Consider the following 72089-nt stretch of genomic DNA (forward strand, 5'->3'; position numbering starts at 1 on the left):
TTATTTACGACAAATTGCACCCGTACATTCTGGTACGTCCAAGTGCGCCAGGGGCTTCACTGTACCCCATAACACGGCAAGAAAAGTCTGAACACTTTTGACAGTGCGACACCTCGAACTTATAGCATTATATGCATCAGCTCCGAATCATGTCTTGGGTCAATAGTTGGGTTTGCCCAGCTCCCATGTTTTGGTACCTTACGTTCCGCTATATCGGCTAAGGTAGCACTAGGAGAACTACTGCGATTGTGTCCCAGTTCTTCTGGACGAGCACCTCAGTAGAGAAAGCTGAAAACTGACTGTCATGATGTGGCGAGAGCTGGTCGCTGTTCGAGAGGTCTCAAATCCTTAAAGATTTTTTCCGCTTCGGGCGAGGAGTCGGCCTTGTCCGACTTAGGCGTACATAGCACCCCAAGTTCGGCCTTCCGAATACTAGGGGCTTCGCTGAAATTTAAAATTGTAGACTTCTATGGCTAAGTGAGAGTGATAAAGCTTTATAGTTCGATTGCCTGGTTCATTGTGCTGACCACCTCCTTCAAAGGACCCAACACTGGGATAAAGAATGATCAGGTTTATCCCGAACACCCCAGTACTAGTTACATGGGGGCAGAAGCCGATGACTCGCCAACTCTCAAATTTTATAAACAGCCGCATAGAATGTAATATTTTAAATTAACAAGCGCTACATAGCGCACATGAACACATTTCACATTACAGGATCACATGAGTACATTCATTCAAATATTACATCCTTAGCACACTCCTCCGCCACAAGGCAAGCACCCTTCAGGACACTATCGTAATACTTTTCGGGGTGGCGATGCTCCTTGCCCTCTGGAGGCCCCTCCATCACTAGCTTTTCGTCGTCCATCTTTGCCCAGTGCACTTTCGCCCGGGCAAAATCCCTGCGCGCACCCTCAATGCAGACCGACCGATTTATGACTTCAAATCGGGGGCAGGCGTTCACAAGCTGCCTTACCAGGCCGAAATAGCTGCCAGGCAGGGGCTCGCCAGGCCACATCCGGACTATGAGGCCCTTCATGGGCAGTTCGGCCGCCTTGTGAAGATCGACCGGCTGCTTCAACTGGTCGCTCAAGGGCACCGGATGTTCGGTCCCAGTATACTGAGACCAGAACAACTTCTCCGTCGAGCTCCCTTCCTTGTCCCGGTAGAACTCTGCGACATCCGATACACTGCGGGGTAGATCTGCGAACGCTCCTGGAGAACTCCGAATTCAGGTAAGTAAAAGGAAAGTTTCCTTCACATGCTTGCTTTGCATAATGAATGCCTTACTCGCTGCTATCTTCTTGACCGCCTCAATTTCCTGGAGGGCCTTTTGGGCTTCGGCCTTGGCACTTTGTGCGTGCTCGAGGGCCTTTGCAAGCTCGGACCCTTGCGTCTTAGAGTCACGCTCCAAGGATTCGTACTTCTTGACGAACTCCTGGAGCTCTTGCTGAACCTCGCAGACTCAGGCCTCTTGCTTCTCGCGCTCGGCGTGCTCCTTGGCCGCTTTGCCTTTGGCCTCGGACAGCGCCTTCTTCAGGGTCGCCACTTCGGTTGTGGCCCCTAGCAAAATTCATGACGATCCTGTGATCTAACAACCTGTTTCATTTTTCTTTATCAATAAATAGACAAGGTATTACTTACCTTTGTTCTCTTCGAGCTGCCTCTTGGTAAGGCCGAGCTCCTCCTCGGACCGCTCAAGGTCCCGCTTCAGTGCGGAGACCTCCGCCGTGTGAGCGGTAGCGGCCAGCAGTGAAGTCTGCTTATTCACATAGACATATTCTGATTAGACTCCTGTGATTATTATTTGATCCTCTGTTCGGTCTTTCTTTGCGAACACCAAACAGAGCATCAGGGGATACTGTCTATGCTGTAACATTTTCTCATAATTTGATTACTTACCTCAAAGCCTGTTAGGAGGCTGGCACAGGCTTCAGTCAGTCCGCTTTTGGCGGACCGAACCTTCTTGACCACCGCACTCATGATAGTGTGGTGCTCTTCATCAATGGAAGCGCCGCGAAGTGTTTCCAGCAAATTGTCCGATGCCTCTGGATGGACAGAGGCCATCGGCACAGACGGCTTGCCCCCTTGGCGAGGGGTCGCCTAGCAGAATCCGAAACCACTGGAGGTTCCGGCGTAGTATTCAGCTGGGGGCTAGACTTGCTGCCCCCGGCATTAGAGCCCAGGGGAGTCTTGCCCCTCTTGCCCCCAACGTCCGGAATGTTGCCTTGGGGCGCCTCCGGAACTGTCTCCCCTTGGTTTAGTACCCTTTGAGACAACACCTCGACGTCGTCCGTAGGGTGGGGGAGGAGGCGGTCGGGAGTGAATCGCTATTCATCTCCGACAGGCCCAAGGACTCATCCGAAGAGGATACGTCGATACAGGCTTTGGATGGGCTGCATTATCATGTTCGGCATGATAAGAAGAAATAAAATAAAACATACCAAGAACTATTATGGTATCCGGATACTTACGACTTCGCCAGGGGCTTGTCCCTGGTAACCACTCCTCGTCGCTAAAAGCAGCCGCCGTGGAGCAGTCCGGAAGGAGAGTCCTTCCCTTCTTGGACCCTTCGGCCTCCCTTGACGGGGCGGCCTTCCTTTTCTTATCTCCCTCGGCTGGGGGGAGAACTTTCCTCTTCCTCCTTCTTGTTTTCGTGGGAGGAGGGCGCCTCGGTGTTATCGGACGATGAGTCCGATATGACCTTGCGTCGGAGACCTTTCCTGGTCCCCGTGGCCCTCTTCTCCGGTGACTCATAGGGCGCTGGAACCAGCACCTCTGTTAAGAGAGCACTTGCTGGATCCTCGGGCAGTGGGGCCGGACAATCGATCCGCTTCGCTGTCGCGACCCATTCCTGTTAAATGGCGTGGAGGCTTAGATCCCCCACATGATTATACTGGGGAAAGGAACATCTTATGGGATATAAAGAGCTTACCGGATTGGTAGGGCGCTTTGCGCTGAGTCCGCAATCCTCGGTAAGGGGAGGAGGTACCTCGGCGTCCTTGAATAGCACCCTCCAGACGTCTTGGTGCGTCGTATCGAAAAGCTCTCACAGCGTCTGGTGCTTGGCCGGGTAGAACTCCCACATATTGAATGCCCGTCTTTGACACGGAAGGATCCGGCGAAAGAGCATGACCTGGACCACGTTGACGAGCTTGATTCTCTTGCTTATCATATTCTTTACACAGTTCTGGAGTCCGGCCAGCTCTACCGATGAACCCCAGGAAAGGCCTTTCTTTCCAGGAGGTGAGCCGCATGGGGATGTGATACGTCTCCAACGTATCTATAATTTTTGATTGCTCCATGCTATATTATCTATTGTTTTGGACTATATTGGGCATTATTTTCCACTTTTATATTATTTTTGGGACTAACCTATTAACCGGAGGCCCAGCCCAGAATTGTTGTTTTTTTGCCTATTTCAGTGTTTCGAAGAAACGGAATCTCAAACGGAGTCCAAATGGAATAAAATCTTTGGGAACGTGATTTTCTCACCGAACGTGATCCAGGAGACTTGGACCCTGCTCCAAGGAACAAAAGAGGCGGTCACGAGGGTGGGGGGTGCCCCCCTAGGGCACGCCCCCCTGCCTCGTGGGCCCCTCGTTGCTCCTCCGGCGTACTTCTTCCTCCTATATATACACACGTACCCCCAAACGATCAGAACAGGAGCCAAAAACCTAATTCCACCGCCGCAACTTTCTGTATCCACGAGATCCCATCTTGGGGCCTGTTCCGGAGCTTCGCCGGAAGAGGGCCGTCATCACGGAGGGCTTCTACATCATCCTAGCCCCTCCGATGAAGTGTGAGTAGTTTACCTCAGACCTTCGGGTCCATAGTTAGTAGCTAGATGGCTTCTTCTCTCTCTTTGAATCTCAATACAAAGTTCTCCCCCTCTCTTGTGGAGATCTATTCGATGTAATCTTCTTTTTGTGGTGTGTTTGTTGAGACCGATGAATTGTGGGTTTATGATCAAGTCTATCTATGAATAATATTTGAATCTTCTCTAAATTCTTTTATGTATGATTGGTTATCTTTGCAAGTCTCTTCGAATTATCCGTTTGGTTTGGCCAACTAGATTGGTAGTTCTTGCCATGGGAGAAGTGCTTAGCTTTGGGTTCGATCTTGCGGTGTCCTTACCCAGTGACAGAAGGGGCAGCAAGGCACATATTGTATCGTTGCCATCGAGGATAACAAGATGGGGTTTATTTCATATTGCATGAATTTATCTCTCTACATCATGTCATCTTGCTTAAGGCGTTACTCTGTTTTTAACTTAATACTCTAGATGCATGCTGGATAGCGGTCGATGAGTGGAGTAATAGTAGTAGATGCAGAATCATTTCGATCTACTTGTCACGGACGTGATGCCTATATACATGATCATGCCTAGATATTCTCATAACTATGCTCAATACTGTCAATTTCTCAACAGTAATTTGTTCACCCGCCGTAGAATACTTATGCTCTTGAGAGAAGCCACTAGTGAAACCTATGGCCCCCGGGTCTATTTTCATCATATCAATCTCCATCACTTTAATCTTGTTTTGCTTTTTTACTTTGCTTTTACTTTTTACTTTGCATCTTTATACCAAAAATAGCAAAAATATTATATCTATCAGATCTCACTCTCGTAAGTGACCGTGAAGGGATTGATAACCCCTAATCGCGTTGGTTGCGAGTAGCTATCGCTTTGTGCAGGTACGAGGGACTTGAGCGTGGGCTCCTACTGGATTGATACCTTGGTTCTCAAAAACTGAGGGAAATACTTACGCTACTCTGCTGCATCATCCCTTCCTCTTCGGGGAAAACCAACGCAAGCTCAAGACGTATCAAGAAGGATTTCTGGCGCCGTTGCCGGGGAGTCTACGCAAAAAGTTAATATACCAAGTACCCATCACAATCCCTATCTCTCGCATTACATTATTTGCCATTTGCCTCTCGTTTTCCTCTCCCCCCCAATTCACCCTTGCCGTTTTATTCCCCTCTCTCTCCCTATCCTCCCTCTCTATTTGCCTCTTTTTGCCCGTTTGCTTTTGTTTGCTCGTGTGTTAGATTGCTTGCTTGTCGCGATGGCTCAAGATACTACCAAATTGTGTGAATTCACCAATACCAATAATAATGATTTCCTTAGCACTCCGATTGCTCCTCTTACCGATGCTAAATCTTGTGAAATTAATACTGCTTTGATCAATCTTGTTATGAAAGATCAATTCACCGGCCTTCCTAGTGAAGATGCTGCTACTCATCTGAATAGCTTCGTTGATTTATGTGATATGCAAAAGAAAAAAAGATGTCAATAATGATGTCGTTAAATTGAAGCTATTTCCTTTTTCGCTTAGAGATCGTGCTAAAGCTTGGTTTTCGTCTTTGCCTAAGAATAGTATTGATTCATGGAACAAGTGCAAAGATGCTTTTATCTCTAAGTATTTTCCCCCCGCTAAGATCATCTCTCTTAGAAACGATATTATCAACTTTAAACAACTTGATCATGAACATGTTGCACAAGCTTCGGAGAGAATGAAATTAATGATACGTAATTGCCCTACTCATGGTTTGAATTTGTGGATGATTATACAATTTTTTTATGCCGGATTGAATTTTGCTTCTAGAAATCTTTTAGATTCGGCCGCGGGAGGCACTCTTATGGAAATCACTTTAGGAGATGCTACTAAACTCCTAGATAACATTATGGTTAATTATTCTCAATGGCATACTGAAAGATCTTCTAATAAAAAAGTGCATGTGATAGAAGAAATCAATGTGTTGAGTAGAAAGATGGATGAACTTATGAAATTATTTGCTACTAAAAGTGTTTCTTCTGATCCTAATGATATGCCTTTGTCTACTTTGATTGAGAATAACAATGAATCTATGGATGTGAATTTTGTTGGTAGGAATAATTTTGGTAACAACGCTTATAGAGGGAATTTTAATCCTAGGCCATATCCTAGTAATCCTTCTAATAATTATGGTAATTCCCACAACAACTCTTATGGAAATTATAATAAGATGCCCTCTGAATTTGAGAATAGTGTTAAAGAGTTTATGAATTCACAAAAGAATTTTAATGCTTTGCTTGAGGAGAAATTGCTTAAAGTTGGTGATTTGGCTAGAAACGTTGATAGAATTTCTCTTGAGGTTGATTCTTTAAAGCTTAGATCTATTCCTCCTAAGCATGATATCAATGAGTCTCTCAAAGCCATGAGAATTTCCATTGATGAGTGCAAAGAAAGAACCGCTAGGATGCGTGCTTCCAAAGATGCCTTTATTAAAGAGTGTTCCTCCAATTCCTATGAAAATCAAGATGAAGATATAAAAGTTATTGATGTGTCCCCTATTAAATCTTTATTTTGCAATATTAATCTTGATGAAACTGAATATGATCTTCCTTTACCTAGAAGGCGTTCTAAAAAATCGGAGTATTTAGATCTTAATGATGAAATTGACGAAAGTGGGATTGAAAGAAATAAAAATCTTGCTAAACCCACTATATTGGATTTCAAGGAATTTAATTATGAAAGTTGCTCTTTAATTGATTTTATTTCCTTGTTGCAATCCGTGCTAAATTCTCCACATGCTTATAGTCAAAATAAAGCCTTCACCGAACATATTGTTGATGCCTTGATGCAATCTTATGAAGAAAAACTTGAGTTGAAAGTTTCTATCCCTAGAAAACTCTATGATGAGTGGGAACCAACTATTAAAATTAAAATTAAAGATCATGAGTTTTATGCTTTGTGTGATTTGGGTGCTAGTGTCTCTACTATTCCCAAGACTTTGTGTGATTTGCTAGATTTCCGTAATTTTGATGATTGCTCTCTAAACTTGCATCTTGCGGATTCCACTATTAAGAAACCTATGGGAAGGATTAATGATGTTCTTATTGTTGCAAATAGGAATTATGTGCCCATAGATTTCATTGTTCTTGATATAGATTGCAATCCTTCTTGCCCTATTATTCTTGGTAGACCTTTCCTTAGAACGGTTGGTGCGATTATTGATATGAAGGAAGGGAATATTAGATTTCAATTTCCATTAAAAAAGGGCATGGAACACTTTCCAAGAAAGAAAATAAAGTTACCATATGAAACTATCATGAGAGCCACCTATGGATTGCCTACCAAAGATGGCAATACCTAGATCTATCCTCGCTTTTATGCCTAGCTAGGGGCGTTAAACGATAGCGCTTGTTGGGAGGCAACCCAATTTTATTTTTATTCCTTGCCTTTTGCTCCTGTTTAGTAATAAATAAATTATTTATCCTCTGTTTTGATTGTGTTTTTTGTGTTTAATTAGTGTTTGTGCCAAGTAGAACCGTTGGGAAGACTTGGGGAAAGTCTTGTTGAACTTGCTGTAAAAAACAGAAACTTTAGCGCTCACGAGAACTGCTGTAATTTTTATTTGAAGAGTGCTATTTAGTTACTTCTTTTTGCATATGATTAATAGATAAATTCCTCATGTCCAGAAATTTATTTTAGAATTTTTGGGGTTCCAGATCTTGCGCTAGATACAGATTACTACAGACTGTTCTGTTTTTGACAGATTCTGTTTTTCGTGTGTTGATTGCTTATTTTGATGAATCTATGGCTAGTAAAATAGTTTATAATCCATAGAGAAGTTGGAATACAGTAGGTTTAACACCAATATAAATAAATAATGAGTTCATTACAGTACCTTGAAGTGGTATTTTGTTTTCTTTCGCTAACGGAGCTCACGAGTTTTCTATTTTGAGTTTTGTGTTGTGAAGTTTTCAAGTTTTGGGTGAATTCTTTTGATGGATCATGGAACAAGGAGTGGTAAGAGCCTAATATTGGGGATGCCCATGGCACCCCCAAGATAATCCAAGGACACCAAAAGTTCAAAGCTTGGGGATGCCCCGGAAGGAATCCCCTCTTTCGTCCACTTCCATCGGTAATTTACTTGGAGCTATATTTTTATTCACCAACATGATATGTGTTCTGCTTGGAGTGTCTTGTATTATTTGTGTCTTTGTGTCTTAGTATACCACAATCATCCTTGGTGTACACACCTTTTGAGAGATCCATACATGGACTAAAATTTGATAGAATACTCTATGTGCTTCACTTATATCTTTTGAGCTAAGTAATTTTGCTCTATGTGCTTCACTTATATCTTTTGAGCGTTATAATTTTGCTCTATGTGCTTCACTTAGATCTTTTAGAGCACGGTGGTGGATTTGTTTTAAAGAAACTATTGATATCTCATGCTTCACTTAAATTATTTTGAGAGTCTCTTAATAGCATGGTAATTTGCTTAATAATAATATGCTTGGTATTCAAGATTTGTGAAACTTTCTTTTGAGTGTGTTGAATACTAAGAAAAGATTGAAGCATGATAATTGTTTTGAGATATGGAGGTGATAATATTAAAGTCATGCTAGTTGAGTAGTTGTGAATTTAAAGAACACTTGTGTTAAGGTTTGTGATTCCCGTAGCATGCACGTATGGTGAATCGTTATGTGATGAAGTTGGAGCATGATTTATTTATTGATTGTCTTCCTTATGAGTGGCAGTCGGGGACGAGCGATGGTCTTTTCCTACCAATCTATCCCCCTAGGAGCATGCGCGTAATACTTTTCTTTGATAACTTCTAGATTTTTGCAATGGGTATATGAGTTCTTTATGACTAATGTTGAGTCCATGGATTATACGCACTCTCACCCTTCCACCTTTGCTAGCCTCTCTAATACCGCGCACCTTTCGCCGGTATCGTACACCTACCATATACCTTCCTCAAAACAGCCACCATACCTACCTATTATGGCATTTCCATAGCCATTCCGAGATATATTGCCATGCAACTTTACACCATCTAGTTCATCATGACACACTCCATCATTGTCATATTGCATATCCCGGTACACCGCCGGATGCATTCATATAGAGTCATATTTTGTTCTAAGTATTGAGTTGTAAGAAAAATAAAAGTGTGATGATCATCATTATTAGAGCATTGTCCCAGTGAGGAAATAATGATGGAGACTATGATTCCCCCATAAGTCGAGATGAGACTCTGGGCGAAAAAAAAGAGGCCAAAGAAGCCCAAATAAAAAGAGGCCACAAAAAAAGAGAAAAGGCCCAAACAAAAAAATATAAAAAAATGATGAGAGAAAAAGAGAGAAGGGACAATGTTACTATCCTTTTACCACACTTGTGCTTCAAAGTAGCACCATGATCTTCATAGTAGAGAGTTTCTCATGTTATCACTTTCATATACTAGTGGGAATTTTTAATTATAGAACTTGGCTTGTATATTCCAATGATGGGCTTCTTCAAATTTCCCTAGGTCTTCATGAGCAAGCAAGTTGGATTCACACCCACTTAGTTTCTTTTTGAGCTTTCATATACTTATAGCTCTAGTGCATCCGTTGCATGGCAATCCCTACTCACTCACATTGATATCTATTGATGGGCATATCCATAGCCCGTTGATACGCCTAGTTGATGTGAGACTATCTTCCCCTCCTTTTTGTCTTCTCCACAACCACCATTCTATTCCACCTATAGTGCTATATCCATGGCTCACGCTCATGTATTGCGTGAAGATTGAAAAAGTTTTGAAAAAGTTAGAGTATGAAACAATTGCTTGGCTTGTCATCGGGGTTGTGCATGATTTAAATACTTTGTGTGGTGAAGATGGAGCATAGCCAGACTATATGAATTTGTAGGGATAACTTTCTTTGGCCATGTTATTTTGAGAAGACATAATTGCCTTGTTAGTATACTTGAAGTATTATTATTTTTACGTCAAGATAAACTTTTGTCTTGAATCTTTCTAATCTGAATATTCATACCACAATTAAGAAGATTTGCATTGAAATTATGCCAAGTAGCATTCCGCATCAAAAATTCTCTTTTTATCATTTACCTACTCGAGGACGAGCAGGAATTAAGCTTGGGGATGCCTGATACGTCTCCAACGTATCTATAATTTTTTATTGCTCCATGCTATATTATCTATTGTTTTGGACTATATTGGGCTTTATTTTCCACTTTTATATTATTTTTGGGACTAACCTATTAACCGGAGGCCCAGCCCAGAATTGTTGTTTTTTGCCTATTTCAGTGTTTCGAAGAAACGGAATATCAAACGGAGTCCAAACGGAATAAAATCTTCGGGAACGTGATTTTCTCACCGAACGTGATCCAGGAGACTTGGACCCTGCTCCAAGGAACAAAAGAGGCGGTCACGAGGGTGGGGGCGCCCCCCCCCCTAGGGGGCGCCCCCTGCCTCATGGGCCCCTCGTTGCTCCTCCGGCGTACTTCTTCCTCCTATATATACACACGTACCCCCAAACGATCAGAACAGGAGCCAAAAACCTAATTCCACCGCCGCAACTTTCTGTATCCACGAGATCCCATCTTGGGGCCTGTTCTGGAGCTCCGAGGGCCGTCATCACGGAGGGCTTCTACATCATCCTAGCCCCTCCAATGAAGTGTGAGTAGTTTACCTCAGACCTTCGGGTCCATAGTTAGTAGCTAGATGGCTTCTTCTCTCTCTTTGAATCTCAATACAAAGTTCTCCCCCTCTCTTGTGGAGATCTATTCGATGTAATCTTCTTTTTGCGGTGTGTTTGTTGAGACCGATGAATTGTGGGTTTATGATCAAGTCTATCTATGAATAATATTTGAATCTTCTCTGAATTCTTTTATGTATGATTGGTTATCTTTGCAAGTCTCTTCGAATTATCCATTTGGTTTGGCCAACTAGATTGGTAGGTCTTGCCATGGGAGAAGTGCTTAGCTTTGGGTTCGATCTTGCGGTGTCCTTACCCAGTGACAGAAGGGGCAGCAAGGCACGTATTGTATTGTTGCCATCGAGGATAACAAGATGGGGTTTATTTCATATTGCATGAATTTATCTCTCTACATCATGTCATCTTGCTTAAGGCGTTACTCTATTTTTAACTTAATACTCTAGATGCATGTTGGATAGCGGTCGATGAGTGGAGTAATAGTAGTAGAAGCAAAATCGTTTCGATCTACTTGTCACGGACGTGATGCCTATATACATGATCATGCCTAGATATTCTCATAACTATGCTCAATACTGTCAATTGCTCAACAGTAATTTGTTCACCCACCGTAGAATACTTATGCTCTTGAGAGAAGCCACTAGTGAAACCTATGGCCCCCGGGTCTATTCTCATCATATCAATCTCCATCACTTTAATCTTGCTTTGCTTTTTACTTTGCTTTTACTTTTTACTTTACATCTTTATACCAAAAATACCAAAAATATTATATCTATCAGATCTCACTCTCGTAAGTGACCGTTAAGGGACTGACAATCCCTAATTGCGTTGGTTGTGAGTAGCTATCACTTTGTGCAGGTACGAGGGACTTGAGCGTGGGCTCCTACTGGATTGATACCTTGGTTCTCGAAAACTGAGGGAAATACTTACGCTACTCTGCTGCATCATCCCTTCCTCTTCGGGGAAAACCAACGCAAGCTCAAGACGTAGCAGGATGCCGGATCGAAATTCGGGGGCCGCCGCCCAGTTGATGTCGCGTGGCTCGGTGATGTAGAACCACCCCGATTGCCACCCCTTCACGGTCTCCACATAGGAGCCTTCAAGCCAGGTGACGCTAGGCATTTTGCCCACCATGGCACCTCCGCACTCCGCTTGCTGGCTGACCACCACCTTCGGTTTCACGTTGAAGGTCTTTAGCCACAAGCCGAAGTGGGGCTTGATGCGGAGGAAGGCCTCGCACATGACGATAAATGCCGAGATGTTGAGGATGAAATTGGGGGCCAGATCATGGAAGTCCAGCCCGTAGTAGAACATGAGCCCGCGGACGAATGGGTGGAGGGGAAATCCCAGGCCGTGGACGAAGTGAGGGAGGAATACAACCCTCTCATGGGGTCCTGGAGTAGGGACGATCTGCCCCGTGTCTGGGAGCCGGTGCGCGATATCTGCGGCCAGGTATCCGGCTTCCCGGAGCTTCGTAATGTTCTCCTCCGTAACAGAGGAGACCATCCACTTGCCTCCCGCTCCGGACATGTTTGGAGTAGTTTTGTGGAGAAAATGCGAACTTGGGTGCTGGAGCTCGAGTGCGCAAGAATGGATGGGCAAGGAAGAAGAAGGCGTGGGTGAAAGGGAGGAGTCGTTATCCTTTTATAAGGGCGGAAGAAACCCATTGATTCCCCAAGCGCCGTGATTGATGGCGCGGTTGGGTTACCCACACCCGTATTGATGAGAATCCCGTGATATGTGGACACAATCTCTACTTCGACAAGACGTGCCAAGGAAACCGCCTCGCAATATGTGCAGTAGCTGGTTGAGAAAAATGGTTCGAATAATGACCGGGCCATAGCGTGATGTCACATTATAAAAAGTTGTCAGCAGATTAGATTCGTGAAAATATTATACTCTCTACGGTGGTATGTGGAATTTGTTTTGCAGAGCCGGACACGATCCTTGTGTTCAAAATCTTCTATGGAGTATTTGGAGGAAGAGCCCGCCTTGCAATGCCAAAGACAATCTACGCGCCGGACTCGTCGTCATTGAAGCCTGGTTCAGGGGCTACTGAGGGAGTCCTGGATTAGGGGGTCCTCGGACTGCTGGACTATATACTTTGGCCTGACTGTTGGACTATGAAGATACAAGATTGAAGACTTCGTCCCGTGTCCAGGTGGGACTCTCCTTTGCGTGGAAGGCAAGCTTGGCAATTCGGATATGTAGATCTCCTCCCTTGTAACCGACTCTGTGTAACCCTAGCCCCTCCGGTGTCTATATTAACTGGAGGGTTTAGTCCGTAGGACAAGAACAATCACAATCATAGACTAGCTTCTAGGGTTTAGCCTCTACGATCTCGTGGTAGATCAACTCTTGTAATACTCATATCATCAAGATCAATCAAGCGGGAAGTAGGGTATTACCTCCATCGAGAGGGCCCGAACCTGGGTAAACATCGTGTCCCCTGCCTCCTGTTACCATCCGCCTTAGACGCATAGTTCGGGACCCCCTACCCGAGATCCACTGGTTTTGACACCAACGGGGCCTCCCCAAATTTGGAGGCGAAGGCGCCCAAGAGGGGGAAGGGCTCCCTTGCGGATAACTCCGCGTGGGATGTCGATAGCAGTCCGGAGCGAATGCTCTAGACCAAGCCTCGGGTCGCCTCGTAAGTACCAAAAACCTTATGGACGTTCAAATGCCTGACCTTTCAATTTTTGTAATATTAATATGTTTAAATTATGCCATCGCAGTCCGGCCCACGACAGCTCCCCGCGATCCTCGACAGAGGGTTCGCTAGATTCAAGGGAGATGGCTAGCATGTCACCGGCGCCCGCTCACTCTGTCTCGGCCAAGGGTGATGACGAGGTGGTGTCCCAAAGGACCTTCCCAGACCGGGGGGACGTTCCGGAGATCATCGGGGTGGCGCCCAAGGATGACTCGTCGGCCGCCGGACACATGGGGGAAAAAGCCCCTGTGGGGACTGGTGATGGGGGCCGAATCCCATTCGGCCCCCGGCCGGATACGATTCCGGAGACCTACACAGCTCCACAATCCAGCGAATGGCCTTCCCCGAAAGGAGGAGGTGTGCCTGTTCTGCTGGTGACCTCTGTCCAACCAGAGGCACCAGATAATCTGCTGGAAGCGCTGCGAGGCGCTTCCATTGTGGATGAACACCGTGTCCTTATGGGTACGGTGATCGAGAAGGTTCAGTCCGCCAAAAGCGGACCGATCGAAGCCTGCGCTAGCCTTTTAACAGGCTTTGAGGTAAGTAATGTAACTGTAGAAAGGATATCACAGTGTAGACAGTAGCCCCTGATGCTCTGTTCGGTGTTCGGAAAAAAGTCGAATAGAGGATCAAAATAATTTTCGCAGGCGTCTAACATAATATGTCTATGTGAATAAGCAGGCGTCGCTGCTGGCTGCTGCCGCTCATATTGCGGAGGTCTCCGGCCTGAAGCAGAGCCTGGGTCAGGCAGCAGAAGAGCTCGGCCTCATGAAGAAGCAGTTGGAGGACAGCCAAGGTATGCAGTGACCTGCGCGTATATTTAGGAAGGATGAATGTTTCGTGCTGACTAAAGTGTCATGAATTTTATTAGGGGCCACGACCGAGGTGGTGGCCCTCAAGAAGGTGTTAGCCGAGGCCGAGGACAAAGCGGCCAAGGAGCGCGCCGCGCGCGAGAAGCACGAGGCCCGGGTCAGCGAGGTCCAGCAAGAGCTCCAGGACGCCGTCAAGAAGTATGAGTCCTTGGAGCGTGATTCTAAGATGCAAGCATCCGAACTTGCGAAGGCCTGCCAGAGCGCACAAGAGGCTCGAGTTGAGGCCCAGAGCGCCCTTCAGGAAATCCAGGCGGCCAAGAAGATCGCGGCGGGTAAGGCTTTCATTATGCAAAGCAAGTCTGTGAAGGAAATGTTCCTTTTACTTACCCGAATTTGGAGCTCTCCAGGGGTGTTTACAGATTTTCCGCGCAGTGTATCAGATGCTGTAGAGTTCTATCGAGCCGAAGAAGGGAGTTCTACGGAGAAGCTATTTTGGTCTCAATATCTTTGACCAGAACATCCGGTGCCCTTCAATGACCAGCTGAAACAGCTAGTCGAGCTGCACAAGGCGGCCGAGCTAGCCTTGAAGGACCTGATAGTCCGACTATGGCCTGTCGCGCCGATACCAAGCAGCTACTTCAGACTTGTGAAGCGGCTTGTTAGTGCCTGCCCACGGCTTGAGGTCATAAAGCGGTCGGTCTGTATTGAAGGTGCCTGGATGGCCTTTGCCCGTGTCAAGATGCACTGGGCGAAGATGGATGCCAAGAAGCTGATGACCGAGGGGCCGCCTGAGGGCAAGGAGCACCGTCGACCCAAGTTATATTTTGATGGTGTCCTGGAGGGATCCCACCTTGTGGTGGAGCAATGTGCGAAGGATGTTATATTCCCATGAAAATATTCGTATTATCCGGTCATGTAACATGAAACAATGATGTTATGTAATATAATGCTTGTTATGTTTTAATTTTTTCCTCCTGTGCGGCCGTGTTGTATGAAATCTGAGGGTTGGCTAGTCGTCGGCTTCTGCCCCCATGTAGGTAGTACGGGGGTGTTTGGGATGGAATCTAAACAATCTTGATCCAATTATATGGTCCTTGAAGGAGTTGTTTACCGCAATGAACCAGGCAACCAGACTATGCGGCTTGAACGCCCTCACTTATCCATAGGAGTTTTGTAATAAAAACATGGGCGCAACCCCTAGTATCTGAACTAGAGTGCTATAAGTGTGTGATCAGGAAGTACCAATCCTTCGCGTAATGCGAAAGAAATCTCCAATGATTTGTAACCTCTGAACAGCTGACCGGCTCTCGCCGCGTCATGACAGTCAGTTTTCGGCTTTCTCTACGGAGGTGCTCCTTTGGATAAACCAAGGCACAATCGCAGTAGCTCTCCCTTTACTACCTTAGCCGATATAGCAGAACATAAGGTAGCAAGAACAGGAGCCGGGCAACCCAACTATTGACCAAAGACATGATTCGGAGCCAATGCATATAATGCTAAATTCGGGGTGCTGAACTATACTTATAAAAAGTGTTCGGACTTTTGTTGCCGTAATGTGGGGTGCTATGAAGCCCCTGGTAAACATCAAACGTACCAAAGTGTACGGGTGCTACCTGATAGGGTTATCCACAGGGGAGCTGAGAGAAAAAAGAGAAAGAAAACAGAAAAGGTGCAAAGGTAAAAAGCTGGGGTCCTAAAGTTCCAGCCGCAAATTGTTCTCATTGTAATTTAATTAGTACATCAAGGCGCATTGATACAGGTAGTGCAATAAGCAACAGGCTATTTGACATGCCAAAACCAAGGGAGAGCTGCATGTGGGTCCTTAAAAACAGGTAGATTTATCGTTAATGGGATCACGTAAAAAGTCCCCCATATGTCTGCATTTCTCGCCGTCTTGGTGTGTTTATCCTTCAAGAGGACCAATGACCAGACCACCAGATGGGGCCTATGGGATTGAGACCTGAAAAGGAAACAAGTAAAAGTGAAGTATGTGTGTGTCCGATGTCAGTTGATCCGTACTACGGACCACAAGCTAGCTATGCCTCCGTCGATGCCCATGGGATTTTGAGTGCGTAGTTATGTACGCGCGGCACGAATACCACCACTTGATCGAGACTGAGACGGAGGCCGGATTGCTAGTCGAGCTCCTGACGAGCCGAGCTCTCCTGCTGTAGAGTAGTTTGGACCGTCTTAACGGTGTCTGTCGTGGTTTTGTCATGGCAGATGTCCTCGTGAAAGGACTTAGTCATGGAGCCATCGCAACGGGTTAGCTTGAAGGGGTTAAAGCGGACACAGGGACGCAAGAGAGTTTATACTAGTTCGGCCCCTTCGATGAAGGTAAAAGCCTACGTCTAGTTGTGATGGAATTGATGGGGTTTTGATGACTAGGGAGCAAACAAGCTTCTCCTAAGTCTCGAGTTGTTGTCTGTTGTCCTTGAACCGCCGCCGGGTCATCCCCTTATATACATGGGTGACGCACATCGGTTTACAGAGTCCCAACACCGGCTCATATACGTGTTCGGTTTGGTCTCTACTTATTCCTAACTTACAATACAAGTTTTCATACCGACACCGGTTTATGGCTACAGGCCTTAAACCGATCATGGGCTTTAAGCCCTCATATACCTTCATGGGCTTTAACATACTGAACTACTGATGAAGTTAACCCGGCCCAGATAGGCCGGTTTACGCCCAGTAGTAATATCCCCAACATTAGGCCCCAGATTGATTTGAACAGGTTCATGTCAATCCTTTAGCAAAAAACTTCATCTTCAACATCTTCTTGTAGTTTGTTGAACCGCCGTGACGTCATCTTCTCTGGTCGTTGTAAACCGGCGTGAAGTCACCTGTTATAAAGAAACTTATCCATGATACCTTTTTTGTTTAATAGGTCTGCGACAATTGAGGCGACAGCTTCGTTTCCAAACCCACGGTCCCTTGATTTTCGCGCCTGACACATGTCCCTTGCCTTATAAATAGGACCCGAAGGGTCATTTCTTTTTCCCCTTCGTGCCCTTCTGCTTCGTCTTCCCCGCGTCGTCCAGCTTCGGAGCTCCGCTGCCGTCGACGACCTCTGCTCCAACCTTGGCCGCTGCATCACTCTGATTGTACCAGAGCATCGCGGCGACCTTCTGTTTCTTCCTCGGCTCCGGTGAGTTCTTCGCCTTTTCCTCCGTAGATCCGTTCTAGGGTTTCCAATTTCTTCAGTGTTCATCATCTGCTTCGTACTCATATGATAGATCTTAGATGAACCTGTGAACCTTTGCTCTGTGTAGCGGTAGTTTTTAGCATCCGTCTTCACTTACATGCCTCAAGACCATAGATCTACCTGTATCTCTGCCCATTGATTCGGTACTGTTCTTTTTTCAACCTTGAATATTTTCCTTCTTTTCTGAACTTGCTTCAGATCCATCGCTGTATAGAAATCTTGTGAAATCTGTTTCTGTACACTTATCCATCCGCAATCTCAACTGTTTCAATGCTTAGATCCGGCGGTTCAACTTGGTGTAGAAAAAATTAACAAACCGGTATATACCATTAGTCCCCTTGTTGAACCGCCAGATGCTGTTGCTTTATAAAACTCTGGTTTAGATAGAGCTGTCTCCGGTTTACCATTGTACATACCAGTGTACTTTAATCAATGCATTCTTGAACCGGAATCACCTATCTTGTAGATTTCATCATGGCCAAGCAAGTATATGAGTGCAACTGGGTTCCTTCTCGCGTCACAGAGACTCAACTGAACAATTTAGTCCTGATCGGCGCTTTAGGCAGCAAAAACACCATCCATTGGAGGGTCCCTGGCAAAGAATGCCATCCCACACCTCAAGAAGGAGAGGTTGTCGTTTTCGTAGATCACTTAGCTCGGGGCTTTAAGCCGCCCGGTTCTAAATTTTACCGGGATGTTTTGGCCGATTTTCAACTCCGCCCACAAGACACTGGCCCCAACTCTGTTACAAACATGTGTCACTTCCAAGTGCTCTGTGAGGTGTTCTTTCAAGAGGAGCCCACAGTTGAGTTGTTCAGAGACTGCTTCCATCTAAACCGCCGCACTGAGTTTACTGACGGTTCCAATACGGAATTGGGTGGTGTGGCGATTCAGAAAAGGAAAGAGGTCACATACCCTCACGCCAAACTGCACAGCCATCCCAAAGAGTGGAATCAAACATGGTTCTATTGCAAAGACACCTCCCCTGCTGGTGAAAATCCTTTGCCTGGCCTTCGTCCGGAGCGGCTTAGCAATACACACCCCTTTCCGCAAAGGTTGACTGCTAAGGAGAGAAGCAAATACGCTCCTCAACTGTCCAAGCTCAGAGCCTTCATGGCCAACGGTTTAACAGGGGTTGATCTCGCTCGCTGTTGGATATCGTGGAGCATACTGCCCCTTAGTCAGCGCTCCGGTTTGATGTGCGAGTATACTGGCAGTGTTGATGACCCATTGCGACATGCTAACATCTAGCTCACTGATGAAGAAATCACAGAGGCTGTGAATAAAATGCTGAATGAACCGAAACACATCCGTGCTCGAACTAGCCTGCTTCCCTTCTGTGCCACCAACAAACCGCCAGCTGTAAGAGTTTGATTTTTCTTTTTACTGAACCTATTATTGATATATCTGGTCATTGTTTAATTTCAATGTCTGTTTAAACAGGGTAATGATCCGTTTTGGAGTAAGAAACTTCCACAGGAGAAGCCAGAAAAAACAGACAAACCGGAACGACCAACCCGCCCAAAGACTAAAGTCGTGAAACGGCCTGCTCATAAGAAGAAAACCACTGCATCTTCTGATCCGGCCCCTGATGATGATGTGGGTAATCCAGACCTTGAGGTAGAGCTTGACTCACTTGGCTTATTTTTCATGCGCCTTATTGATGATGATATTTGTCAGGATGATGCCGAAGCCAGCCATGCTGATGCTGCAGAGGTAATTACTCTCTCTTCCGATTCAGACCCTTTGCCTTCACTAAAAATCCGTCAGGCAAACCGGAAGGTTAAATTTTCTCATCCTCTTGCTTACTTGGATCCCAAATTTCTTATGAAGACCCAACAGCACGAAGCTCGCCGCACAACCCGGCACAGCGGCCAGGTAGTTACCTCCGCCGGTTTACCGAACAGTCTGGTTCGGAAATGCCGTTCAGAGGTCTCTAATTTGCTTGTCAGTGCTTGTCCTAAAGCGGGCTGTTTTCGTCAACCTCTTAATCCATCTGACTCCGATTATCAGGTTACTTCCCACTCATCCTCTGGCGAGTCATCGGCTACTCAGCTGCCACCGCTCAAAACGGTGCTTGGGTACGCTATACTTATCATAATATTTCTGGTACATCACCTTGTAACATATGTTGTATTTGACTTTGTTATTCCTTTTAGGGCCAAGACTAGGCTGAGCAAGAAGGCTCGCCTGGATAAAGCGGCCGAGGAGGACACCGTCCCTAAACCGGGCAAAACACCAGATCTTGAAGCGGCTATTCATGAAGATATACCCAATGATCCACCACAGCAGGATGACGATTTTATTGCTGAAGAAAGGCCTATTGATGCCTCAGGCCCTATCAACCTGCCCACAAGCCCCATCCGGTTTGGAAGATCCACCAGTCCATCCCAGCCTGCTGACAAACCGACTGCGCCAGTGCAAACCGGTGATGCTAAGGATGATGAAGTTGTAATTACTGGTATTGGCCGCACAGAGCCCAGCAATCCTGTTGCTTTATCTAAGCATACCGCCAAAGAAGAATTTGCTTCCATGGGCAAAGGCAAGTGGAATGTTGACTTGGCAACCTATGCTGCTCTGAATGCCCAAGATCTTCATTCTGGCTATCTGAACTGGCTGTATACCAGCCGTGATTATGAAGCTGGTCTGGTGAATATGATGAAAGAGAAATTTGAGGTAACTTCCATGTGCTTTTCCCTGTTTGGACATTTCAATCTTGTTAATTCTCCTAGCCCCCAAGGGCCGGTTTAGAATCTTCATTCAAAGCGGGACTTGCTAATATAAATCTCCATACGTCGGAATTCACTGATGTAGCCCCCAAGGGCCGGTTCAACTTAGCGTAGTTAAACCGGGACTTTAAGTAATTGTCATCTTTATTTGAGCAAATAGCCATTAGCCCCCAAGTGCCAAGTTGAATACTTGTATTGATCTTGGGACTTTAGAATCTATTGAAAGATTAAGATCAAATATACATTAGCCCCCAAGGGCCAAGTGCATAACTTGTTATGTGGTTGGTACTTCAATTGTTGTACTGCTTGCGGAATCATATATCTGTCTGTATGCAGTCTGAGCTGAAGACAAAGGAAAACCAAGTCGTCGATCTCCAAGAAAATCTGAAATCCCAACAAGCTGAAACCTCCAAAGCAAAAGAAGGATTAACCAGCGCTTTAAGCGCCATGGAACAGCTTAAGGAGGGCTTCAAGAAAGAGCGGGTGGATTGGGACACTGAAAAATCCGCTTTAACCAAACGAGCAGAAGATGCCGAGGCTGCACTGAAACCGGTGGTGGACGAATTGACCAGCATAAAGCGGCATGTGCATTCCATGACCGCTGCTATCTTTGGTAAGCTGGCTTGATTTCTGGATTGATTCGGCCGTCTTATAGAGCTGCCGGTTTGTTAACCCTTTGTAATATTTCAGGGACACGCATTGGTCACTTGGGGTCAGACGTGCGGAAGAAATTGAAAGCCGCCTACACATTGATCGAACAATTGTACACTGGTGCACAGCGAATCATCTGTACTGCATCCCACAACAATCCGGCGCCCACTTTGATTCAGGACACTCTGAAGAGACTGTCGATGCTTCCTGCCCGGGTTGAAGAGCTAAAGAAATCTGCTGCTCGAACTGGTGCGATCAATGCCTTAATCCGTGCAAAAGCTTGGGTGCCAGATTTTGATCATGTTGAAGCGGCTCAGGGCTATCCCAGCTTGAAGGAAGACGGGTCAGAATTTAGTGAAGCGGATCTGCGAGCAATAAACCGGGAGGTGCGTCCGCTAGCTTGTCAATTGGTTGAAGAAGCAGACTTGTCTCATTATCAAGCCCAATATGACAACCAAAATAAGCGAGTAGCTGCACCAATTCCTGAAGCGGAAAATCTTATCCCTCCAATCCGTAAGCATACATACGCTCCCGATATTGAACCGTCGTTGCTGATCCATGATGAAGCTGTCTTTCAAGCATTAATGGGAATCGACTAGACAACTGTTGATTTCCAGCCGCTGGGTAGAGAAGCTGAAGTTGAAGCGGCGCCGGATGACCCACAACCATCAGGCCAGGCTAGTGACCAAGCTTGAACCGGAAGCCGGTTTAAACTGCTTCTCCTTTGCGAAAAAACAATGATCTTATTTTGGGGTGTAACGCCCTCGATGCGGCTATAGCTCCCACGTGTCGAGGCATGACTTAGAGACATAACCGCATTGAAAGCAATGTCGCAAGTTAGGAAATCATCACAACATCCCATGTAATATATATAATAAAAGGGGGAGATACATAGTTGGCTTACACTCGCCATGTCACATCAAAGTACATAAATAACATCCATCATTCAAACACTCATGGCCCGACTACGGCGCCAAAATAGAAAAGAACCCAACATGCGACAAGGCCCTGAACCGAACCCCAACTAGGCACCTCTACTGATCATTAGGAAAAGACACGTAGTAACGCCGAGAGTCCTCATTGAACTCCCACTTGAGCTCGTACTCATCACCTGGAGCGGAAACACCTGGACCTGCATCTGGAGTTATAGTATCTGTGAGCCACAGGGACTCAGCAATCTCGCACCCTCGCGATCAAAACTATTTAAGCTTATAGGAAGGGTAAGGCAACCAGAAGTGGAGCTGCAGCAAGCGACTAGCATATATGGTGGCTAACTTATTCGCAAAAGAGAGCGAGAAGAGGAGGCAAAGCACGAGCGAGAATCTAGAGGAACAACCTGCGCAAGCATAACTCCAACACCGTGTCCACTTCCCGGACTCCGCCGAGATGGGGCCATCACGGTAACACACACAGTTGATTCATTTTAAATAAGTTTAGTTCAAGTTATCTACAACCGGACATTAACAAATTCCCATCTGCCCATAACCGCGGGCACGGCTTTCGAAAGTTCAATCCCTGCAGGGGGGTCCCAACTTAGCCCATGACAAGCTCTCACGGTCAACGAAGGAATAGACCTCCACCCAAGACACACTGATCAGACTCGGTATCCCGGTACAACAAGACGATTCGACAGGTTAAAACTAGACCAGCAACACCGCTCAAATGTGCCGACAAATCCCGATAGGAGCTGCACATATCTCGTTCTCAGGGCACACTCAGATGAGCTCTTCATACAACTAAAACCAAACCTCGAGTTACCCCGAGGGGGCGCTGCACGGGACTCTAGTTCGGACCAACACTCAGAGGAGCACTGGCCCGTGGGGGGGCTAAAATAAAGATGACCCTCGGGCTCCGGAAACCCAAGGGAAAAAGAGGGTAGGTGGCAAATGGTAAAACCAATGTTGGGCATTGCTGGAAAAGCTTTAATCAAGGCGAACTATCAAGGGTTTCCCATTATAGCCCAACTGCGTGAGGGACGCAAAAATCCGGGAACATAACACCGATATGACGGAAACTAGGGCGGCAAGAGTGGAACAAAACACTAGGCAAGAGGCCGAGCCTTCCACCCTTTACCAAGTATATAGATGCATTAAGATAACATAGCAATATAATGATATCCCAACAAGTAAATAAATGCTCCAACAAGGAACGGCTCCAATCTTCACCTGCAACTAGCAACGCTATAAGAAGGGCTGAGCAAAGCGGTAACATAGCCAATTAATGGTTTGCTAGGACATGGTGGGTTAGAGGTTCAACATGGCAATTGGGAGGCTGACAAGCAAAAGGTAGGCATCGTAGCATTGGCATAGCAAAAGAGCGAGCAAACTAGCATAGCAAAGATAGTAGTGATTTCGAGGGTATGATCATCTTGCCTGCAAAGCTGTCAGAGTTGACTGGATCCTCAAAAGCAAACTCAACGGGCTCCTCGTTAGCGAACTCGTCTCCCGGCTCTACCCAAACAAGACAAACAATCAACAAGGATACAATCAACCACGTGCAAGCTCAAACAATAAGATGCAAAGATGACATGCTATGCGGGATGCGATGCGGGATGCAAAATGCAAGACATGACAGGAAATGCATGAACCTGGCCTCAACTTGGAAAACCAAGTGTGCCACTGGAAAGATGGGATGAAATCGCTTGAAAACGATATAAAGAACGCCGGAATCGGAGTTACGGTTTGAAAATGGCAAGCGTTTTAAGATATGACACCGGTCTGCGATTTACAGCAAGTAGGCATCTAAATGCAATGCAATGAACATGCTACAGCCACCAAACATGACAAAAAAAGACATGGCAGGGATGTACACAATATGCTTAACAAAAGACTAGCACTGAGCCACGGCCAATTCATCCATTATGAGGTTCAAACAAGCATGGCAAAAACGCAAATGCAAAACAGATTTCAGACTTTGTGAAATTAACACTAGTCTGAAATTTCAGATCACGAAGCCCTCTTCGGAGCAGCAAAACAACATGATACATGACCTTATTATGAAAAGTAAGAACATGGCATGGAGCTACTCAACAAGCTTAACAAAATACCCAGAGTGACCTGGGGCCAAAAGGGTTCACAAAATATACTAACAAGCACACTAACATAGCTCAAACACAATCAGTTTTCAGACTTGGTGAAAACTGAGACATGCTGAAATTTAACTCACGAAGGCATGTAAACGAGCTCGGTGCACACACCACGGTGAAAGTCATGGCAAGGCAAGCATACATCCATTAAGAAGGCACAAAATGCTAACTATACATGGAAAGAACAAAGGCATAGCATGCACGGATCAACCACAATAACTCCGGCAAAATCGCAAACAAGTTGACGATCTGCCCAGATTCACAACGAAGCAAAAGTATAGCTCGATTGACTCAAGATAGGGTGCTCCATAATTGCAAGTAAAGACATGGATGGATAGAGCATAACATGATTAACAAAACTCCTTTACTTATCATCCTCAAAAGAGGCACGGATCACTAGGAAACAAGCTGAACATATGGCATCATGAACTAAATAATCTCAGACTTAGTGAAAACAACTGTCCCTGAAAACAGATTTACCGGGGGCCTCACTTTGCAAGCTTGCACAAGTCACCACACACATCCTAAACATGCATGGGTTGCACCTCTGGAAAGAAGACAAAATGCTTAACAAAACATATGAAGGACTCACAGGCATATCATGCACACATCAATCATGGCAAAAATGACAAAAGTCTAAGATGAACTAGCAGATCTGACAAATAACTCATGAAGCCTCCTTCTAGCAGCATTTCGTGCATCAAGATGAACTCAAATGAAAATGATGCAATGGAATGAAATGATGTACTCGTCGAGACAAACATTTTGATATACTATATGTCCAAATCGGAGCTACGGATGCGGAGATATGACAGGTCAAAGTTTGCTTGAAAATTTAGGGTTGGAGGGGAAAAAGTCAACCGAGGTGATTTTTCTAGATCTGGATCTGGCGCGGTTCCCGAGGTTCGCCGCCGTTACTGTAGCTGCCGGACTTGGAGAGGAGGAGGCCGGGCGTGGGGAGCTTGCCGGAGTGGAGGAGAGGCCGGGGCGGCGGTCGGCCGGCTCGGGGCGGAGCGGTGGCCCGAGGCGGTGGGCGGCGGCCGCCGGTGTAGAAGACGAGGCCGGCGACGGCCGGAGTTGGCAAGGCGGCGCGGTGGCGCCGGAGAGGCGGCGCGGTGGCTCCGGCCACCGGGCGCGAGGAAGAGGGCGGAGGAGGCGGGCGCTGGGCGGCGGCCCGCGGTGGCGGAGTCGGGGGCCGGGCGTGGGCCTCCCGGGCCGGCGGCGCGGTAGGTGGCGGAGGCCACGTGGTGCTCTGCGAGTGGGCGGGCTGCGGCGGTGATCTGTTTTTTTTCTAGGGTTGGATGGGGAGAGATCCGAGATCCGAAAACGGGGGGGCTATTTATAGGCATAAGTGGAGCTAGGAGAGTCCAAATGAGGTGCGGTTTTCGGCCACGCGATCGTGATCGAACGCTCTAGATGATGGAGCTGAGTTTGGTGGGTTTTGGGCCAAATTGGAGGGGTGTTGGGCTGCAACACACACGAGGCCTTTTTGGTCCCTCGGTTAACCGTTGGAGTATCAAACGAAGTCCAAATGATACGAAACTTGACAGGCGGTCTACCGGTAGTAGACCAAGGCCGCATGACAAGTCTCGGTCCAATCTAGAAATGTTTAATCCCCACACACAAAAGAAATTTAGAAATGACCACCGGAGGAGAACGAAGCGCCGGAATGCAAAACGGATAATGGGGAAAATACTCGAATGCATGAGATGAACACGTATGCAAATGCAATGCACATGATGACATGATATGAGATGCATGAAAAAGAAAACAACACACGGAGACAAAGACCCGAACCCGAGAAATAAATATAACTTAATGCCGGAAACGGCAAGAGTTGGATTACAAATTGGGAAAGTTATATCTGGGGCGTTACAACACTCCACCACTATGAAAAGATCTCGTCCCGAGATCTAGGACTGAAAGAACGCCGGGTACTCAGAACGGAGGTGATCCTCGCGTTCCCAGGTAGCTTCACGGTCGGAATGGTGAGACCACTTGACTTTGTGAAATTTGATTGACTTGTTGCGAGTCTTGCGTTCAGTCTCTTCAAGAATAGCAACTGGGTGCTCACGATAAGAGAGATCTTCTTGGAGCTCAATGTCCTCAAAGTTGACTGTGCGGTCAGGAGTCTTGAAGCACTTTCGAAGCTGAGAGACATGGAACACATCATGAACATTTGCAAAGTTTGAAGGAAGCTCGAGTTGATAGGCGAGGTCGCCTCTCTTGTTGACAATCTTGAAAGGTCCCACGTATCTAGGGGCAAGCTTCCCTTTGATACCGAAGCGACGAGTACCCTTCATAGGAGAGACGCGGAGGTAAACATGATCTCCGATCTCGAAAGCCAAATCACGGTGCTTACTATCATAGTAGCTCTTCTGGCGGGATTGGGCTGCTTTGAGGTTATCACGAATGACTTTGCACATTTCTTCTGCCTCTGTGATTAAGTCATTACCCAGCAGCTGGCGTTCACTGGTTTCAGACCAGTTGAGAGGGGTACGGCACTTCCTGCCATACAGAATTTCAAATGGGGCCTTGCCCGAACTTGCTTGAAAACTGTTGTTATAGGAGAATTCAGCATAAGGAAGACAATCCTCCCACTTCACGCCGAAGGAGATCACACAAGCCCTGAGCATATCTTCAAGAATCTGGTTGACACGCTCGACTTGACCGCTTGTTTGAGGATGGAAAGCAGTGCTGTAGCGGATGTTGGTGCCCATGGCCTTCTGAAAAGAATCCCAAAACTTGGAGGTAAAGATGCTGCCACGGTCTGAAGATATCACTTGAGGAATACCGTGCAGAGAGACAATTCGAGAGGTATAGAGTTCCGCCAATTGAGCTGCAGTGATCGACTCTTTGATAGGCAGAAAATGAGCCACTTTGGTGAGCTTGTCGATGACAACGAATATAGCATCATTGCCATGCTTGGACTTTGGAAACCCCGTCACGAAGTCCATTTCGATGTGGTCAAACTTCCATTCTGGAATGGCAAGAGGTTGGAGGAGACCTGCTGGCCTTTGGTGTTCTGCCTTCACTCTTCTGCAGACATCACATTCATTCACGAATTGAGCGATCTTGCGCTTCATTCGAGTCCACCAATAAGCTTGCTTGAGATCCTGATACATCTTCGTACTCCCAGGGTGGATGGAGAGGAGAGAATTGTGAGCCTCGTTCATGATCACTTTACGAAGTTCACCTTTGGGTACCACAATTCGATCCTCGAAGAAGAGAGTGTCCTTGTCATCAAGGCGGTAGCACTTGTACTTGGACTGACTCTTAGCAATCCCAATCTTCACCTTTTTCACCATAGCATCAAGAAGCTGGGCTTGGCGAATCTGGTCTTCTAAGGTAGGAGAGACTTGAAGGTTGGCGAGGAAACCTTGAGGAACAACTTGCAGATTCAGTTTGCGGAAAGCTTCACAAAGCTCAGGTTGATAAGGCTTAAGAATCAGACTGTTGCAATATGCTTTCCTGCTCAAAGCGTCAGCAATCACATTGGCCTTGCCTGGAGTATACTCAATACTCGGATTATACTCTTGAATCATTTCGACCCATCGAGTTTGCCTGAGGTTGAGATTAGGCTGAGTAAAGATGTACTTGAGACTCTTGTGATCAGTGAAAATGTCCACTTTTCTTCCCAATAGAAGATGTCTCCAAGTCAACAGAGCATGTACAACTGCCACCAACTCGAGATCATGAGTGGGGTAGTTCTTCTCATTAGGCTTCAACTGGCGAGAGGTATAAGCAACAACTTTCTTCTCTTGCATCAATACTGCACCGAGACCTTGGAGAGAGGCATCACAAAAGACCTCATACGGCTTGGATTCATCAGGCGGAGTCAAAACTGGAGCAGTGATCAACTTCTCTTTCAAAGTGTTGAAAGCAATATCACACTTCGGAGACCAAACGTACTTGACGTGCTTCTGAAGAAGATTTGAGAGAGGCTTCGCGATCTTAGAAAAGTTTTCAACGAATCTTCAGCAATAGCTTGCGAGACCGAGGAAACTGCGGAGTTGCTTCACATTCTGAGGAGGTTCCCAATTCACAATTGCAGACACCTTCTCAGGATTCACGGCAATGCCCTTGGCAGAGATGATATGACCAAGATAAAGAACCTCATCGAGCCAAAATTCACACTTGGAGAACTTGGCGTAGAACTGATGTTCCCTGAGCTTATCAAGCACCAAACGCAAATGCTTGGCATGATCTTCCTTGTTCTTGGAGAAAACCAGAATATCGTCGAGATAGACCAAAACGAAGTCATTGGTGTAGGCGTTGAAGATGAAGTTCATCATGCGAGAGAACGTTGGAGGAGTGTTGACGAGGCCAAAAGACATGACAGTGTATTCATATGAACCAAAACTTGTCCTAAAAGCCTTCTTGGGAATATCTTGCTCACGGATACGAATCTGATGATAACCCATACGGAGATCAAGCTTGGAGAATACTTGGGCACCTTTGAGTTGTTCGAACAGCTCATTGATGTTGGGAAGTGGGTATTTGTTCTTGATGGTCTTCTTGTTCAATGGACGGTAATCAACACAAAGTCGGTCCGATCCATCCTTCTTCTTCACAAAAAGAACACCACAACCCCACGGAGAAGAACTAGGCCGTATGAGACCCATTCTCTCTTGCTCATCGAGTTGTTTCTTCAGCTCCTTCAACTCTTCAGATCCGAGCTTGTAAGGACGTTTGCACACAGGTTCCATGCCGGGCTCAAGATCAATAACGAATTCAACTGGCCGGTGCGGAGGCATTCCTAGAAGCTCTTCTGGAAAGACGTCTTGATATTCGCAAACGACTGGAATTTGCGAGATAGCGTCCAGTTCACCCTTCTCATTGAGAGAAAACGGATGGATGGTATCATCACGAGCGACAAAGACAATTACATCCTCAGACGAATGAGTCAATTGAATCTGCCTGGCTGCACAATCAAGATGTGCCTTGTGCTTAGAAAGCCAATCCATTCCGAGAATAAGATCAATATCCGAGTCACCCAGAACAATAGGAGAAGCTAGAAACTTGTAGTCACCTAAAGTGATAGTAACATCCGGAACGCAGAAATTAGCTATCATTTGCTTGCCCGGTGACACAATTTGCAAGGAATTTTGCAGATGCTGATAATCGCACTCATACTTTGATGCAAAAGGTTTAGAAATGAAGCAATGCGATGCACCAGTGTCAAAAAGAACTTTTGCAGGAATATCATTAACAGGAAGGTTACCCATGATGACATCTGAAGAATCCTCTGCCTGAGCTGCATTCACCATATTGACCTTGGCATGCTTGGGATTATGCTTGACCACAGCTGTACTTGCCGATCTCACAGGAGGAGGAGGAGGAAGACGCCTCTGGTTGAAACACTTGTTGGCGTAGTGACCCTTTTCTTGGCACTTGTTGCACGTGACCTCTGAAAGCGGACGGTGGTACGGAGCACTCGGTCTTGGGGGTTGAGACGAAGACTTGTTCTGAAAGCCAGGGTTGGGTGGGTGGGAAGAACCACTGCCACCTTTGCTCTTCTGCTGATACGGCTGACGGAACGGAGGAGGAGGAAGCCAATACTTCTGCTGCTTGGCCACTTGAGTAGAGGAAGACGGAGTAGCATCTCTGACTCGCTTCCTGGAAGCATCACACCTCAACTGAGCAGCCTCTTGCTTCAGTGTCATGTTGTAGAACTCAACGTATCTCAACGGCTCAAAGAGGACAAGAGCGAGCTGAATTTCTTCACGAAGACCACCCCTGAACTGATATATCATGCTCTTCTCATCAGGTACGTCCTGCTTGGCAAAGCGGGCAAGCTTCTAGAACAACTTGTTGTAGTCATAGACAGACAAAGAGCCTTGCTTCAGATTGCGGAATTCCTGACGCTTACTCTCAACCACACTTTGAGGGATGTGATGAGCTTGGAAATCTTGACGGAAATCATCCCAAGTGATCAGACGTCCACCTCTGGAATCCTTGTACTGCTGGAACCATTCTGCTGCCTGATCTTTGAGTTGGAAGGAAGCAAACTTGACGAAATCTTTAGGCCTGACGTTGCTACATTCAAAATGCTTGCCCAGATCCACAAGCCAATCGTCAGCATTGGAAGCCTCAACACAACTGCTGAACATCTTTGGACCATTCGCAAGGAACTGGTTCAGTGTAGCAAAGTGGTTCTGATTGTTGCCTTGATTCCCTTGCCTGCCTTGATTGTGCTCTTGGAGGATTTGCATGATCAACTGTGTGTTTGCATTGGTTGCGGCCATCACAGCTTGCCATGCCTCCGGAGGAGGAGGAGGTGGTGGCGGATCTTGATTCTGGTTCTGACTGGTGCTCTTAGCGGGAGCCATCCTGAAGAGGTTGACCACCGTTAGCACATAGATAGATAAATGAAGCTGAAACCAACGAAATGAAAATTGCAACATAAAGTCTTCACATCCGAACAAAATGAACGAATGCATTTCTCTTGAAGTGGTCACATATCCCTAAATTGCGAAGCCACGAAGAATGAAGGTAGAAGAAGTAAAACCACAAGGTACGGTTCAAGAACGAATAATCGGTAAGAAATCCCAATCTCAAACCAATATCTGTGGAAGAAGAACTAGAGCTACGAGAATTCCCACCTATGAAACTCCCGAAACTTTCCGGTTATGCAATCAGGTGTTGGGGATACAGGGGAAGCATAATATCTCACCCAAACTAGCAATACCTACATCCAGCTGTATCCATCCTTCAACACATAACCAAGAAACCTTCGGAAACCATCTACCTCAACCTTCGAAAAGCATCCGTTATACAAGTTATGGCGATACTCCCGAACTCCCGCCCCAGTACTGGGTGGCGTCGAGGTTATCTCACCAAAGAACTGCATAAAAGAGATTTTCGATGTCGGCGAACATATCTCAAGTATTCCAGAATTGCAACGATAAAATTATGATGACAACACCTCAGAGCTCAACTCTGCGGGACACTTCCACTAAACCCCTGACAGGAGGCACCAAGACAGTATTCTCATCATAAGCCATCGGAACGATTCCAAGATACTCGCGTGATCCTAAAAAAATTTAGTGAAATTTGAGAAGAGAAGAGTCAAAACTCTACGTCAGGATGCCATACCAGAGCGATGAGGAGACTGGGAAGTAAAAAGAATTCCTAAGCTCTCCGATATATAATTCCTAAATGACTCAAAACATTTTTCTAGACACAAGTCGGCTTCTAAAAACGATCAAGCAATGGGGCTCCTAAGGTCGGGGAAGGCTCTGATTACCAACTTGTAACGCCCTCGATGCGGCTATAGCTCCCACGTGTCGAGGCACGACTTAGAGACATAACCGCATTGAAAGCAATGTCGCAAGTTAGGAAATCATCACAACATCCCATGTAATATATATAATAAAAGGGGGAGATACATAGTTGGCTTACACTCGCCACGTCACATCAAAGTACATAAATAACATCCATCATTCAAACACTCATGGCCCGACTACGGCGCCAAAATAGAAAAGAACCCAACATGCGACAAGGCCCTGAACCGAACCCCAACTAGGCACCTCTACTGATCATCAGGAAAAGACACGTAGTAACGCTGAGAGTCCTCGTCGAACTCCCACTTGAGCTCGTACTCGTCACCTGGAGCGGAAACACCTGGACCTGCATCTGGAGTTATAGTATCTGTGAGCCACAGGGACTCAACAATCTCGCACCCTCGCGATCAAAACTATTTTAAGCTTATAGGAAGGGTAAGGCAACTATAAGTGGAGCTGCAGCAAGCGACTAGCATATATGGTGGCTAACTTATTCGCAAAAGAGAGCGAGAAGAGGAGGCAAAGCGCGAGCGAGAATCTAAAGGAACAACCTGCGCAAGCATAACTCCAACACCGTGCCCACTTCCCGGACTCCGCTGAGATGGGGCCATCACGGTAACACACACAGTTGATTCATTTTAAATAAGTTTAGTTCAAGTTATCTACAACCGGACATTAACAAATTCCCATCTGCCCATAACCGCGGGCACGGCTTTCGAAAGTTCAATCCCTGCATGGGGGGTCCCAACTTAGCCCATGACAAGCTCTCATGGTCAATGAAGGAATAGACCTCCACCCAAGACACACCGATCAGACTCGGTATCCCGATACAACAAGACGATTCGACAGGTTAAAACTAGACCAGCAACACCGCCCGAATGTGCCGACAAATCCCGATAGGAGTTGCACATATCTCGTTCTCAGGGCACACTCAGATGAGCTCTCCATACAACTAAAACCAAACCTCGAGTTACCCCGAGGGGGCGCTGCACGGGACTCTAGTTCGGACCAACACTCAGAGGAGCACTGGCCCGTGGGGGGGCTAAAATAAAGATGACCCTCGGGCTCCGGAAACCCAAGGGAAAAAGAGGGTAGGTGGCAAATGGTAAAACCAATTTTGGGCATTGCTGGAAAAGCTTTAATCAAGGCGAACTATCAAGGGTTTCCCATTATAGCCCAACCGCGTGAGGGACGCAAAAATCCGGGAACATAACACCGATATGACGGAAACTAGGGCGGCAAGAGTGGAACAAAACACTAGGCAAGAGGCCGAGCCTTCCACCCTTTACCAAGTATATAGATGCATTAAGATAACATAGCAATATAATGATATCCCAACAAGTAAATAAATGCTCCAACAAGGAATGGCTCCAATCTTCACCTGCAACTAGCAACGCTATAAGAAGGGCTGAGCAAAGCGGTAACATAGCCAATTAATGGTTTGCTAGGACATGGTGGGTTAGAGGTTCAACATGGCAATTGGAAGGCTGACAAGCAAAAGGTAGGCATCGTAGCATTGGCATAGCAAAAGAGCGAGCAAACTAGCATAGCAAAGATAGTAGTGATTTCGAGGGTATGATCATCTTGCCTGCAAAGCTGTCAGAGTTGACTGGATCCTCAAAAGCAAACTCAACGGGCTCCTCGTTAGCGAACTCGTCTCCCGGATCTACCCAAAAAAGACAAACAAGAAACAAGGATACAATCAACCACGTGCAAGCTCAAACAATAAGATGCAAAGATGACATGCTATGCGGGATGCGATGCGGGATGCAAAATGCAAGACATGACAGGAAATGCATGAACCTGGCCTCAACTTGGAAAACCAAGTGTGCCACTGGAAAGATGGGATGAAATTGCTTGAAAACGATATAAAGAACGCCGGAATCGGAGTTACGGTTTGAAAATGGCAAGCGTTTTAAGATATGACACCGGTCTGCGATTTACAACAAGTAGGCATCTAAATGCAATGCAATGAACATGCTACAGCCACCAAACATGACAACAAAAGACATGGCAGGTATGTACACAAGATGCTTAACAAAAGACTAGCACTGAGACACGGCCAATTCATCCATTATGAGGTTCAAACAAGCATGGAAAAAACGCAAATGCAAAACAGATTTCAGACTTAGTGAAATATACACTAGTCTGAAATTTCAGATCACGAAGCCCTCTTCGGAGCAGCAAAACAACATGATACATGACCTTATTATGAAAAGTAAGAACATGGCATGGAGCTACTCAACAAGCTTAACAAAAGACCGAAAGTGACCTGGGGCCAAAAGGGTTCACAAAATATACTAACAAGCACACTAACATAGCTCAAACACAATCAGTTTTCAGACTTAGTGAAAACTGAGACATGCTGAAATTTAACTCACGAAGGCATGTAAACGAGCTCGATGCACACACCATGGTGCAAGTCATGGCAAGGAAAGCATACATCCATTAAGAAGGCACAAAATGCTAACTAGACATGGCAAGAATAAAGGCATAGCATGCACGGATCAACCACAATAACTCCGGCAAAATCGCAAACAAGTTGACGATCTGCCCAGATTCACAACGAAGCAAAAGTAGAGCTCGATTGACTCAAGCTAGGGTGCTCCATAATTGCAAGTAAAGACATGGATGGATAGAGCATAACATGATTAACAAAACTCCTTTACTTATCATCCTCAAAAGAGGCACGGATCACTAGGAAACAAGCTGAACATATGGCATCATGAACTAAATAATCTCAGACTTAGTGAAAACAACTGTCCCTGAAAACAGATTTACCGGGGGCCTCACTTTGCAAGCTTGCACAAGTCACCACACACATCCTAAACATGCATGGGTTGCACCTCTGGAAAGAAGACAAAATGCTTAACAAAACATATGAAGGACTCACAGGCATATCATGCACACATCAATCATGGCAAAAATGACAAAAGTCTAAGATGAACTAGCAGATCTGACAAATAACTCACGAAGCCTCCTTCTAGCAGCATTTCGGGCATCAAGATGAACTCAAATTAAAATGATGCAATAGAATGAAATGATGTACTCGTCGAGACGAACATTTTGATATACTATATGTCCAAATCGGAGCTACGGATGCAGAGATATGACAGGTCAAAGTTTGCTCGAAAATTTAGGGTTGGAGGGGAAAAAGTCAACCGAGGTGATTTTTCCAGATCTGGATCTGGCGCGGTTCCCGAGGTTCGCTGCTGTTACTGTAGCTGCCGGACTTGGAGAGGAGGAGGCCGGGCGTGGGGAGCTTGCCGGAGTGGAGGAGAGGCCGGGGCGGCGGCCGGCCGGCTCGGGGCGGAGCGGTGACCCGAGGCGGCGGGCGGCAGCGGCCGCCGGTGTAGAAGACGAGGCCGGCGACGGCCGGAGTTGGCAAGGCGGCGCGGTGGCTCCGTCCACCGGGCGCGAGGAAGAGGGCGGAGGAGGCGGGCGCTGGGCGGCGGCCCGCGGTGGCGGAGTCGGGGGCCGGGCGTGGGCCTCCCGGGCCGGCAGCGCGGTAGGTGGCGGAGGCCACGTGGCGCTCTGCGAGTGGGCGGGCTGCGGCGGTGGACGCGTCCGGACGGGGGCGGACGTGTCCGTCGGTGGCGGTGATCTGTTTTTTTTCTAGGGTTGGACGGGGAGAGATCCGAGATCCGAAAACGAGGGGCTATTTATAGGCATAAGTGGAGCTAGGAGAGTCCAAATGAGGTGCGGTTTTCGGCCACGCGATCGTGATCGAACGCTCTAGATGATGGAGCTGAGTTTGGTGGGTTTTGGGCCAAATTGGAGGGGTGTTGGGCTGCAACACACATGAGGCCTTTTCGGTCCCTCGGTTAACCGTTGGAGTATCAAACGAAGTCCAAATGATACGAAACTTGACAGGCGGTCTACCGGTAGTAGACCAAGGCCGCATGACAAGTCTCGGTCCAATCCGGAAATGTTTAATCCCCACACACGAAAGAAAGTTAGAAATGACCACCGGAGGAGAACGAAGCGTCGGAATGCAAAACGGATAACGGGGAAAATACTCAAATGCATGAGATGAACACGTATGCAAATGCAATGCACATGATGACATGATATGAGATGCATGAAAAAGAAAACAACACACGGAGACAAAGACCCGAACCCGAGAAATAAATATAACTTAACGCCGGAAACGGCAAGAGTTGGATTACAAATTGGGAAAGTTATATCTGGGGCGTTACAATAGGCTAGCCGATACTCTTGACTTTGATATGCCTTCGTGCATAATTACTGCAAGTTGTTCTTCCTTTGGGTGATGCACTTTCCAAAGTATTTTCTGCAATACAAAAAATCTTAAAGTGCCACCGCGGTTGTACCGTCAGGCGGAGTATGATGTCTGCATATATGAAATCAAAATATCTGAAATTTAAGCATATGATCAAATCTTTGGGATACATAATACCTGCCATCGTTGGGCATGAAGTTGGCTTGGCCAATCTTGAAGCGGAGGTTTATAAACTCACACTATTGGAGGAGATAGCAGCTCCTGTATATATATAATGCCGGTTTACCATGTAAACCGCGCCGGGTTATAATAAAACATCGTGTTACTCCGTAATAGGATGTTTATAAAAAATCAAACCGGGCAAATAGTCTCCGGATTAAAAATGGACCGTGTTCCGTCAATTGACAGTTTGAACCGGCTTAAAACTTTGTCGGTTTAAAAAACGCAACAAAAAGAAAGAAATATCTATCAAAGAAAAATGTGAAGCAAAGGCAATGATAAAACCGTTTGCAAAAAGAGGCTTTATTTGAGCCGATCAGATGGCGTTACCATGGTCGGACACGACCAAGCTCCCGATAGGTGTAGCTATGGTTCAAGTCAGCCAGGTCCCCAAATGAAACCGTGGCATTTATGCCGATCAAGAGGCGTGGCAATGGTTCGGGTTCGACCAAGCCCCCAAGTGATTCTGTGGCCTTAGGCCGATCAAGAGGCGTGACCGGTTCAGACGTGACCAAGTCCCCAAGTGATCTGGTGGCTCTCGCCTATCAAGAGGTGTTGCATTGGTTCGGACACGACCAAGCCCCCAAGTGATATAACATGATGCTTTGAAAAGCTAACTCAAGGGGTAAACCGGAGGCCGCTTTAGAACAACTCCGTGTAACCACACATGATGTAAAAGAACAGATACCCCGCTTTAGCTAAGGTTCCGGTTTATTATATTTAATCATAATATATACATCGTCGTAATATATACATAAGTAGAGCCAATGGCTCAGGTATAGTAAGGCCGAAGATGAGCTATGTTCCACGGCCTGTTGGTCTCCTCCTCTGATGTACGTGAGTCTTTATGCTCTCGAATATCGATCAGATAGTATAACCCGTTGTGCAGATTCTTGCTGACCACGAAAGGTCCCTCCCAAGGTGGGGATAGCTTATGCATATCAGTCTGATCTTGGATGAGCCGAAGCACCAAATCTCCTTCCTGAAAGGTTCTGGTTCTGACTCGGTGGCTGTGATAACGACGAAGATCCTGTTGGTAAATCGCCGAGCGGGCGGCTGCTATGTCACGTTCTTCATCCAACAGGTCCAAAGCGTCTTGCCGTGCTGTCTCGTTGTCCGCTTCAACATAAGCCGCCACACGAGGTGAGTCATGACGGATATCACTTGGGAGAACCGCCTCCGCTCCGTAGACCATGAAGAACGGCGTGTATCCTGTTGATCTGTTGGGTGTAGTATTGATGCTCCATAACACAGATGGTAACTCTTCTACCCAACAACCCGGTGTTCTCTGCAAAGGAACCATAAGCCAGGGCTTGATGCCTCTCAAGATCTCTTGATTAGCCCTTTCTGCTTGACCATTGGACTGTGGGTGTGCCACTGATGAAACGTCAAGCCGGATGTGTTCCCGTTCGCAGAACTCCTTCATGGCACCCTTGGACAAATTGGTACCATTATCTGTGATGATACTGTGTGGAAAGCCAAACCGGAAAATCACTTTTTTGATGAACTGAACCGTCGTGGCCGCATCACACTTGCTAACAGGTTCTGCCTCCACCCACTTTGTAAACTTGTCAACCGCCACCAGGAGGTGGGTCTTCTTATCTTTGGACCTTTTGAAAGGCCCAACCATATCCAGCCCCCAAGTCGCAAACGGCCAAGTAATTGGAATCATTCTCAATTCTTGAGCCGGCACATGAGCACGTCTTGAAAACTTTTGGCAACCGTCACATCGTCTGACCAGATCCTCCGCATCAGCATGAGCAGTTAACCAATAGAAGCCATGGCGAAATGCTTTAGCCACCAAAGATTTTGAACCGGCGTGGTGACCACAATCTCCTTCGTGGATCTCACGCAAAATTTCACAGCCTTCTTCAGGAGACACACAGCGTTGAAACGCCCCTGATACACTGCAATGATGCAACTCGCCATTGACAATAGCCATGGACTTGGACCACCGGATTATCTGTCGGGCCAGACTCTTATCCTTTGGTAACTCGCCCCGGTTCATGTACGCCAGGTAAGGAAGCGTCCAATCCGGAATGACATGAAGAGCTGCCACCAATTGAGCCTCCGGATCAGGAATAGCCAAATCCGCTTCACCAGGGAGCTTAACCGACGGGTTGTGCAGCACATCCAGAAAAACATTCGGCGGGACCGGTTTGCGCTGAGAGCCCAGCCGGCTTAAAGCGTCCGCCGCTTCATTCTTCCTTCGGTCCACGTGGTCCACCTGATAGCCTTTAAAGTGACCCGCAACAATATCCACCTCACGACGATATGCTGCCATGAGTGGGTCCTTGGAATCCCAATTGCCAGATACTTGTTGAGCCACGAGGTCCGAGTCACCAAAGCACTTAACTCGACTTAGATTCATCTCCTTAGCCATCCGGAGACCATGGAGCAAGGCTTCATAATCAGCTGCATTGTTAGTACAAGGGAACATTAAGCGGAGAACGTGACAAAACTTATCACCTCGTGGGGAAGTTAATACGACTCCAGCCCCCGAGCCTTCCAATTGCCTGGATCCATCAAAATGGATGGTCCAATATGTGTGATCCGGCTTTTCTTCAGGTGCTTGCAGTTCCGTCCAATCATTGATGAAATCAACAAGTGCTTGAGACTTAACCGTCGTCCGAGGCACATACTTCAATCCGTGCGGCCCAAGCTCTATAGCCCACTTGGCAATCCGGCCAGTCGCTTCCCGGTTCTGGATGATATCCCCCAAGGGAGCAGAACTGACCACTATAATGGGGTGCCCTTGGAAGTATTGCTTAAGCTTCCGGCTTGCCATAAAAACTCCGTATACCAGCTTCTGCCAATGCGGATACTTTTGCTTGGACTCAATGAGTACCTCGCTGATATAATAGACCGGACATTGAACCGGATGCTCCTTACCTGCCTCTTTTCGCTCCACCATAATAGACACACTGACCGCACGAGCATTAGCAGCCACATATAGCAGCAACGGCTCTTTGTCAATGGGAGCAGCAAGTACAGGCGGATTGGCCAATTGCCGCTTTAAGTCCTCAAATGCTTTATTAGCAGCAGAACTCCAAACGAATTGATCCGTCTTCTTCAACATCTGATACAAAGGGATTGCCTTCTCACCAAGGCGGCTGATAAATCGGCTTAACGCGGCAATCTGGCCTGCCAGGCGTTGAACATCATTGATACACTTCGGTTTAGCCAGGGAGGTGATGGTTGTGATCTTCTCCGGATTAGCCTCAATTCCCCTGTTGGACACCAGAAAACCCAATAACTTGCCTGCCGGTACACCAAAGACACACTTGGCCGGATTAAGCATCATCTTGTACGTCCTCAGGTTATCAAAGGTTTCCTTCAAGTCGTCAACCAGAGTCTCCTTCTCCTTGGACTTAACCACGATATCATCCACGTAAGCATGTACATTACGGCCAATCTGCTTGTGAAGACAATTTTGTACACACCGTTGATAAGTTGTCTGGGCACTCTTGAGCCCAAAGGGCATAGACACATAGCAGAAGGCTCCAAAGGGAGTTATGAATGTCGTCTTCTCCTGGTCCTTAACTGCCATTTTGATCTGATGATAGCCAGAATATGCATCCAAAAAACTTAAATGACCCGCCGTAGCATCAATAATTTGATCAATATGGGGGAGGGCAAAAGGATCTGCTGGACAAGCCTTATTAAGATCTGTGTAGTCCACACACATGCGCCAGGTGCCGTTTTTCTTAAGGATCAGCACCGGATTGGCAAGCCACTCAGGGTGAAAAACTTCAACAATAAAGTCAGCTGCTAAGAGCCTGGCTACCTCTTCTCCAATCGCCTTGCGTATTTCTTCGTTAAACCGGCAGAGGAACTGTTTCACCGGTTTGTATTTAGGATCCACATTAAGGGTGTGCTCAGCGAGTTGCCTCGATACACCTGGCATGTCAGGGGGCTTCCATGCAAAAATGTCCCGATTCTCACAGATGAACTCGATGAGCGTGCTTTCCTATTTTGGATCCAAGTTGGCACTGATGCTGAACTGCTTGGACGAATCGCCAGGTACGAAGTCAACAAGCTTAGTTTCTGCTGCCGATTTGAACTTCAGGGCCGGATCATGCTCCGTAGTTGGCTTCTTTAATGGAGTCATGTCCGCCGGATCAACATTGTCCTTATAATACTTCAGCTCCTTGGTGGCACAAACCGACTCTGCGTAGGCCGCATCTCCTTCCTCACACTCCAAAGAGATTTTACGGCTTCCGTGAACCGTTATTATCCCCTTGTGACCCGGCATCTTGAGCTGCAAATACACATAACAGGGTTGTGCCATAAACTTGGCGTAGGCCGGTCGCCCAAACAGGGCGTGATATGGACTTTGGATTTTCACCACTTCAAACGTCAATGTTTCCGACCTAGAATCATGATCATCTCCAAAGGCCACTTCCAGAGCTATCTTACCAACAGGATATGCTGACTTGCCAGGTACCACACCGTGGAACACCGTATTGGACGGTTTGAGATTTTTATCTGTTAGTCCCATACGACGGAAGGTCTCATAGTACATGATATTAATGCTGCTCCCTCCATCCATGAGCACCTTTGTGAACTTGTAACCTCCCACCTGAGGCGCCACCACCAGAGCCAATTGACCCGGATTATCAACCTGGGGAGGGTGATCCTCTCTGCTCCATATGATTGGCTGTTCAGACCAGCGTAGATAACGGGGCACGGTCGGTTCAACAGAGTTGACTGCCCGCCTCTGAACCTTCCGGTCTCGCTTGTCCAAGCTAGTGGTAAAGACATGGTACTGCCCACTATTCAACTGCTTTGGGTTGCTCTGGTAACCTGACTGTTGCTGCTGCTGGTTGTAACCACCCTGGTTGTTCTGATTATTTTGATTGTTATGTCCGCCCGGATTACCATTAAATCCTGAACCGGAATTTCCTCCACCGTAACTCGGCCCGGATCCTGAGCCACCGCCGGAGCCGTGATCATACCGGAAAGCATTAGAATTCTTGAACTCCTGCATAATGAAGCAGTCCTTCCAAAGGTGGTTTGCTGGCACCTCCTTCGTCCCATGCTTTGGATAGGGCTGGTTCAATAGATAATTTAAGCGGTCCGGGTTAGGGTTAGGCACTCCACCGCGATTCGGCGGTTTACCCTTGCGTCGTTGACCCTTGTCCTGCACGTTGGTATTAGCCATGAAGTCCATGTTGCCATCCGCTTTACGCTTGCCTCCGCTATCGTTACCTGCCGAGTGATGATGCTGACCTTTGGAGTTGTTGTTCTTCTTTCCCTTCCCTGTCTTGTCATCATCAGACTCGGGATCCTTGGTACTATCAGAATCAGCATATTTTACCAAAGCAGCCATGAGGGTCCCCATGTCAGTGCAATGGCGCTTCATTCGTCCTAACTTTAGCTTTAGGGGCCCAAACCGGCAATTGCCTTCTAGGGTTATAACCGCGGTGTCAGCGTTGATGCGGTCTGATGAATGCAGAACCTGCAAGACCCGGCGCACCCAATGAGTCGTCGATTCTCCTTCCTCCTGGACACAGGCAGCTAAGTCCACTATCGACATAGGCTGCTTACATGTATCCTTGAAGTTACTGATAAACCGGGCTCGTAATTGGGCCCATGAACTAATAGAATTGGCCGGTAAGCTTTTTAACCAAGTGCGGGCCGTTCCTTCAAGCATCATGGTGAAGTACTTCGCACATGCCGCATCATCCACATCAAGCATCTCCATGGCCATCTCATAGCTCTCCACCCATGTCTCTGGGGGTTGATCCGCCGTGTAATTTGGTACCTTGCGCAGGCCCTTGAAATCCTTGGGCAGGCGCACATTGCGTAAAGCGGGGACAAGGCAAGGCACCCCCAAAGAACTAGAAGTAACACCATGTTCAACCGAGATAGTTGGATGAACTGACGTAAGCTGCCGAGCCTGATAATGTGCGGCTAACACGGCCTCCCTGCGCGCTCGGGCCCGGTCCACCACTTCCTGAGCGTTATCAGCACCACCCGCCGGGTTGTTGCCGCGGGGTGCTCCACGTCGTTCATTACTTGACACTACCGGTTCATCCATATGCCTGCTATAGCTCTGGCTTGGACGAGGGGTCGAGTGGATCTGGTCGCGGCTGTACGAGTATGCTTCCTGTTGGACCAGAGCTGTCCTAAGAAGCTCCTTGACCCGTCGCGTCTCTACCACCTGCGGCGAGTCACCTTCAATTGGAATGGCCTCCAGCCGTGCAGCAGCGGCAACGAGATTGTCCATTGGGTTGGAGTAGTGACCCGGAGGTGTTGAAACAGCCTGAGGTATAACAGTGTTTTGACGAGGCGGATTTATCAGACGGGGCTGAACCGACACGCCGGTCCCAGGAGCTTCCGCCCGGCTTCCCTCCAGCGGATTACTGGTTCCTGCTCCTGGGGTGTTGAAAAGGTCTCTGGCCTCGAAAACCGAAGGCAAACGGGATCGGTACTTCCTCTTCATGACTTCATGCGACGCGTTCTGGTCCAACATGAGCCTGTAGGCTTGTGCGTCTAAAGCGGCCCGCACTGTGGTCATCCTGGCATTCTCAGCTGCCAGGTCCGCCTTGGCCTGGGTGATCTGTTCCTTCACCTTTGCAATCTCCGCGTTGTGGACTTCCTGATCCGCCGGATTAGCTTCTGCCATAAGCACAGCCAATGCATCAAATAGATCTGATAGAACTTGAGCCGGTGGGCGTGCAGAGCTTCCTGCCCCGGCAGCTGTCGCCGCTACTGAACCGGAGGTTATTGGCACAGCGGTCGAAGAATGAAGCACTGCTTGTGTGCCGGCCATGAATATTCCAACTCGGTTGGGTAGATCAGAGGGGTCCGGAATACTGTCGCCATCGGAACAGCCCCCAATCCGGCCATCTTGTAGCTGATACAGAGATTCGGTTTCTCCGGTTGATGACTCGTCGCCGGAATAAACGATGGTCTCGCCGCGAGATTCCGGTCCATCCTCATAACTTCCTCCATGGATGACTCCCACGAAGGCACGCTTCACGGCCGGTTTAACCCGGGCGGATCGCGCACGCTGAGCCGTTTCGACGAGGTCGGTGCGGATGTCTGGCTCAGGGCCCGGTTCACCGATCTTGCCGATGAAAACGTGTATGCCACCAAAGGGGACCCGGTACCCGTACTCAACTAAGCCGGCCTCGGGGCCCCAGCCTGCGTCATCGATGTAGAGCTTGCCGTGACGACTCTTAGTCATCCGGCCCACAACGTAGGCCTCGAGTCCTTCAAAGCGGCCCTCCAAGAACTTGAAACCATCGTGCGATAGCCCCACGGTGGACGCCAACTGTCGTGGTTTTGTCACGGGAGATGTCCTCGTGAAAGGACTTAGTCGTGGAGCCATCACAACGGGTTAGCTTGAAGGGGTTAAAGTGGACACAGGGACGCAAGAGAGTTTATACTAGTTCGGCCCCTTCGATGAAGGTAAAAGCCTACGTCTAGTTGTGATGGAATTGATGGGGTTTTGATGACTAGGGAGCAAACAAGCTTCGCCTAAGTCTCGAGTTGTTGTCTGTTGTCCTTGAACCGCCGTCGGGTCGTCCCCTTATATACATGGGTGACGCCCATCGGTTTACAGAGTCCCAACACCGGCTCATATACGTGTTCAGTTTGGTCTCTACTTATTCCTAACTTACAATACAAGTTTTCATACCAACGCCGGTTTATGGCTACAGGCCTTAAACCGATCATGGGCTTTAAGCCCTCATCTACCTTCATGGGCTTTAACATACTTAACTACTGATGAAGTTAACCCGGCCTAGATAGGCCGGTTTACGCCCAGTAGTAATATCCCCAACAGTGTCTGTGAGCTCGGCAGCCGAATTAAGGTTCTGCTTGAGAAGGCCGCTATGTACTTCTACTGCTAAGGCAGTTGTGTGCTCTTCCGTATGGAGGGGCATTCCATATTTCCATTGACCGTTATGGCACCGCGTGGACCGAGCATTTTGAGCTTGAGATAAGCATAGTGTGGTACTGCGTTGAATCAAGCAAACGTAGTTCGTCCGAGCAGTGCGTGATAGTCGTTGTGGAAGGGGACGATATCGAAGATTAACTCCTCGCTTTGGAAGTTGTCCGGAGATCTGAAGACAACCTCTAGTGTGATTGAGCTCGTATAGCGAGCCTCTACACCTGGTATGACTCCTTTGAAGGTAGTGCTGGTGGGCTTGATCCGTGATGGGTTAATGCCCATTTTTCGCGTTGTATCCTGATAGAGCAGATTGATGCTACTACCTCTGTCCATAAGGACGCAAGTCAAGTGGAACCCATCAATTATTGGGTCTAGGACCAGTGCGGCTGAACCACCATGATGGATACTGGTCTAATGATCCCGGCGATCAAAAGTGATCGGGCATGACGACCATGGATTAAATTTTGGGGCGACTGGCTCTATCGCGTAGACGTCCCTGAGCGCACGCTTGCGCTCCCTCTTGGGGATGTGGGTAGCGTATATCATGTTCACCATTTTGACCTGAGGGGGAAACTTCTTCTGTCCCCCTGTGTTCGGTTGCCGGGGCTCTTTGTCATTGTCCTCGCTTTGCGATCCCTTTTCCCTGTTCTCGGCGTTTAATTTGCCGGCCTGTTTAAAAACACAGCAATCTCTATTTGTATGATTGGGTGGTTTGTCCGAGGTGCCATGAATCTGGCACGGACGATCAAGTATGCGGTCCAAGCTGGATGGGCCTGAATTGTTCTTTTGGAACGGCTTCTTCCGCTGACCGGACTTAGAGCCAGCGAATCCGGCATTGACCGCCGTATCCTCGGTGTTGTCACTGTTGTTTCGACGCTTGTATTTGTTGCATCGAGACTTGTCTTTTTTATTTTTAACTTTAGGGGTGTCGGCGTCGCTTGCATTGTTTTTGCTACGAGCCAACCAATTGTCCTCACCCGCACAAAAGCGGGTCATGAGTGCCATAAGGGCCGCCATGGATTTTGGCTTTTCTTGGCCGAGGTGGCGAGCGAGCCATTCATCGCGGATGCTGTGTTTGAAGGCTGCTAGGGCTTCGGCATCCGGACAATTGACGATTTTGGTTCTTTTTAGTTAAGAACCTAGTCCAGAATTTCCTGGCGGACTCTCCGGGCTATTGAACTATATGGATTAAGTCATCAGCATCCGGAGGTCGAACATATGTACCTTGGAAGTTATCGAGGAAGGCCTCTTCCAAGTCCTCCCAGCTGTCAATAGAATTTTCAGGCAGACTGTTGAGCCAATGTCGAGTTGGCCCCTTGAGTTTTAAAGGGAGGTACTTGATGCCGTGGAGGTCATCGCCGCGGGCCATATGAATGTGGAGAATGAAGTCTTCGATCCACACCGCAGGGTCCGTGGTTCCATCGTATGATTCTATATTCACGGGTTTGAACCCTTCTGGGAATTCATGATCCATGACCTCATCAGTGAAGCAATGAGGGTGTACGGCACCTCTATATCAGGTCATATCGCGATGTAGCTCTGATGGAGTCCGTCTGCGGTTTTCAGCCCGCGCATGACTAAGTTTGTCACGTCCGAATAGGTGGCCGTCGTCGCATGTCGAGGCACATCCTCGTGATCCGTAGATTGATCTGGTATGTCCTGCTTTATTGCTCAGGTTTTGCCGGAGGTCATATGTATGGCCGTGGGCTAATTTACCTCTACTTGTGCGATGAGGCGGGGTGGGCTGGTGTTCGGCGTGAGTTGCCGTTTTGTCTCGACCACGTGGTGGTCGGTCAGCCGCATTGTATGATGGTGGTATGTATTCCGGCGCCTCCTCGTCAAACTGAGGTAGCAATTTGCGCTTGGGGTAGCTTTTGGTTGGGCGCTTGAGGTCGTATTCTTCGGCTGCTAGGACATCGGTCCATTTATCATTGAGCAGATCTTGGTCATCTTGAAGCTGCTGCTGCTCCTTTTTCAGGCTCCTTGCAGTGGCTATTAGTTGGCGCTTGAAGCGCTCCTGCTCAAGAGGTTCCTCACACTACTAGGAAAAGGGCTACTAATGGCGCACCAGTTTTGCCTACTAATGGCGCATCACTGGTGCGCCATTAGTATCACGCCACTAGTATTTTTTACTAATGGCGCACCACTGGTGCGCCATTAGTATCTGGTATACTAATGGCGCACCACTAGTGCGCCATTAGTATAGGCCACGGTGCGCCATTAGTATAGGCCACTGGTGCGCCATTAGTATAGGCCACGGTGCGCCATTAGTATTTTTGAATTTTGAAGGCGGGAAAATAGTAGTGGCGCACCGTCTAACCCCCACCGTGTGCCATTGCTATTTTTGAATTTTGAATTTGGATCTGGATCGTGATTTTTTTGCCCATTTTTTGCTCTTTTTTTTGCTTGTTTTTTGGCACGATATTATTTCAAATTTTGTTCCTGTTTTTGGATCTTGTACGTTCTTTTGCCGTGTTCTTCTGCCGGAGAGGAGTTCGCCGGAGAGGAGGAGGAGGAGGTCACCGGAGAGGCACTCGCCTACATCGCCGGAGAGGAGGAGGAGGTCGCCAGAGAGGAGTTCACCGAAGCATCGGAGAGGAGGAAGGAGAAACCATGAGGGAATGGGAGGAGAGGAGGGAGGAGGAGCTCACCGGAGAGGAGGGAGGAGGATCTCACCGGAGAGGAGGGAGGAGAAACCGTTAGGTGAGGGGAGGGGAGGAGGGAGGAGGAGGTCGCCAGAGAGGAGGAGGAGGTCGCCAGAGAGGAGGAGGAGGAGGTCGCCGGAGAGGAGGAGGGTAGTATGGTGGAGGAGAGAAGGGAAGATGGAGTGGAGGAGACGAGGAGATGGAGTGGAGGAGAGGTGGAGTGGAGGAGAAGAATGAAGAGGTAAGGAGGAGAGGACCACGCCCAGCCATATATACGGCATAGTAATGGCGCACCGTGGGCAGGTGCGCCATTACTAATTTTTTTTATTTTTTTTTTATTTTGAATTTTGAAGGCGGGAAGATATTAATGGCGCATCATGGGCAGGTGCGCCATTAGTAACTTTTTTTATTATTTTTTGACTTATTTTGAATTTTGAACGCGGGAAGATACTAATGGTGCACCATGGGCAGGTGCGCCATTAGTAACTTTTTATTTTATTTTTTTGACTTATTTTGAATTTTGAAGGCGGGAAGATACTAATGGCGCACCATGGGCAGGTGCGCCATTAGTAAGTTTGAATTTTTTTTGAATTTTTTTGCCTCTCCAGATCTTAAAAGCCCCGTATCTTTTTTTCTGTTAGGTTTTTGAGGATTTGGAAAATGTTTAACGGGGTTCCCCCTTTTAAATTCGGATGTAACTTTTCAAGTAGATGATTTTTCATATAAAAACTTTTTCATCCGAGTTCGTACGCAAAAGTTATGCCCATTTTTACAAATTCTCGAGAGATTTTGCAAAAAAGTCGAAAATTCATGTTTGTAAATTTTGCTAACAACTAGACCACATATCACATGGGAATCTTATTTTCTTTTATTTATTTGACATTTCTATCATTTTCTTCTATTTTATTTTTTTGAAACTGAAAAGGCGGTCCACGGGGGGGTGCATTCGGGCGAATGTTTGGGCCAAGTTACTAATGGCGCACCACTCCCACGGTGCGCCATTAGTAGTTTTGAAAAAATTAAAAAAAATTACTAATGGCGCACCACTCCCATGGTGCGCCATTAGTAGTTCTGAAAAAATTTAAAAAAAATTACTAATGGCGCACCATGGATGTGGTGCGCCATTAGTATTTGCACACTAATGGCGCACCAACACATGGTGCGCCATTAGTATATAGTAATGGCGCACCACATGTCTGGTGCGCCATTAGTGTCAATTCCATCTATAGCCCTTTTCCTAGTAGTGTCAGGCACGATCAAATCGTCGGTGCCGAGGCTCACCTCATCCTCGGAGAGCGGAAGATAACTCTCGTCCTCCAAGTCTTCGTGTGTGGCCTGTTTACCAGGGCTAACCCACCCATCTTCCCGTTCATCTTGTTCATTAGCTGTTTCAACGGGGTCTTCGTTGTCTTCGGCACCTTCTGGAGTGTTATCTTCTCTTGTGCCGGTGTTGCTGTCTTTACCGCGGCGTGACTTAGAGCGGCGCCGCTGACGTCGGTGCTTGGATTGTATTTCGGAAGGTTTATCCTCAGCTGGATCTTCCTTGTCATCGCCGTTGTTCTCCTTTGGTGCATCCACCATGTATACATCATACGAGGAAGTGGGCGTCCAGCGTCCGATGAACGGCGGGTTCTGGGCCTCTTCTTCTCCGGCATCGTCATCCATACCATCGATGCCCTCGGAGTCGTAATCAAGTGTGTCGGTCAAATCCTCGACCATGGCTATGAAGTGGGTGGCGGGTGGGAAGCAAAATTCTCCATCGTCAGCCCCTAGTTCGTACCGGATAGAGTTTGGTTGTGAGTCCTCTGTCAAGGACAGGGTTTTGAATGAGTTTAGCATGTCGCCCAAAGGCGAGTGCTGGAAGATGTCTGCGGCGCTGAATTCGAAGATCGATAAACGATCAGGTTCGGCGTCCGCGGGCTCACATGGTTCGGAACTTACGGCCAGAGACGAGTCCGGAGTTCCGGTGGCACAAGTATCATGTGAGATCAAGTCTATGTGCGGCTCCAACGCCTGGGAATCTGCGGCCTCCGTGGCGGGGTTGAGCTTCCCGTCCTTGGATGGCGCAGTCTGCTCCGGATCTAAGGCCAGAGCGGTTACGGGAGCTGTCTCCTGGATGCAGTCCGATGACAGATTTAGGCCATGTCTTTCGGGGTGACCAGGAGTGGTAGCCGCGGTCTCGAATCCGGCGAAGATCAAGTCTCCACGGATGTCCGCAACGTATTTCAAGCTCCCAAATCTGACCTGATGGCCAGGGGCGTAGCTTTCGATCTGCTCCAGATGGCCAAACGAATTGGCCCGTAGTGCGAAGCCGCCGAACGCAAAGATTTGTCCGGGGAGGAAAGTTTCTCCTTGGACAGCGTCATTATTGATGATTGAAGGGGACATCAAACCTTTTGGCGACAGCATAGTGGAACTCTCAATGAAAGCACCAATGTCGGTGTCAAAACCGGTGGATCTCGGGTAGGGGGTCCCGAACTGTGTGTCTAAGGTCGATGGTAACAGGAGACAGGGGACACATTGTTTTACCCAGGTTCAGGCCCTCTCTATGGAGGTAACACCCTACGTCCTGCTTGATTGATCTTGATGAATATGAGTATTACAAGAGTTGATCTACCACGAGATCGTAATGGCTAAACCCTAGAGGTCTAGCTTGTATGGCTATGGTAATGTCTCCCTCCTCCGGACTAAGTCCTCCGGTTTATATAGACACCGGGAGGATATAGGGTTACACAAGGTCGGTTACAAAGAAAGGAATCTACATATTTGGTCACCACGCTTGCCTTCCATGCCAAGGAGAGTCCCATCCAGACATGGGTGCAGTCTTCGGTCTTCGTATCTTCACAACCCATCAGTCCGGCCCATGGCTAACAGGCCGGACGCCCGAGGACCCCTTAGTCCAGGACTCCCTCAGCCCCCCTCTAGTACTTTCTTCGCCCAATATTTGTTATATATTCCAAAAATTTCTTTGTGAAGTTTCAGGATTTTGGGAGTTGTGCAGAATAGGTCTCTAATATTTGCTCCATTTCTAGTCCAGAATTCCAGCTGCCAGCATTCTCCCTCTTCACGTAAACCTTATAAAATAAGAGAGAAAAGGCATAAGTATTGCGATATAATGTGTAATAATAGCCCATATGCAATAAATATCAATATAAAAGTATGATGCAAAATGGATGTATCACCACTTGCCTCTCGTTTTCATCTTCCCCACTTCAGAATGTTTTCAAAAAAGCACAAAAATATTTGCCTTTTTATTTGCCTTCTTTTTGTTTGCCTTTAGGTCTTACTTGGCTTGTTTGCTTGTGTGCTTGGTATAATTGTATGTTTATTGCAAATCAGAAAGCAAAAGGTTTATGGATCCTCATCCACTTGCTAATATTTTTAAAAGATCCAATTATGATGAACCAATTGCTAGTGAGTTGTGTGCACTAGATTATCTTTATGAAGTTTTGCTTGAAATTCGTGAATCTGAAAATTGTGATGAAGTTCTAAAAGAAGAAATTTATGAAGTGATTCACGATAGCTCCTCGAATGAAAAGCATGATTGCAATGATGTTATTATAAATTCTATTAATGCCAATTGTGCTAATAATATGCAATACCCTAAGCTTGGGGATGCTAATTTTGCTATGTCAACTACTTATTGCAATGATCATGAGTGGGGTGATTCTTCTTATGATCTTGAAAATTTATTTAAGCCTCATGATGAATATGTTTCCGATAATATTGAAAGTGGGTTTGGAAGACTGTCAACTTTAGCTAAAAATAAACCCATGTTGGGAGACTGTTAAATCTTATGATTTTTTTTGATAAAAGTGGGTTTGAAGTGGTCATGACTTTAGTTGATGTTAATCTCACTATCTTGGAAGATTATAAAACTTGCATGCATGTGGATCATGAAGAGAAAATTTTATATGATAGATATATTGTTGAATTTGATTATGATCCTACATGTAATTATTATGAGAGAGGAAAATATGGTTCTATAAATTTTCATGTTACTAAATTACCTCTCGTTATGTTGAGATTACTATTGTTTCTTTCTTCCTCTTTGCATATGCTAGTTTCTGCTTATCTTGATAATTTGTTTGCTTATAAAATACCTATGCATAGGAAGTATGCTAGACTTAGATGTGTTTTTCACATGCTATACGATGCTCTCTTCATGTTTCAATATTTATTTTTCATGTCAGCATCATTAAAATTATCAATGCCTAGCTAAAAGGCTTTAAAGAAAAGCGCTTGTTGGGAGACAACCCAATATTTTTATTTTCTATTTTTATGAAAATACACATTTTTACCTCTGTAGTGATTGTGTTTTGGTGTTTTAATTAGTGTTTGAGCCAAGCAAGACCTTTGGGATGGTTTATGATGATAGTTGTTCTGATCATGCAGAAAAACAGAAACTTTTGCACCTAGTAAGACAATTTTAAAAAATCACACAAGTGTGCTTTTGATATGATTTTTTTAAAGATTTATATAAAATTGCCTAGATTGTCCTAGTTTTTTAGAATTTTTAGAGTTACAGAAGTATACGTAGTTTTCATATTGCTATAGACTGTTATGTTCTTGACAGATTCTATTTTCTATGTCTTGTGTGCTTATTTTGATGAATCTATGGGTAGTATCGGGGGGTATGAACCATGGAGAAGTTAGAATACAGTAGATATTACACCAATATAAATAAAGAATGAGTTCACAACAGTACCAAAAGTGGTGACTTATTTCATTATACTAACGGATCTCATGAGTTTTTCTTTTGAGTGTTGAGTTGTGAAGTTTTCAAGTTTTGGGTAAAGATTTGATGGGTTATGGAATAAGGAGTGGAAAGAGCCTAAGCTTGGGGATGCCCAAGGCACCCAAGGTAATATTCAAGGACAACCAAGCATCTAAGCTTGGGGATGCCCCGGATGGCATCCCCTCTTTCGTCTTCATTCCATCGGTAAATTTACGTGAGGCTATATTTTAATTCACCACATGATATGTGTTTTGCTTGGAGCATCTTGTATGATATGAGTCTTTGATTTTTAGTTTGCCACAATCATCCTTGCTATACATACCTTTTGAGAGCATCACGCATGAATCGTGAATTTATTAGGATACTCTATGTGCTTCACTTATATCTTTTGAGCTAGGCAATTTTGCTCTGGTGCTTCACATATATCTTTTTAGAGCACGGCGGCGACTTTATTTTATAGAAATTGTTGAACTCTCATGCTTCACTTATATTATTTTGAGAGTCTCTAAACATCATGGTAATTTGTGTAGGTTGTGAATTTAGTCCTAATATGATGGGCATTCAAGATGGATATAATAAAAACTTTCATATAAAGAGCATTGAATACTATGAGAAGTTTGATTCCTTATGATTGTTTTGAGATATAAGGATGGTGATATTAGAGTCATGCTAGTGAGTAATTGTGGATTGGTAGAAATACTTGTGTTAAAGTTTGTGATTCCCGTAGCATGCATGTATGGTGAACTGTTATGTGACGAAGTCGGAGCATGATTTATTTTTTAATTCTCATCCTTTGTGTGGAGGTCGGGAGCGCGCGATGGTTAACTCCTACCAACCTCTCCCCTAGGAGCATGAGTCTAGTACTTTGTTTCAATGACTAATAGATTTTTACAGTAAGTATGTGAGTTCATATTACACCAATATAAATAAAGAATGAGTTCACAACAGTACCAAAAGTGGTGACTTATTTCATTATACTAACGGATCTCATGAATTTTTCGTTTGAGTTTTGTGTTGTGAAGTTTTCAAGTTTTGGGTAAAGATTTGATGGACTATGGAGTAAGGAGTGGAAAGAGCCTAAGCTTGGGGATGCCCAAGGCACCCCAAGGTAATATTCAAGGGCAACCAAGCATCTAAGCTTGGGGATGCCCCGGATGGCATCCCCTCTTTCGTCTTCATTCCATCGGTAAATTTACTTGAGGCTATATTTTAATTCACCACAGGATATGTGTTTTGCTTGGAGCGTCTTGTATGATATGAGTCTTTGCTTTTTAGTTTGCCACAATCATCCTTGCTATACATACCTTTTGAGAGGGACACACATGAATCGTAAATTTATTAGAATACTCTATGTGCTTCACTTATATCTGTTGAGCTAGGCAATTTTGCTCTAGTGCTTCACATATATCATTTTAGAGCACGGCGGTGGCTTTATTTTATAGAGATTGTTGAACTCTCATGCTTCACTTATATTATTTCGAGTCTCTAAACAGCATGGTAATTCACGTAGGTTGTGAATTTAGTCCTAATATGATGGGCATCCAAGATGGATATAATAAAAACTTTCATATAAAGAGCATTGAATACTATGAGAAGTTTGATTCCTTATGATTGTTTTGAGATATAAGGATGGTGATATTAGAGTCATGCTAGTGAGTAATTGTGGATTGGTAGAAATACTTGTGTTAAAGTTTGTGATTCCCGTAGCATGCACGTATGGTGAACCGTTATGTGATGAAGTCAGAGCATGATTTATTTTTTAATTGTCATCCTTTGTGTGGAGGTCGGGAGCGCGCGATGGTTAACTCCTACCAACCTCTCCCCTAGGAGCATGAGTCTAGTACTTTGTTTCAATGACTAATAGGTTTTTGCAATAAGTATGTGAGTTCATATTACACCAATATAAATAAAGAATGAGTTCACAATAGTACCAAAAGTGGTGACTTATTTCATTATACTAATGGATCTCATGAGTTTTTATTTTGAGTTTTGTGTTGTGAAGTTTTCAAGTTTTGGGTAAAGATTTGATGGACTATGGAATAAGGAGTGGAAAGAGCCTAATCTTGGGTATGCCCAAGGCACCCCAAGGTAATATTCAAGGACAACCAAGCATCTAAGCTTGGGGATGCCCCGGATGGCATCCCCTCTTTCGTCTTTGTTCCATCGGTAAATTTACTTGAGGCTATATTTTAATTCACCACATGATATATGTTTTGCTTGGAGCGTCTTGTATGATATGAGTCTTTGCTTTTTAGTTTGCCACAATCATCCTTGCTATACATACCTTTTGATAGGGACACACATGAATCGTGAATTTATTAGAATACTCTATGTGCTTCAATTATATCTTTTGAGCTAGGCAATTTTTCTCTAGTGCTTCACATATATCTTTTTAGAGCACAGTGGTGGCTTTATTTTATAGAAATTGTTGAACTCTCATGCTTCACTTATATTATTTTGAGAGTCTCTAAACAGCATGGTAATTTGCTTAGGTTGTGAATTTATTCCTAATATGATGGCCATCCAAGATGGATATAATAAAAACTTTCATATAAAGAGCATTGAATACTATGAGAAGTTTGATTCCTTATGATTTTTTTGAGATATAAGGATGGTGATATTAGAGTCATGCTAGTGAGTAATTGTGAATTGGTATAAATACTTGTGTTAAAGTTTGTGATTCCCGTAGCATGCACGTATGGTGAACCGTTATGTGATGAAGTCAGAGCATGATTTATTTTTTCATTGTCATCCTTTGTGTGCAGGTCGGGAGCGCACGATGGTTAACTCATACCAACCTATCCCCTAGGAGCATGAGTCTAGTACTTTGTTTCAGTGACTAATAGATTCTTGCAATAAGTATGTGAGTTTGTATTACACCAATATAAATAAAGAATGAGTTCACAACAGTACCAAAAGTGGTGACTTATTTCATTATACTAACGGATCTCATGAGTTTTTCTTTTGAGTTTTGTGTTCTGAAGTTTTCAAGTTTTGGGTAAAGATTTGATGGACTATGGAATAATGAGTGGAAAGATCCTAAGCTTGGGGATGCCCAAGGCACCCCAAGGTAATATTCAATGCCAACCAAGCATCTAAGCTTGGGGATGCCCTGGATGGCATCCCCTCTTTCGTCTTCGTTCCATCGGTAAATTTACTTGAGGCTATATTTTAATTCACCACATGATATGTGTTTTGCTTGGAGCGTCTTGTATGATATGAGTCTTTGTTTTTTAGTTTGCCACAATCATCCTTGCTATACATACCTTTTGAGAGGGACACGCATGAATCTTGAATTTATTAGAATACTCTATGTGCTTCACTTATTGAAGGAAATATGCCCTAGAGGCAATAATAAAGTTGTTATTTATATTTCTTTATATCATGATGAATGTTTATTATTTATGCTAGAATTGTATAAACGGAAACTTAGTACATGTGTGAATACACAGACAAACAGAGTGTCACTAGTATGCCTCTATTTGACTAGCTCGTTGAATCAAAGATGGTTAAGTTTCCTAGCCATAGGCATGAGTTGTCATTTGATTAACGAGATCACATCATTAGAGAATGATGTGATAGACTTGACCTATTCGTTATCTTAGCATTATGATCGTTATAGTTTCATTGCTACTGCTTTCTTCATGACTTATACATGTTCCTCAGACTATGAGATTATGCAACTCCCGAATACCAGAGGAACACCTTGTGTGCTATCAAACATCACAACATAACTGGGTGATTATAAAGATGCTCTACAGGTGTCTCCGATGGTGTTTGTTGAGTTGGCATAGATCGAGATTAGGATTTGTCACTCAGTGTATCGGAGAGGTATCTCTAGGCCCTCTCGGTAATGCACATCACTATAAGCCTTGCAAGCAATGTGACTAATGAGTTAGTTGCGGGATGATGCATTATGGAACGAGTAAAGAGACTTCCCGGTAATGAGATTGAACTAGGTATGATGATATCGATGATCGAATCTCGGGCAAGTAACATACCGATGACAAAGGGAACAACGTATGTTGTTATGTGGTTTGACCGATAAAGATCTTCGTAGAATATGTAGGAGCCAATATGAGCATCCAGGTTCCGCTATTGGTTAAAGACCGGAGATGAGTCTCGGTCATGTCTACATAGTTCTCGAACCTGTAGGGTCCGCGCGCTTAATGTTCTGTGATGATTTGTATTATTAGTTATGTGATTTGATGTCCGAAGTTTGTTCGGAGTCCCGGATGAGATCGGGGACATGACGAGGAATCTCGAAATGGTCGAGATGTAAAGATCGATATATTGGAAGGCTATATATATTCATACATCGGAAAGGTTCCCAGTGATTCGGGTATTTTTCGGAGTACCGGAGAGTTACGGGAATTCGTATTGGGCCTTAATGGGCCATACGGGAAAGGAGAGAAAGGCCTCATGGGTGGTCGTGCCCCTTCCCCATGGACTGATCCGAATTGGACTAGGGAAAGGGGGCGCCCCATCCTTCCTTCTCCTTCTCCCTTCCCTTTTTCCTATTCCATGTGGGAGGTGGAATCCTACTAGGACTAGGGAGTCTTAGTAGGACTCCACACTTCGGGCACGCCCTATGAGGGCCGGTGTCGGTGTCAAAACCGGCGGATCTCGGGTAGGGGGTCCCGAACTGTGCGTCTAGGCCGGATGGTAACAGGAGGCAAGGGACACAAAGTTTTACCCAGGTTCGGGCCCTCTCGATGGAGGTAAAACCCTACGTCCTGCTTGATTAATATTGATGATATGGGTAGTACAAGAGTAGATCTACCACGAGATCGGAGAGGCTAAACCCTAGAAGCTAGCCTATGGTATGATTGTTGTTGTGTATGTTGTCCTACGGACTAAAACCCTCCGGTTTATATAGACACCGGAGAGGGTTAGGGTTACACAAAGTCGGTTACAATGGTAGGAGATCTGCATATCCGTATCGCCAAGCTTGCCTTCCACGCCAAGGAAAGTCCCTTCCGGACACGGGACGAAGTCTTCAATCTTGTATCTTCATAGTCCAGGAGTCCGGCTGAAGGTATAGTCCGGCCATCCGGACACCCCCTAATCCAGGACTCCCTCAGTAGCCCCTGAACCAGGCTTCAATGACGACGAGTCCGGCGCGAAGATTGTCTTCGGCATTGCAAGGCAGGTTCCTCCTCCAAGTACTTCATAGAAGATTTTGAACACAAAGATAGTGTCCGGCTCTGCAAAATAAGTTTCCACATATTGCCATAGAGAGAATAATATTTACACAAATCTAATCTGCTGACGTATTCCGTAGAGTGACACACCACGGCCAAGCCTTTATCCGAGTCGTTTTATTATCCCGCCTCAGCGCGTCATGCGAGGCGGTTTCCTTGGCACGTCTTGTTAAAGCAGAGATCGTGTCCCTTATTCCGGGATTCTCATCAATACGGGCGTGGGTAACCCAACCGCGCCATTGATTACGGCGCTTGGAGATAAGCGAGTTTTACCAGGCTGGTGGGGACACGTAGTTGCGTCCACCCATATAAGGGGATAAGGATCCACCTTTTCACCTACGCCTTCTTCCTCCCTTGCTTATCCATTCTCGCGCACTCGAGCTCCAGCGCCCAAGTCCGCACTCCCCACCTCAACCTTCTCCAGCCATGTCCGAAGCGGGAGGCAAGTGGATGGTATCCTCCGTCACGGAGGGACACATCAAAAAACTGAGGAAGGCCGGATACTTGTCTAACGACATTGCGTACCGGCTTCCCGAAAAGGGGCAGCTCATCCCCACCCCTAGGCACCATGAGAGGGTGGTGTTCCTCCCCCATTTCCTCTGCGGACTGGGCTTCCCTATTCACCCATTTGTCCGGGGGCTCATGTTCTACTATGGCCTGGATTTCCACGATCTGGCCCCGAACTTTGTCCTCAACATCTCGGCGCTTATCGTCGTGTGCGAGGCTTTCCTCTGCATCCGCCCCCATTTAGGCCAATGGCTCAAGACTTTCAATGTCAAGCCGAAGGTGGTGCACGGCAACCAGGTGGAGTGCGGAGGCGCCATGGTGGGCAAGATGGCCAACGTCTTATGGCTCGAGGGCTCCTTTGTGGAGACCCTGAAGGGGTGGCAATCGGGGTGGTTTTACATCACCGAGCGGCGCGACCCCGAATGGGTCGCAGCCCCCGAGTTTCGATCCGAACCCCCTACGCGGCTCACCTCCTGGAAGGAGACGGGCCTGTCGTGGGGTAAAATAGGAGAGCTGACCGGACTCCAAACATGCGTCCAAACCCTGGTGGACAAGAAGCTCAAACTTGTCAACGTAGTCCAGGTTATGCTCATCCGCCTGATCCTCCCATGTCAACAACGGGCTTTCAACCTGTGGGAGTTCGACCCGACGCGGCACCGAACTCTGAGCAGGCTCTTCGACACGACGTACGAAGATGCCTGGAAGGTGCTTTTAAAGGGCGCCGAGGCCCCCGCATCCGCTACCGAGGATCGCGGATTCAGTATGCAGCGTCACGCTCTGCGGTAAGCTGTTTTTTCCTTTTACAGGGTATCGGTTTTTCATAGTTTGACTCCATGCGGGATCTAAGCTCCCTTACCTCTGACAGGATTGGCAGGAGACGTCCGGACAGATCAACTGTCCGGCTCCTTTGCCCGAAGGCCCAGCGGACACTCGCTTGGCGAAGCTGCTGGTTCCGGCACCCTATGTGGTGCCGGAGAAGAAGGCCGCGAAAAAGGCCACGGGGACTCGAAAGAGTGCCCGGCGCCAGGAGGTGTCGGATCCATCATCCGACGGTTTCGAGGCGCATTCCTCCCGTGAAGACGAGGAGGAAGAAGAAGAGACCTCTCCCCCTCCAGCGGGAGGAGAGAAGAAAAGGAAGGTCGCCCTCTCTGGGGAGGCCGAAGGGTCCAAGAAGGGGAAAACCCTTCCTCCGGACTACTCCACCGACGCCGACGACGGTGGAGAGGAGTGGCCGCCCAGGGCCAAGCCCCTGGCGAAATCGTAAGTATCCGGATACCAGAGTAATTCATAGTATTCGTTTATTGCACAGCTTTCCCTTATGTCAAATATGTTTATGCAGCCCACCCAAAGACCGGCTCGACGCGTCGTCGAGCGGCTCACTGGACTCGTCGGATGTGAACTCGCTTCCGACGGCTTCCTCCCCCGGCCCTACGGACGACACCAAAGTGTTATCCCAACAGGTTCCAAGCCGGGAGGAGGTGGTCCTGGAGGCGCCGCAAGGTGACCTCCCGGACTCCAGGAGTAAAGGGGATGAAACCCCCAGGGCTCCAAGTCTGCCTCTAGGCCGGACACCGCTCCGGAACCTTCAAAGGTTCCAGAGTCCGGCGGGGGACCTCCTTCCAAGAGGAGCAAGCCCACCGTTCCGGTGACCCCCGTCCAACCGGAGGCACCGGACAATCTGTTGGAGGCGCTCCAAGGTGCCTCCATCGACTAGGAGCACCGCACCATTATGAGTGCGGTGGTCCAGAAGGTTCAGTCCGCCAAGAGCGGACTGACTGAAGCTTGTACTAGCCTTTTAACAGGCTTTGAGGTAAGTAAAGAATGTGTAAATAATATTACCGCATAGACAGTAGCCCCTGATGCTCTGTTTGGCGTTCGGGAAGAAAAGCCGAATAGAGGATCAAATAAAATTCGCAGGAGTCTAACAAAAAGGAGTCAATATGCGTATGCAGCCTTCTCTGCTTGCGTCCGCCGCACTGACTGCGGAAGTGGACACGCTAAAGCAGAACCTCGAGCGGTCCGAGCAAGAGCTCGGGCGTGCCAAGAAGCAGCTCGAGGACAATGAAGGTAAGAAATACCTTGTTTAAATATATATAAAAAGGTGCAATTGCAAAAAATGACAGGATTATCATGGCTATTGTAGGGGCCACGTCTGAGGTAGCGACCCTTAAGCAAGCGCTGGTCGAGGCCGAGAAGAGGGCGGTCACAGAGCGCACCGAGCGGGAGAAGTATGAGGCCGAGGTTGGCAAGGTACGGCAAGAGCTCCAGGATCTCATGGAAAAACATGAGAGTTTGGAGCTTGACTCAAAGACGCGAGCGTCCGAGCTCGCGGTGGCTATTGAAAATGCCAAGTCTGCCAAGGCTGAATCCCAGAAGACCCTCCAGGAGTTGGATGAGGTGAAGAAGATAGCGGCGGGTAAGGCATTCTTTATGCAAATCAAACACATAAACGTGAGTTACTTGTTACTTACCCGAATCCGGAGCTCTCTAGGAGCGTTCGCAGATCTTCCCGGGAGTGTGTCCGATGCCGCCGCATTCTATCGAGCCGAGGAGGGCAGCTCGACAGAGAAGGTGTTCTGGTCTCAGTATGCTGAGGCCGGACACCCCGTGCCCCTGAGCGACCAGCTGAAGCAACTGGTCGAGCTCCACAAGGCGGCCGAACAGGCCATGAAGGGCCTCATAGTTCGGCTGTGGCCTCGAGGGGCTCTACTTGGGAGCTATTTCGGGCTGGTGCAGCGGCTGGTGGAGGCCTGTCCAAGGCTCGAAGTCATCAAGCGCTCCGTCTGCATTGAAGGTGCCCGTAGGGCCCTTGCCCGTGCTAAGGTGCACTGGGGCAAGCTGGATGCTGAGAAGCTTGTGAAGAACGGGCCACCGCCGGGGAAAGAGCATCGCAAGCCCGAGAATTATTATAAGGATGTTTTGAAGGGTGCCTGCCTTGTGGCGGATGAATGTTCTAGGGATGAAATTTTTGAGTGAAACTTGCTCGTTTTGTCCTGTGCGCTGAAAACTTGTTCATATGCGCTAAGCAATGCTGTTGGAATTTAAAATACTACCTTCTGTGCGGCTGTTTATCAATTCTGAGAGATGGCAAGTCGTTGGCTTATGCCCCCGTGCCGCTAGTGCTGGGGTGTTAGGGGATAAACCTGAGCGCTCTTTTTCCCATGTTTGGGTCCTTCGAGGGAGGCGCTCAGCCCAACGAACAAGGCAATCGGACTATAATGCGTGAACACTCTCACTTAGCCATAGAATTCTATAATTTTAAATTTCGGCGAAGCCCCTGGTATTCGGAAGACCGAGTTCGGGGCGCTATCCATGCCTTGGCCAGATAGAGCCGACTCCTCGCTCTAAGCGGCATAAGTCTTTAGGGACTCGAAAAACCTCTCGAATAGCGACCAGCTCTCGCTTCATCATGACAGTCAGTTTTAGCTTTCTCCACTAAGGTGCTCGACCCAGATCAATTGGGGCACAATCGCAGTGGTTCTCCTAGTGCTACCTTAGCCGATATAGCGGAACGTAAGGCACCAAAACATAGGAGCCGGGCAAACCCAACTATTGACCCAAGACATGATTCGGAGCCGATGCATATAATGCTATAAGTTCGGGGTGCCACACTTGTTAAAGTGTTCGGACTTCTCACACCATATTGAGGGGTACTAAAGCCCCTGGCGTATTTTGGTCGTACCAAAGTGTACGGATGCAACATGTCGTTAAGGAACATATATTAAAAAAGAGTAATGCAAAAATAGACAAAAGCTATGCATTGTTTATTAAAGAGGGCTGCGATCAAAGCAGAATGATACAAATAATGCGATAAGCAAAAGGTTGGACTATTTAACGTGTCCATTCCAGGGGCAAGCTGCGGACTAGTATGCGAAACAGGTATACTGCTCGTGATAGAGACCACCTGGGAGTTCCGTAATGCGGCGTGGCTTGTCTGCTTCCCCGGTTCTTGCATCGTTTGTTCGGCAATTGAACTGCCGAACGGGCCTTCCGAAGAGTGGAGTCCTGAAAGTAAGAGAAAATTAAAAAATCGGCAGCCCCTGGTGCAGTTTAAGCCGTGTTTCGGGCGTGCCATGATGGTGCCCCTCCCCCTGTACCCATGGTATTTCTAGAGCGTAGTTATGTACGCGAAGTATTGGTATCACATTTTTGCGAGGGCTGGGGTTGGGGCCGCATTGCTACGCCTGCTCGGGTCATGCCAGGCGGTCTTGTTGTAGGTTACTCTGGGCGCGCTTGACGGTGTCCGGTCGTTTAGTGGCCGGACTGGAGAACTACCTGGAGAGGCTGCTTTGTACTTCTACTGCAAGGGCCGCCGTGTGCTCCTCCGTTCAGAGGGAGCGTTCGGTGTTTCCATTGACCGTAATTACTCCTCGAGGGCCTGGCATTTTGAGCTTAAGGTATGCGTAGTGTGGTACCGCATTGAACTTGGCGAATGCGGTTCGCCCGAGCAGTGCGTGATAGCCACTGCTGAATGGGACTATGTCGAAGATTAACTCCTTGCTTCGGAAATTATCCGGAGATCCGAAGACCACTTCAAGTGTGACTGAGCCTGTACAGTTGGCCTCTACACCTGGTATTACGCCTTTAAAGGTCGTTTTGGTGGGCTTAATCCTCGAGGGATCTATGCCCATTTTCCGCACTGTATCCTGGTAAAGCAGGTTCAGGCTGCTGCCGCCGTCCATAAGGACTCTAGTGAGATGAAATCCGTCAATAATTGGGTCTAGAACCAATGCGGTGAATCCGCCATGATGGATGCTAGTGGGATGGTCCCTTCGATCAAAGGTGATCGGGCAGGAGGACCATGGGTTGAACTTTGGGACGACTGGCTCTACCGTGTATATGTCCCTTAACGCGCGCTTCCGCTCCCTTTTGGGGACGTGGGTTGTGTATATCATGTTCATCGTCCACACTTGTGGGGGAAAACCCTTCTGTCCACTGTTGTTCGGCGGCCGAGGCTCCTCGTCGTCATCACTATGCAGCCCCTTGTCTTCATTTTCGGGGTTTAACTTGCCTGCCTGCTTGAACACCCAACAGTCCCTGTTGGTGTGATTGGCCGGCTTTTCGGGGGTGCCATGTATCTGGCACAAGCGGTCGAGTATTCGGTCCAAACTGGACGAGCCCCTAGGATTCCTTTTGAATGGCTTTTTCCGCTGACCGGATTTAGAGCCTCTGAATCCGGCATTAACTACCGTATCCTCAGCATTGTTGCCGTTAATGCGGCGCTTCTGCTTGTTGCGACGCGACCTGCCACTACTGTCCCTGGTATCCGAATTACCAGGGTTCTTGGTCATATTGTTGCTACGAGCAAGCCAGCTGTCTTCTCCCGCGCAAAAGCGGGTCATGAGTGTCGTGAGTGCTGCCATAGACTTCGGCTTTTCCTGTCCAAGGTGCCGGGCAAGCCACTCGTCACGGATATTGTGCTTGAAGGCTGCTAGGGCCTCAGCGTTCGTATAGTCGACTATTTGATTTTCCTTTGTTAGGACCCGTGTCCAGAATTGCCTGGCCGATTCCTCTGGCTGCTGAATTACGTGACTTAGGTCATCGGCGTCTGGGGGTCGCACATAAGTGCCCTGGAAATTGTCGAGGAATGCGGCTTCCAGGTCCTCCCAACAACTGATTGATCCTGTTGGCAAGCTGTTAAGCCAATGCCAAGCTGGTCCTTTAAGCTTGAGTGGGAGGTATTTGATGGCATGGAAATCATCACCGCGGGCCATGTGGATATGAAGGAGATAATCCTCGATCCATACCGCAGGATCTGTTGTGCCATCATATGATTCGATATTTACGGGTTTGAAACCCTCGGGGATTCAATGATCCATTATTTCGTCTGTGAAGCATAGTGGGTGTGCGGCGCCTCTGTACTGGGCTATATCACGACGTAGCTCCAATGAGCTTTGTCTACTGTGTTCGGCCCTGCCGAATTTGTGGCCGGCGTGACGGCTACCGTCTCGAGCCGTAGGGCTCCCACGCGATCCGTAGATCGATCTTGTTTGCCTTGCCTTGTCCTCCAACATATCTCGTAAGTCCGGCGCATATTCCCGTGCCTTGGTACGGGGTGCGGCTTGAGTGGAGGGCCGAGAGGCCTCTCTGTCGCGGCCATGAGGTGGCCGGTCGGCCGCATCAAGTGCTTCCTCCTCTAATCGGGGTAGCAACCTGCGCTTTGGGTAGCTCTTGGAGGGGCGTTCGAGTTTATGCTCTTCGGCCGCAAGGACTTCAGTCCATCTGTCGACTAGCAAATCTTGATCAGCTCTAAGCTGTTGCTGTTTTTTCTTGAGGCTTCTTGCCGTGGCCATAAGCCTGCGTTGAAAACGCTCTTGCTCGACGGGATCCTCTGGCACGGTGAATTCGTCGTCGTCGAGGCTTGCCTCATCTTCGGAGGGAGGCATATAATTATCGTCCTCGACCTCTCTGTCTGCCGCTCTCTCATGAGGGCTGGTTTCTCCATCCTCCTGTGCTAAATCTTGCTGGAGGGGGTTTTCTTCGGCACTTTCCGGAGTATTATTATCTCCCGTGCTGGAATCACCGTATTTGTTTTGGCAGGATTTTGAGCGGCGCCGCTGACGCCGGTGCTTAGGCTGTTTCTTGGAGGGGTCATCCTCCGCTGTTCCATCGCCATCTCCTTCTTTTGGGGTGTCCACCATGTATATGTCATATGACGAGGTGGCTTTCTAGGGCCTGATAGGCGCTGGTTCTTCATCGTCTCCTTCATCGGCGTCCATACCGTCGATGTCTTCGGAGTCGAAGTCGAGCATGTCGGTTAAGTCGTCGACAGTGGCTACAAAGTGGGTGGTGGGTGGGCTTTGAATTTCTTCATCGTTCGAATCCCAACCTTGCTGACCGTAGTCCGGCCAGGGCTCTCCTGATAAAGAGAGAGACTTCAGTGTCTTCATAATATCGCCGAAAGGCGAGTGCTGAAAGATGTCCGCGGCAGTAAACTCCATGATCGGCACCCAATCGGATTTGATCGGCAGGGGCGCGGAGGGTTCGGAGTCCGGAGAGGAGTCCGGCTCCTTGGAGTCACGAGTCTCGCAGAGTGCGGGGCTGGTGTTCGGCTCGATCGCCGTTGGGATCGCAGCCCCCGAGGCGGCGTCCAACCACCCATCCTCGATCGGCGCAGTTGGCTCCGAATTAAGGGTCGAAGCCGATGCGGGTGCGGCCTCCAGGGCAGTGTTCGGCGGCAGAGCTAGATCATGCTCGTCGTGACAGTGCGGTGCGCTCGGCAGTGGCTCGAATCCGTCGAAGATCAAGTCCCCGCGGATGTCAGCCGTGTATGTCGGATTTCGGGTTCCGGCAGACCCTTAAGGTTCAAACTCTGGGGTGCGCGCGAATATTACGCCTTCTACCTCACCGTCTCGCAAAGATCTAGACTACTGAATGAACTGCACAAGAGACACAAGGTTTATACTGGTTCGGGCCACCGTTGTGGTGTAATACCCTACTCCAGTGTGTGGTGAGTGGATTGCCTCTTGGGGCTGATGATGATGAACAATACAAGGAAGAACAGCCTCGCGAGGGTCTGCTCTTGGCTAGGGCAATGAACTTTTAGGAGGAGTTCAGTCGCCCTTTTCTCTCTTTCCCTCTCTCTCACCCACTGCCTTACTCTCACTCGCCGGCCCCCTTGTTATGTGGGTGGCTGGTCCTATTTATAGAGGCCCTGGTCCTCTTCCCAAATATCGAGCGGGAAGGGAGCCAACAATGGCGGGCTAATTTGAAGGGGGACAGCAAGTATCAGCTATCCTGACAAAAGCAGTCTTCGCCTGCGCAAAGCTCTGGTGATGACGCCGTCTTGGGCTCCACGGTGACCTCCATCTCGTAGTCCTCCTGGTCTTGGTCTCGTTGCACCGAAATGGCAACCTTTGCCTGATGCCTCGGTACTCCGCGGCTGCGCTTGCTCCCTTTGCACCAAAGAGGAAAGGAGGACGCTGCGCGGGCTGGCACCCGCCTGGCGCCCTGAGTCGTCATGGCTTGCGTCACGGGCACCTCACAAGGTACCCTGCCTTGATTTCTCCGTCTCCTCGTGAGCCAGCCTGATGAGGCCGCGCCTGAGGAAGTTCCGTGTCGTCTGCCCCACGAGGCTTGGCCCCTCGCGAGGGTCTTGAGTCTTGTGTTGATGAAGATGGGCCGTGCTGGGGCCCCTTTGAGCCACGCCGCAGGCCGTAGGCAGGCAAGTCTGGGGACCCCCGTTCCCAGAACGCCGACAGTAGCCCCCGGGCCCAAGGCGCGCCTGGACTTGGCCGTGCTGAGAGGCGAAAGGGCAAGGTTGAAGCGCCGCGGGCCCTAACAACCTGCGGCCTTGGGCGCCGCGTGGCGGTTGATTGGACGTGGGCGGCACTGTTCCCCCACGCCCCCTTATTCTGCGCCCTGCTAGGCGGACTTGTAGTTGTACACAGCCGCTCCCCTTCCTGTTGCTCGAGCGTCCCCTATTCTTCCTCCCTCCGAACGCCAGCTCCTGCCTCCAATCCAATCTCGAATCTTCCCCCTCCTCCCCATCGCCATGACTCCGACGAAAAAGGAGAGAGAGAAGAAACTCATGCCTCCGTCTTGTGCGCCGCCATCGGTGGCTCCCGCCGTCGGTCGGTCGACCATACTCAATCAGGAGTGTCTGGGCAAGGTTAGCTTGGCTCTGGCCACCATCTTCAATGAGTGCGGGAGGACGAAGGCTTGGCCCGCGTCCCACTTCTCCATCGACAGGATAGCCACCGAGGTCCCATATTTTACCGACGCCCTGTGGGTGGGTTTGGTTCCCCCCTTTTCTGATTTCTTCAATGTCGTGCTCTCCCATTATCAGATCCACATGATGCATCTAAGTCCTGAGTCCATCACCCTCCTTTCGGTCTTCGCCTTCGTTTGCGAAGCCATGGTGGGCATCCCTCCTTCGGTTGCCTTGCTGTGCCACTTCTTCTCGCTGCATCTTGTCGACCCTACCCAGTGCTGGGCGTGCGTGAGCTTCGCTGCCGAGCCTGAGACTGTGGCCTCTGGGATTGACTTCAAGCTCCCCCTGCCCGCGGTTGGGTTCCGCGAGCGGTGGCTGTATGTGGACGCGAGGGTGCCCAGCCCCCTGCTATCGGAGCCGACATCGCCTGTTGTCCCCAATTCGGGTTGGGGCCAGGAGACGCTCGAGAGCCCTCGGCTCATCTTCGTCTGGAGCCGCTTCGCGCTCCTGAGGAAGCTCGGTGTGACAGCGCCCAAGGTGGTGAAGGAGTTTCTGTTATGCCGTGTTGCTCCCCTTCAACGCCACTCTTGCCGGATGTGGGCCTTCCGTGGGCGCGAGGATAGCATGAGGCTCCAAGAAGAGGACCTGGCTCCTGAGGTGCTGAAGTCGGCGCTCTTGACCTTGGCCAGGGACCCCAACCCCAGCAGCGTCCGGCAGGGAGGGGCCTTGCTGTATCTCTGCCAGAGCAGGGTCGACTTCGTGAAGCAGATGCCCGTCTTTGATGAGTGGGTGCTGCGCCCCGCCGGCCTCCAGGGACCTCGTGAGAATCCAGTGGTGGTGACTGCCCTTCCAATCGGCCAAGGTGACTCATCCTCAAGTGGCGGAGCAGGGAGGCAGGAGGCGCCGGAGGCCGAGGGGGCTCCTGATGAGGTGACAGCGCCGGGTGATGCTCCCGAGGGGACAGCTCCTGGAACCCGTGCCGCTGAGGCTAAGGGTGGCAAGCAGCCGCTCCCAGCGCCCAGGGCTGAGGCCTCGGAGGCCCCAGCCGCGTCTTCTGGCGAGGTGATGGGTGGCACGCGCCAGGCAGGCGCCCCTGATGCGGATCGCTCCGATGCTCCATCTTCGTCGCAGGTTGATCCTTGCGCTCTTCTCTTGGGCCGCTTCCGCGTGGACTTTGAGGCCCTCCGGAGGAAAAGGGAGGCCCTGGGTGATGACTTCCCTTGTCGCGTGCTGAAGCGCAGGAAGTACTTCGCCACTGACGAGCAAGTCTTCTCCCTTCCTGGCTTCTGATCCTCTTGTTGCTTTCACTGATCCTTGCTCCGCAGGCCCCTTCCGGCCGAGCTCGCGGAAGTAGCTGAGGTGCCGCCTCCTTTGGCTCCGCCCCCTCTACCGTCCTCAAGTGCTCCGAGCAGCTCTGCCCTTGTGGTGAGGGCGATTGAAGGGGTGGACCATCCCGAGGTGCACCGCGGCCCTTCATTCCCCCCGATTTTCCTTCGCGGGCCCTCTCGGGGCATAGCCAGCCTGCCGTGGGCTTCTCGTCTGGTCGTGGACTGCGACTGGTTGAGGCGCCCCCTGCGCCCTTCATTTGGAGATGGGCTGGCTCCAGGCTGGCTTCTGGTGCGGGGCGCCCGGCCGTCGCGAGGGTGCCAACCCCCAGCCCCCTGCCCGGAGGGGGGACGATGATTCGTGGCCCCCGGCGCTTGCTTGGGGCAGATGATGGTGTGGAAGACGTGCTTGAGCGCGCCCGGGAGCGCCGCGCTCGCCGCCAAGGGTTCCTTCGAAGGGCGACTGACGCGGTGAACCTGCTTGGGGAGGAGCTTGCTGATGAAGACGCGCGCCTGGAGGCCGAGGGCCTGCGCCTGGCTGCAGGGAGGCGCGAGCTGGATGCCGCCATCGCCCTCGCGCGCCGTCATCGTGATCTTGATGATGAAGAGGCAAAGGCGTCGCTAGAGGCTTCTCGGGTGGCCCGATCCCGGGCTACCGAGGAGGCCCGGGGAGCTGACCGACGGCGAGAGGCGGCGGAGGAGCGGACTCGGGAGCTCCTGGCCCGGTGCCACTCACTGGAGGAGCAAGTGGAGCTGCGCGAGTTGGCCCTTGCATCGATGAGGGTGGCCTCCGGCGACCCAGCTGAGCTCCAGAAGCATGAGGAAGCGTTGACGCTGGAGGCCGCCGAACGCACCCGCGAGTACGAGCGGCTGGAAACGAGGGAGCGCTTGGTGACGCAGGCGGAGGACGATGTCGCCGCACGGGAAGCTCGTGTCCTGGAGGAGGTCGGACGCCGGGTGGCGATGGCGCGCCAAGACCTCGAGCGCGAGTTCGAGGGGAGGCTGGAGTTGATCCGGGCCGAAGCTGAAGGGAGGACCGCAGCCTTGAGGGCCAAGCGGGAGGAGGCGACGCGGCTGGCCGATGCTTCTCGGGCCGCCCTTGAGGCAGCGCAAGGGGAGTTAGCCGCCTCCCAGGCCGAGATGCTCCGTCTTCGCCAGCGAGTGGAGGAAGCTGAGGGCGTCGCGCGCCAGAACGCGGATGAGATATGTCAGCGGCAGGTCCTGGAGCACATGCACGGCCCCATGCTCGCCATGCTCCGGGAGAGAGCTAGCACAGCCTTAGGCAACATCTGTGAGGCGGCTGTTGGCGAGCCGCACATAGTCAACTATGCTGGCAACCTTCAGTTCTTCACCGTCGTGGTGACGCAGCTGGAGGCGCGGTCGGCCAGGGCCGACAGGTTGGTGGAAGAGAGGAGCCGCGCCCTGCTCAGGCGCGCCTTTTCCCGTGTCTTCAACCATCTCCTGAACATGGATTCCCACTTCGATTTTGACGCCGTCATCGCCCCAGTTCCCCAGGTCGTCCGAGGTGACCTGGCGCACTGGGTGGAAGACAACGTGGACGCCCTTGTCAGGGCCTTCGCTTCGGACGACGACGACAACGTGATCGTGGCTGCTGACGAGGGCGGTGCGGTGAACGGCCCTGACGCCGCTGGTGGTGACGCGGACAACGATGGCGAGTTCGGCGACGCCAGCGGCGGCTCGGGAGGTGCTTCCGAGGATGCATTGGGGGATTGGTCCGACTGAGTGTGTATCTCTCCTGTCTTTTTTACCCTGCATGAATAGAATTCAGGTTTTTGACTTGATGGCTGTGAGAGCATTTTGGGAGGGGAAGCCCCTCATGTAAAACCTGTGTTCATCGTATTAGTAGTTGTCATATTGCACGAGCGCCCGCGCCTGGTGGTTGGCTGGTTTACCTTTGTTTCGCGCAAGCCCTGAAGCAGCCTGTGGGAGGGCGTGACGTCTTGGGTGTTCTTTAGTTGAATCCGTAGGATATGAGAGTGTCCCCGGCAGGGAGCTTCACAGGCGTTGGCCTTCTTCACAGGCTCCGGGCCTTTTCCAAAATGCGACAGCTTCACAGGCACTCGCCTTGCTTCACAGGCTATGGGCCTTTTCCAAAATGCGATAGCTTCACAGGCACTCGCCTTGCTTCACAGGCTCTAGGCCTTTTCCAAAATGCGATAGCTTCACAAGCACTCGCCTTGCTTCACAGGCTCTGGGCCTTTTCCAAAATGCGATAGCTTCATAGGCACTCGCCTTCTTCACAGGCTCTGGGCCTTTTCCTGAGCGCGACAGCTTCACAGGCATTTGCCTTGTTCACAGGCTCTGGGCCTTTTCCCAATAGGACAACCTCCGCAGACACCCGAAAATCCTCCCGAGAGGGAGCAACAGCGGCAGTTTGGGTTGCGCACGAGCCAGGCCTGACCTGACTCGCGAGGGGCTCGTGAGGGGAGGCAGCTGTGGCGAAGCGGTAACCAGAACGCGAGAAATGGCTTGAACGAGAATAAGCACCCCTTCCCCGAACACACGCAAATCTCAAATTCGAATCCAGCTTAAGTCCAGCGGGGGAAAAGATACAGCCAAAGGGAAAGGCAATGAAAGCAGACAAAAAGGCCGCGTCCGGCACCTAATCTAGTCTTGGACGTCTTCTCACCAGCGCGGAGCTAAGTGCTGTCCACTGGGCGTGGGAGGGAGCCCCAGGGCCTGAGGCCGGCACCCCTGAGACTCCGGGGCGTGTACAGCCCCACTCATTATTACGTGAGAGTGTCATCGAGCGGCGAGCTTCACAGGCACCGGGCCTTCTTCACAGGTACTGGCCTTGCTTCATATCGCCAGATGAGGGCCCCGCCTTGCGCCACACTCTAGTGCCATCAGCAACGACCGGAACCCAGGACGCCGCCCGATGGGGTAGAGCGGTCGCCAGCGGTTCCCCCGACGACCACGGGTCCTCCGCCAGGGGCAGGCCCTGAGGCACCTCCCCAGCAGAGGGCCTACCTCCTGAGAACACCTTGCTCCGAACGCTGCGGTGGTGATGTCGGATCTCGACCCCTCTCCTGCGGCCCCCTGCGCCCTCCTCCCGAGGGGTAGGAGACTGTGGGAGCGGGGAAGCTGCTTGCTGCGGTGACCTGCACCTCCTACGATCCATGGTTAGCGTATACCTGCTCCTGAAGAATTAGCGGTGCCCGATAATCGTTGCCTCCAGCGTGGCCAGTGGGACCGTTCCGGGGCTCCTGGAAAGGCTCGGCTTCTAGTGCCTCGTCCCCCCAGCTTGGGCTGAGGAGCGAGCCTTGTTCGTTCTCGTGAGGGTGTCCTTGGTCCATCATGAGGGGCACGTATTCCTCCGGCGCCATCATCCCGAATGCCACACCGTAATGCCCCGCATGCCACGCGGTCCCGCCTGTCACGCCCACTACGGGGTGGCAGCGCGGCCGCCCACTGGGGTCGCGGGTCGCGTTGAGTCCTTCTTCTTCGCGGGCCGGGGGTGGGGGCAGCGCCGCCGCCGGTCCGGTGCTGACAGCTTCGCTGACATCGGAGTAGCCTTGGAGCCCGCGGGCACGCGCGGAGCCCCCGCGTGGGTCGCCCTGGGCTTGAGATGGGAGCTGGGTGGAGAAGGGGTGAGCCCCCGAGGCGGCGAAGCCCAGGAGCTCCGCCACTCGCTCCAGCAGCACGTCGTGGCCACCCTCCAGCAGTCTGCACTGCAGCAGCTCACGGGCCACCGTGAGCGCGGCCCTCGAGTTCGCCTGCTCCCGGCGGGTGTACGACGTCGTGGTCGCGGCGTGATTGGAGGCCCTTGCTGCCGACCGTGCCTGCCGCGGTGTAAGAGTTGTCGAAGTCTGTCTGCGTCGCCCGCGGCCCGCAGCGCCCTGCAGACCGCGAGCTGCCTGGGGCACGGGGTCGCCTGAGGCGAGCGGTTCTGCGCGGGCGGGCCACGCAGCCCATGGGTCGGGGTTGCCCTCCTGGTCGCCGGGCATGGTGATGACGACGCGACGGGGCACGGAGCGGTGGAAGACGAATTCCGGCGCACCCCTACCTGGCGCGCCAAATGTCGGATTTCGGGTTCCGGCAGACCCTTAAGGTTCGAACTCTGGGGTGCGCGCGAAGATTACGCCTTCTACCTCACCGTCTCGCAAAGATCTAGACTATTGAATGAACTGCACAAGAGACACAAGGTTTATACTGGTTCGGGCCACTGTTGTGGTGTAATACCCTACTCCAGTGTGTGGTGGGTGGATTGCCTCTTGGGGCTGATGATGATGAACAATACAAGGAAGAACAGCCTCGCAAGGGTCTGCTCTTGGCTGGGGCGATGAACTGTTAGGAGGAGTTCAGTCGCCCTTTTCTCTCTTTCTCACTCTCTCACCCACTGCCTTACTCTCACTCGCCGGCCCCCTTGTTATGTGGGTGGCTGGTCCTATTTATAGAGGCCCTCGTCCTCTTCCCAAATATCGAGCGGGAAGGGAGCCAACAATGGCGGGCTAATTTGAAGGGGGACAGCAAGTATCAGCTATCCTGACAAAAGCAGTCTTCGCCTGCGCAAAGCTCTGGTGATGACGCCGTCTTGGGCTCCATGGTGACCTCCGTCTCGTAGTCCTCCTGGTCTTGGTCTCGTTGCACCGAAATGGCAACCTTTGCCTGATGCCTCAGTACTCCGCGGCTGCGCTTGCTCCCTTTGCACCAAAGAGGAAAGGAGGACGCTGCGCGGGCTGGCACCCGCATGGCGCCCTGAGTCGTCATGGCTTGCGTCATGGGCACCTCGCGAGGTACCCCGCCTTGATTTCTCCATCTCCTCGCAAGCCAGCCTGATGAGGCCGCGCCTGAGGAAGTTCCGCATCGTCCGCCCCACGAGGCTTGGCCCCTCGCGAGGGTCTTGAGTCTTGTGTTGCTGAAGATGGGTCGTGTTGGGCCCCCTTTGAGCCACGCTGCAGGCCGCAGGCAGGCAAGTCTGGGGACCCCCGTTCCCAGAACGCCGACAGTGTAGTTTAAACTTCCAAATCTGACCTGACGGCCAGGGGCATAGCTTTCGATCTACTCTAGATGGCCAAGTGAATTAGCCCACAGTGCGAAGCCGCCGAAGACGAAGATCTGTCCGGGAAGGAAGGTCTCACCCTAGACTGCATCGCCATTGATGATCGTAGGAGCCATCAAGCCTGACGGCGACGACACAGAGGAACTCTCATTGGAAGCACCAATGTCGGTGTCAAAACCGGCGGATCTCGGGTAGGGGGTCCCGAACTGTGTGTCTAGGCCGGATGGTAACAGGAGGCAAGGGACACGAAGTTTTACCCAGGTTCGGGCCCTCTCGATGGAGGTAAAACCCTACGTCCTGCTTGATTAATATTGATGATATGGGTAGTACAAGAGTAGATCTACCACGAGATCGGAGAGGCTAAACCCTAGAAGCTAGCCTATGGTATGATTGTTGTTGTGTATGTTGTCCTACGGACTAAAACCCTCCGGTTTATATAGACACCGGAGAGGGTTAGGGTTACACAAAGTCGGTTACAATGGTAGGAGATCTGCATATCCGTATCGCCAAGCTTGCCTTCCACGCCAAGGAAAGTCCCTTCCGGACACGGGACGAAGTCTTCAATCTTGTATCTTCATAGTCCAGGAGTCCGGCTGAAGGTATAGTCCGGCCATCCAGACACCCCCCTAATCCAGGACTCCCTCAGCCGG

This window comes from Triticum urartu, chromosome 4A (genome assembly GCF_056163025.1).
Source record: "Triticum urartu cultivar PI428250 chromosome 4A, HENAU_Tu73, whole genome shotgun sequence".
In the NCBI taxonomy this organism is placed as follows: domain Eukaryota; kingdom Viridiplantae; phylum Streptophyta; class Magnoliopsida; order Poales; family Poaceae; genus Triticum; species Triticum urartu.